This window comes from Salmo salar, chromosome ssa01 (genome assembly GCF_905237065.1).
Source record: "Salmo salar chromosome ssa01, Ssal_v3.1, whole genome shotgun sequence".
Lineage (NCBI taxonomy): Eukaryota > Metazoa > Chordata > Actinopteri > Salmoniformes > Salmonidae > Salmo > Salmo salar.
Window position 1 is genome coordinate 4,868,909 of NC_059442.1, and position 72,089 is coordinate 4,940,997.

At 42.0% G+C, this 72,089-nt stretch overlaps 3 protein-coding genes and 2 long non-coding RNA genes across 10 annotated transcripts in view; all 5 read right to left on the reverse strand.

The window, feature by feature from the left end:
• Positions 1-2,673: 2,673 nt before the first annotated feature.
• Positions 2,674-6,539, reverse strand: LOC106593071 (uncharacterized). Of its 3 annotated transcripts, none has more exons than XR_006761963.1 (2): positions 5,248-6,539; positions 2,674-5,123 (listed from the first exon to the last, which is right to left on the reverse strand). It is a non-coding gene; the product is annotated as an uncharacterized lncRNA (long non-coding RNA). The 3 variants fall into 3 exon arrangements; XR_006761955.1 differs by having other exon boundaries at positions 5,186-6,539; XR_006761949.1 differs by having other exon boundaries at positions 2,674-5,154; positions 5,186-6,539.
• A 556-nt stretch (positions 6,540-7,095) lies between these two features.
• LOC106592535 (uncharacterized) lies at positions 7,096-12,296 on the reverse strand. Its single transcript, XR_006761978.1, has 3 exons — positions 11,911-12,296; positions 8,944-9,011; positions 7,096-8,823 (listed from the first exon to the last, which is right to left on the reverse strand). It is a non-coding gene; the product is annotated as an uncharacterized lncRNA (long non-coding RNA).
• Positions 12,297-14,044: 1,748 nt separating this feature from the next.
• Positions 14,045-33,447, reverse strand: LOC106599806 (calcineurin B homologous protein 1). Of its 2 annotated transcripts, XM_014191201.2 has the most exons (7): positions 32,935-33,419; positions 31,508-31,580; positions 25,087-25,167; positions 22,845-22,972; positions 21,542-21,603; positions 20,028-20,150; positions 14,045-16,981 (listed from the first exon to the last, which is right to left on the reverse strand). In XM_014191201.2, exons 1-7 carry the CDS (start codon positions 32,999-33,001, stop codon positions 16,928-16,930), a joined length of 588 nt encoding a protein of 195 aa, XP_014046676.2. In that variant the 5' UTR covers positions 33,002-33,419; the 3' UTR covers positions 14,045-16,927. The 2 variants fall into 2 exon arrangements, with proteins under 2 accessions (XP_014046676.2, XP_045563534.1); XM_045707578.1 differs by lacking the exons at positions 14,045-16,981; positions 20,028-20,150 and adding an exon at positions 20,413-20,523 and having other exon boundaries at positions 32,935-33,447.
• Positions 33,448-36,854: 3,407 nt separating this feature from the next.
• On the reverse strand, positions 36,855-58,710 carry LOC106589466 (legumain). Its single transcript, XM_045694297.1, has 14 exons — positions 58,595-58,710; positions 52,661-52,829; positions 50,929-51,026; positions 48,858-48,873; positions 47,173-47,255; positions 46,743-46,818; positions 46,154-46,216; positions 44,409-44,475; positions 42,369-42,487; positions 42,164-42,247; positions 39,658-39,837; positions 39,208-39,378; positions 38,232-38,299; positions 36,855-37,949 (listed from the first exon to the last, which is right to left on the reverse strand). Exons 2-14 carry the CDS (start codon positions 52,799-52,801, stop codon positions 37,895-37,897), a joined length of 1,221 nt encoding a protein of 406 aa, XP_045550253.1. The 5' UTR covers positions 52,802-52,829; positions 58,595-58,710; the 3' UTR covers positions 36,855-37,894.
• A 5,446-nt stretch (positions 58,711-64,156) lies between these two features.
• Positions 64,157-72,089, reverse strand: part of pcnx1 (pecanex 1) — a 175,164-nt gene continuing 167,231 nt past the window's right edge. For 2 of the 3 annotated variants that reach the window (XM_045707656.1, XM_045707701.1), the window contains 4 exons: positions 71,775-72,007; positions 69,307-69,725; positions 68,695-68,835; positions 64,157-67,685 (listed from right to left, as the gene is read on the reverse strand). In XM_045707656.1, the coding sequence (XP_045563612.1) occupies positions 67,545-67,685; positions 68,695-68,835; positions 69,307-69,725; positions 71,775-72,007 (934 nt within the window). In that variant the 3' untranslated portion in view covers positions 64,157-67,544. The remainder of the gene's footprint in view (positions 67,686-68,694; positions 68,836-69,306; positions 69,726-71,774; positions 72,008-72,089) is intronic. The other variant, XM_045707680.1, reaches the window with a different exon arrangement.

A 72,089-nucleotide genomic window follows, 5' to 3' on the forward strand; every position in this document is an offset into this window, starting at 1 on the left:
TCACTACCGCTACCACCCCTCCTCTCAACCACCCCTCCACCACCACATAGTCCTGTTCAATACCTCTGCCTAGCATCCTGTAAGGAAGTCCTTGCTTTATGAAGGTGGCACATCAACCCCCCCCCTCCATCTCTGTCCCTACGAACCACTTCATATCCCTGTATGATAAACTCCACAGTCGGTTTGAGACATGTGTTTCCTTCACACAAATCACACCAGGTGCCTTAGCTGGTATATCTACAATGAACTGCTTGAACTGCTGCCCATTAGCCAACAGGCTTCGAGCATTCCATTGTAGTACTACCACCATAAGAGTGTCTGCTAAATTACGTAAATGTAAAAGAACTAAGATCCTGTAATACAGGACTTGTCTCTGACCTCTTTAGTGCCGACACTCACAGGCACTCCTGTTATCACCCCTTCAATCCACTGTTTCCCTGCTTCAGCAGTCCAGCTGCTCCACACCACCCCTTTAATCCACTGGTTCCCATCTTCATCAGTCCAGCTAATCTACACCACTCCTGTTATCACCCCTTTAATACACTGCTTCCCATCTTCATCAGTCCAGCTAATCTACACCACTCCTGTTATCACCCCTTTAATCCACTGCTTCCCATCTTCATCAGTCCAGCTAATCTACACCACTCCTGTTATCACCCCTTTTAATTTAATCCACTAATTATTTTCTAATATCAGTCACTAATAGTCACTCAATTAGCCCATGTCAGGTAACATGTTTTAGATCGGTAATTTAGTCTAACGGCCAGATATCTAAACTTGTAGTAATCAAGGTCGAATTAGATCTGAGGGCCCGATTGATTTTGTTAGTAAATCTCACTCAGATATCATATTAAAAACTGCAAGCATTTCTCTCTACTATATGGATTTTTTTGTAGAATTGCACAAAATGACCCCCCCCCCCCCAAAAAAAATGCTTGAAATTAGTTATAAAATTGCTAAATCTTCTCACTGCCCTATGGCAAAATGTGTACAATTGCCAGTGGTGTAAAGTATTTAAGTAAAGTAAAAATACTTTAAAGTACTATTTAAGTCGTTTTTGTGGTATCTGTATTTTACTGCTTTTACTTTTACTTTACTACATTCCTAATGACAAAAATGTACTTTTTACTCCGTACATTTTCCCTCATACCTAAAAGAACTCGTTACATTTTCAATGCTTAGCAGGACAGAAAAATGGTCCAATTCACACACTTATCGAGAGAACATCCCTGGTCGTCCCTACTGCCTCTGATCTGGAGGACTCACTAAACAGGGAACATCCCTGGTCATCCCCTCACTTCGTTTGTAAATGATGTTTGGGTGTTGGAGTTTCCCCCTGGCTATTGGATAAATAAAAATAAATACAAATTGTAACGTCTGGTTGGTTTAATATAAGTACTTTTGAATGATTTAAAACCAAATACTTTTAGACTTTTACTCAAGTCGTTTTTTACTGAGTGACTTTCCCTTTTACTTTAGTCATTTTCTATTAAAGGTATCATTACTTTTACTCAAGTATGACTATTGAGTAATTTTTCCACCACTGAGAATTAAATGAAATTAACTTTAAAACACAAAAATATATATCTTGTGTAGGGGGGGTCCATCATGAGTTCAGATTGTTTTTGTGGCTCCCAACCCCATCAGTTGCCCATATTTCTTCCTGATGTCGTAGCGCCCACTAGTGTCTACCCAGGCTACACTAATGTTAGTCTACCTACATGTGCCAAAAAAAAGTCCAGACTGTTGGCCGAGGTATACAGTGAAATTATTCAAACACCTGGACTTTTTCCACATTTTGTTACGCTACAGCCTTATTCTAAAATGGATACAAAAATAATATCTCAATCTACACACAATGCGCCATAATGACAAACCGAAAACAGATTTTTAGACATGTTTGCAAATGTATATATATAAAAAAAAAAACATAAATACCTTATTTACTTAAGTATTCAGACCCTTTGCTATGAGGCTCTAAATTGAGCTCAGGTGCATCCTGTTTCCATTGATCATCCTTGAGATGTTTCTACAACTTGGAGTCCACCTGTGGTAAATTCAATTGATTGGACATGATTTGGAAAAGCACAGCTGTCTATATAATATATGGTCCCACCAAGAAATTTCCTTGAGATTACTTAATAAGTAGCTACCTCATATTCTGCTGGTTAATATGGAACTATACTTCATCAATGTTAACTACTTATGTGAAGCTGGATGACTGAGACATGACTTGCTGTGTTTTTATATTCTTCTGTTCAGGTATTAAAACTGTTTTGTAAACCACTAAACGGGTCTCAATTGGATGAGCATGTTGCATCTAAAGTGTTGTTTGGGGAAACCCTGCTATCCTTGAGAGGCGCTAGACATCACCTTGGAAACCCTGCTATCCTTGAGAGGCGCATTATCTTAATGTGATGAAGAGTTCAGACCTTTTATCTTAACGTGATGAAGAGTTCAGACCTTTTATCTTAACGTGATGAAGAGTTCAGACCTTTTATCTTAACGTGATGAAGAGTTCAGACCTTTCAGCTTAATGTGATGAAGAGTTCAGACCTTTTTATCTTAACGTGATGAAGAGTTCAGATCTAGGTAGGGAATTGGAACTCAGGAATGAGTAGTAGATATGGAAGAAGATGTGAAGTTGTAATGCCACACAAACCAGTCCAGTCATTCGTGCTATTGGCACCATGCTGCTTTTTATTGCTACATTTCTGATGCAGATTTCTTCAGTTAATCCACAACCGAGACGGGAGATTCCGTCGCTCCAGCATGCCCCAGGGGCTTCTCGCTGGAGTGCATAGTCACACCACAACGCACAGTCATCTCATTCTGTTGCTTACTAGTAATACTTGGATCAACAGCCTGAAATCCAGTCTTTTGTGCCATCATTCCGTTCCTTGTCATTGCCAAGGAATGGCAAGTAGAATGATAGCGCAGAACAGCCTGGATTTCAGGCTGTGATCAACATCGTACATCTTTTATGAGAACAAGTGGTTCCAATGTGCTCTGGGTGATGTCAATAACCATCCCTTGTTATTCAAGACCTGTAAACGTATTTTACTAACTTTATATCACAGCGCCACAATATCAGCCTTTCAGTATCATAGATCTATAGATCAACGCAAATGACCAAATTCATTATTGCCCGCAATACAAATCATTGATTACTTTTAGTCATGCATAATATTTTCTCCTTGTATTTAATATAGTTTTAAATGATCAATACATTCTAGATTTACCTATTGCCACATTATGTAGCGTTACAATTTTTTTTTTTTTTAAACACAGTATTCAAGACAGGATGATTGGTAGTGAATTAATTCATACATGTAAAGAAAGTTTTACAGCATTTTAAATTTTTTTTTTTGTTCAGTCGTTTCTCTCTATTACGTTCAATTAATAGGAAGAATGCATAATACATTTACATGCATACATGCATACATAGTTCGATTGATATGGACAACGATGCAACATTTTAACAGAATGTAAACCGTGAAAAGAGGCATCAACACAGGCCTCCTAAAATCAGTAGTTCTTAGTTCTTACAGTGATACTGTACGAGTCCGAGGCCACTTCCAAAATGGCACCCTATTCCCCTAGATAGTGCACTACTTTTTTTTACCAGAGCCCTATGGGCCCCGGGTCAAAAAAGTAGCGCACTAGTACCATAGGGAACGTAGCTTGAATATTGAATTTCCCCAGAAGACCGTTTTGCCAATTCAAAATGTATTTCTGTTTCAACATGTGATACTTCACACACTGTTGGGTGGTTCTTACTAGGAACATAGTGCATTCTAAACCACAGTACACACCATAGTCTTCCCTCTAAACAAAAAAAACGCTAATTATATAGCTACTAATATGCTAAAAACATTCCTTTAAAAACACAATAGATCAAATAAACTGAAAATCGTGCAGAATTGTTTATTTCTTCTAAAATGTCTAATCAGATGCATATTATGCCTTGCTTTTTACTAAATGTATTATAGATCATTATTTTATTGATCAATTACAAAGGCTGTTTCTGACAGGAAGCCCAACTCGAATACGTTGTCCAATTGTTGGCAAAAGAGCCGATCTGATTGGTCAAAAGACCAATTAGTGGAAAAAGATCAGAATTGGGCTGCCTGTGTAAACACAGCCTAACACACTGATTCTAAAAGGTGTTAATTCCATACAGTTTAGATAGTAATAGATTAACTGTATATCTGTGGTGAAATTCACTCTGAATAGATTTAACAATTGAATCAAATCTCCTAAACATGTTCTGTTTTTAGGAAAACAATGTTTCCTTATTTGTTTACCTTTATTTAAACTAGGCAAGTTAGTTAAGAAAAAAACTCTTATTTTACAATGACGGCCTAGGTTAACAGTGGGTTAACTGCCTTGTTCAGGGGCAGAACGACAGATTTTGTGTACTTTGTCAGCTCGGGGAACTTGCAACCTTTCGGTTACTTGTCCAACACTCTAACCACTAGGCTACGCTGCCGCCCCCTATTCAAAAAACAGCAACCGTTCATGCATTGTTAGTTATAATATTGGCACCACAGTCCCTCTAAATAAGCTAATGCATATGAAGACAATATACAATATTTCTTAATGGAAGACGTTGGTAATTTTGTTGTTTTCAAACAACTTGTCACTTGTTCATACAATATTACATATTCATATCCACATCATGACAGGTAATAAGATACCATATTGCACATATCCCGGAAGGATTGAAGGTGGTGGACCACAAATGATGCAAAAATAAATATTTGTAAAAAAAAAAAGGGCCCTTAATGAAATAGAAAATTTTGCCTAGGACACAACACATAAACCTACCTAACTCTATGGGTACAACACATAAACCTACCTAACTCTATGGGTACAACACATAAACCTACCTAACTCTATGGTCCTGGGACACAACACATAAACCTACCTAACTCTATGGGTACAACACATAAACCTACCTAACTCTATGGGTACAACACATAAACCTACCTAACTCTATGGGTACAACACATAAACCTACCTAACTCTATGGGTACAACACATAAACCTACCTAACTCTATGGGTACAACACATAAACCTACCTAACTCTATGGTCCTGGGACACAACACATAAACCTACCTAACTCTATGGGTACAACACATAAACCTACCTAACTCTATGGGTACAACACATAAATCTACCTAACTCTATGGGTACAACACATAAACCTACCTAACTCTATGGGTACAACACATAAACCTACCTAACTCTATGGGTACAACACATAAACCTACCTAACTCTATGGGTACAACACATAAATCTACCTAACTCTATGGGTACAACACATAAACCTACCTAACTCTATGGGTACAACACATAAACCTACCCTACGGGCCTGTTTCCCAGATACAGATTAAGCCTAATTCTGGACAATTTAAATTATTTAAATTGGCAAGTCAGTTAAGAACAAATTCTTATTTACAATGACGGCCTACCGGAGAACTGCCTTGTTCAGGGGGCAGAACGACATATTTTTACCTTGTCAGCTCGGGGATTCAATCCAGCAACCTTTCGGTTACTAGTCCAACGCAATAACCACTAGACAACCTGCCGCTAAAAAGCTTTTTCAATGGAACTTCTCCTCGACAGGAGTGTGTGTCTGGGAATCCGTTCCTATAACTAGGACTGTTATACTGGGAATCCGTTCCTATAACTAAAATAACAATCTGGGACTCTGTGCCATTCATACAAACTCTGATAAGGTTATCGAATGAATCAATATGGTGTAAGAATGAATCAATATGGTGTAAGAATGAATCAATATGGTGTAAGAATGAATCAATCAATATGGTGTAAGAATGAATCAATCAATATGGTGTAAGAATGAATGAATCAATATGGTGTAAGAATGAATGAAACAATATGGTGTAAGAATGAATGAATCAATATGGTGTAAGAATGAATCAATATGGTGTAAGAATGAATGAATCAATATGGTGTAAGAATGAATTGCGTCTTTTAACTTTTGGTACAGTACGTTATGTTGGGCTATATGGTCCCTACATCGTCTAAGGGAAACGATGATATTTGCCTCGAACTCTAGGACCTGGGTTAGTGTACTGTTGAATATCATAGAGAAAAGCACCAACTGTCCTGGTGCAAAACACGGCAATGAGGTAGAGCAATAATAACATCTTTCCACCACAGATCATAAGGGGGGCTACTAAACTAATCTCACAGAGCCAGACGAGAGGCTCAGAATCTGGTATGATAAAGTACAGGGTTGCCCAACCCTCTTTCAGTCCAACCCTCTACTGTCCTGTAGGTTTTGCTCAACAAGACCTTAACTAACTGAATCAGATATGCTAAATTAGGGTTGGAATGAAAACCTACAGGACAGTAGATCTCCAGGAAGAGGGTTGGACTGTAAACCTACAGGACAGTAGATCTCCAGGACAGTAGATCTCCAGGAAGAGGGTTGGACTGTAAACCTACAGGACAGTAGATCTCCAGGAATAGGGTTGGACTGTAAACCTACAGGACAGTAGATCTCCAGGAAGAGGGTTGGACTGTAAACCTACAGGACAGTATATCTCCAGGAATAGGGTTGGACTGTAAACCTACAGGACAGTAGATCTCCAGGAAGAGGATTGGACTGTAAACCTACAGGACAGTAGATCTCCAGGAAGAGGATTGGACTGTAAACCTACAGGACAGTAGATCTCCAGGACAGTAGATCTCCAGGAAGAGGGCTGGACTGTAAACCTACAGGACAGTAGATCTCCAGGAAGAGGGTTGGACTGTAAACCTACAGGACAGTAGATCTCCAGGAAGAGGGTTGGACTGTAAACCTACAGGACAGTAGATCTCCAGGAAGAGGGTTGGACTGTAAACCTACAGGACAGTATATCTCCAGGAATAGGGTTGGACTGTAAACCTACAGGACAGTAGATCTCCAGGAAGAGGATTGGACTGTAAACCTACAGGACAGTAGATCTCCAGGAAGAGGATTGGACTGTAAACCTACAGGACAGTAGATCTCCAGGACAGTAGATCTCCAGGAAGAGGGCTGGACTGTAAACCTACAGGACAGTAGATCTCCAGGAAGAGGGTTGGACTGTAAACCTACAGGACAGTAGATCTCCAGGAAGAGGGTTGGACTGTAAACCTACAGGACAGTAGATCTCCAGGAAGAGGGTTGGACTGTAAACCTACAGGACAGTAGATCTCCAGGAAGAGGATTGGACTGTAAACCTACAGGACAGTAGATCTCCAGGAAGAGGGTTGGGCAGCACTGATATAGTAGAACAAACCTACTCTGTAGTAGTAAAGTCTGGTATAATATAGCAGAACAAACCTACTCTGTAGTAGTTAAGTCTGGTATAATATAGTAGAACAAACCTACTCTGTAGTAGTAAAGTCTGGTATAATATAACAGAACAAACCTACTCTGTAGTAGTAAAGTCTGGTATAATATAGCAGAACAAACCTACTCTGTAGTAGTAAAGTCTGGTATAATATAGCAGAACAAACCTACTCTGTAGTAGTTAAGTCTGGTATAATATAGTAGAACAAACCTACTCTGTAGTAGTAAAGTCTGGTATAATATAACAGAACAAACCTACTCTGTAGTAGTTAAGTCTGGTATAATATAGCAGAACAAACCTACTCTGTAGTAGTAAAGTCTGGTATAATATAGCAGAACAAACCTACTCTGTAGTAGTAAAGTCTGGTATAATATAACAGAACAAACCTACTCTGTAGTAGTAAAGTCTGGTATAATATAGCAGAACAAACCTACTCTGTAGTAGTTAAGTCTGGTATAATATAGCAGAACAAACCTACTCTGTAGTAGTAAAGTCTGGTATAATATAGCAGAACAAACCTACTCTGTAGTAGTAAAGTCTGGTATAATATAGCAGAACAAACCTACTCTGTAGTAGTAAAGTCTGGTATAATATAGCAGAACAAACCTACTCTGTAGTAGTAAAGTCTGGTATAATATAGCAGAACAAACCTACTCTGTAGTAGTAAAGTCTGGTATAATATAGCAGAACAAACCTACTCTGTAGTAGTAAAGTCTGGTATAATATAGCAGAACAAACCTACTCTGTAGTAGTAAAGTCTGGTATAATATAGCAGAACAAACCTACTCTGTAGTAGTAAAGTCTGGCATGCGACATTAGGGGGCTACGAGATCGTTGATACAGTTTGCAGCATCTACTATGTTTTACTCCCATTGTTCAAGGTTGGGAATTGAGGCTTTCAGAACAACAACAAACCACTGTCCGCAGTACATCTGAAACTAGACCTACATTTTGTTCATTATAATGGTAAATTACTTGGTTCAGACAAAAGGGTTGTATTGGATTACTAAGGCAGTAGAACAGAGATCATCCATTTCAGGAGGAAAAACCTACCGAGATTTCTGTGAATACCCTTAAATGCAAATGGGGCCCATTCTGGGGATGATTCCACCAACTAGCCGACATATGTTCTGTTCGATCCCTAGTTATGAAAATAATAGGACAAGACTTGACAAATATCATCATCGTTGTCTACAAGCAGTGGTGGAGACAGATAGATGAGGATAGATGAGGATAGAGGAGAGAGAGAGTAGTTGCCAGTCTCTCCTGTATCCCCACACATCCCTGGAGCAGGTCCACTGTCTGTTCTCTGCCGAAATATTGGTAGAGGTTGAGCTCTTGATCCATCTCTGGTCTCAACAGCTGGGCGTGACAATTGGGAGATGTTAACCCCAAATCTGTATGTGTCTCACGTGAAGAACTGTGGTCTGGACATTTTCCCCACGAAGTCTGGCACTCGTTCACTTCGCATCTGTTTAGGGATTTAAGTCACAAATTAGAAAATAGTTAGTATTCTGACAAAGTATGTGGCTAGTAGCTAGCAGCTGGTAGCTAGCTACATATCATTATGATATGGCTGAGAAGGACTGACCTTTGTCAAATGCTGGACAGGTTGTTGCACTGTCAGAGATGATCTTGTCTAGAAGCTGGAGAGGCAGCCTGTGGATGGACGGACATACATACCCCATTCAAAATATACCTAGGACATTTATTTATTAGCTCCTTTGCACCCCATTATTTCTATTTCTACTTTGCACTTTCTTCTACTGCAAATCTACCATTCCAGTGTTTTACTTGCTATATTGTATTTACTTTGCCACCATGGCCTTTTTTTTGCCTTTACCTCCCTTATCTCACCTCATTTGCTCACATTGTATATAGACATTTTTTTCTACTGTTTTATTGACTGTATGTTTGTTTTATTCCATGTGTAACTCTGTGTTGTTGTATGTGTCACACTGCTTTGCTTTATCTTGGCTAGATCGCAATTGTAAATGAGAACTTGTTCTGAACTTGACTACCTGGTTAAATAAAGGTGAAATAAATAAAATAAATAAATACAAATATATAAATATAGCTAAGGAAATAGCTAGCTATTTTTAAATTGCACAAACGACCTTCCACAAATGTGATCCAAATGAGCTATTATGGCAAACAACCCATGGCATGCACATTATAGAGGAATACAAAGGCAACCAATAATTCGTGCTACATATGTTTAGTTTTAGCTAGCTAGCTATTGTGGCTACCCCATTCATAGGCGCTAACCGCTTGCTTTAGCACGCTAACCGCTTGCTTTAGCACGCTAACCGCTTGCTTTAGCACGCTAACCCCGCTTGCTTTAGCACGCTAACCGCTTTAGCACAATAGTATTTTTCTGGCCAGGGGGAGTTTTGTTAACATGCCCGATGCTCATTTTGGAACTTTAAAACGCGTCGCTTGTGGAAACATAAGGAACGTATATTTTATATAATCGAGAAATGATATACAGTACCAATCAAAAGTTTGGACACACCTACTCATTCAAAGGTTTTTCGTTCATTTTTTACTATTTTCTACATTGTAGAATACTAGTGAAGACGTGTTATTTCATCATTTTGACTTATGGAATCATGTAGTAACCAAAAAGTGTTAAACAAATCAAAAATATATTTTAAATTCTTTAAAGTACATTTTGGCTGCTTTTCCTTCTCTCTGCGGTCCAACTCATCCCAAACCATCTCAATTGGGTTGAGGTCGGTGATTGTGGAGGCCAGGTCATCAGATGCAGCACTCCATCACTCTCCTTCTCGGTCAAATAGCTCTTACACAGCCTGGAGGTGTGTTGGGTCATTGTCCTGTTGAAAAACAAATGATAGTCCCACTAAGCACAAACCAGATGGGATGGCGTATCACTGCAGAATGCTGTGGTAGCCATGCTGATTAAATGATTGAATTCTAAGTAAATCACTGACAGTACCAGCATAGCACCCCCACACCTCCTTGGTTATGGCAGCCCCCCGACCTCTCTGATTCAGAGAGACAAAGAAGACACATTTCAGTTGAAGGCATTCAGTTGTACAACTGACTAGGTCTCCCCCCCTTTCCTCCATACTTCACGGTGGGAACCACACATGCGGAGTTCATCCGTTCACCTACTCTGAGTCTCACAAAGACACGGCGGTTGGAACCCAAAATCTCAAATTTGGACTCATCAGTCCAAAGGACAGATTTCCACCGGTCTAATGTCCATTGCTCATGTTTCTTGGCCCAATCAAGTCTCTTCTTCTAATTGGTGTCCTTTAGTAGTGGTTTCTTTGCAGTAATTCGACCATGAAGACCTGATTCACACAGTCTCCTCTGAACAGTTGATGTTGAGATGTGTCTGTTACTTGAACTCTGTGAAGCATTTATTTGGGCTGCAATCTGAGGTGCAGTAAAATCTAATGAATGTATCCTCTGCAGCAGAGGTAACTCTGGGTCTTCCTTTCCTGTGGCGGTCCTCATGAGAAACAGTTTCATCATAGAGCTTGATGGTTTTTGCAACTGCACATGAAGAAACTTTAAAAGTTCTTGAAATTTCCGGATTGACTGACCTTCATGTCTTAAAGTAATGATGGACTGTCATTTCTCTTTGCTTATTTGAGCTGTTCTTGCCATAATACAGATTTGGTATTTTACCAAATATGTCTATCTTCTGTACACCACCCCTACCTTGTTACAACACAACTAACGCATTAAGGAAAGAAATTCCACAAATTAACTTTTAACAAGGCACACCTGTTAATTAAAATGCATTCCAGGTAACTACCTCATGAATCTGGTTGAGAGAATGCCAAGCGTGTGCAACGCTGTCATCAAGGCAAAGGGTGGCTACTTTGAAGAATCTCAAATATATTTCGATTTTATTTTAATACTTTTTTGGTTATTACATGATTCCATATGTGTTATTTCACAGTTTTGATGTATTCACTAGTATCTACATTTTTTAAAAGTCTAATAAATCAATTGAATACACACCATCACAATAAATGTTTTACTTATTTTAGGCAGGTCTAAAGAAACATTATGATATGAAGGAAATGTGTGTTTCAGAAGAACAGAATGAGTTGGCCTACTGTACATTATCTGGCTATGCACCATGCCATAGTCTGTTGGCTTGTTCATTTAGCAGACAAGAAGAAGAATTAGCTGAATTAGCATTCAGGAGCAGTGGCAGTTCTAGACTATTTCAACTGGGGGGGAGGGGCCAAGCTGGGGCCAGTTGTACTGTTAGAGGGGCCAGTTACATTAGACGTTATTGTTGTCATATCGTTTTCTTCACTGCATTAGCAGGCAAAATACCATGTTCATAATCATTAATGTTCCGCGTTGCCACTGTCTAATAACAAAGAAGATAACACATTTTTGCTATGTAAAAATTATTTCATACTCCACATTGGGGGGGGGCACAAGGGGTCCCAAAATTGTTGTCACAGGGGCACTGCCCCCCCGTTCAGGAGCGAGTGAGCATATGAAGCAGGTCTTATACATTAGATTTAAGAGTTATTTGGCAACTTTAGCTGTGAATGATACAAACCTTAACATTTTTAAGCCATTCTAATGCAGGAACCAGTGGGATGATCGGAAAGGGGGGGCTTATGATGCTGATGGTCTGTTTACGTTTCTACCGTTGTGACTAGATGGAGTCGGTCTACAGCTCAGTAGCAGCCGCGTCAGTGGCATTGTCGCTAAACCTGAACCCTTTTCTTAACCTCATTAATCTCATTCTCCAAGCCACTACGTTAATTCACCTAACCTGTTAAACGAATTATCCTAACCTGCTTTATTAAAAACCAACCATCTGCCCTGACACACCACACGGACGCACACATGCACTAACACCCCACATTGAGGGCCTCGATCATATTACCCAGCAAAAAACTGGTCATCGAACAACCCTTACGTTTTAATACTATTTTAATCATTAAGGTACTCACTGAAACTCTTCAAAGACTCCAACATCATCAGTAAATGCATATTGTCTCTAGGAGAACCAGTTCTACGCCATGTTTTGCCCCCCAGCCGTCTGACTGCCCTTTACGGAGATTGCGCTGTTGAACTGACCGCCCCTCAATTTTCCTCCCATTAAAAATACTGTAATTATGTTTTTTATTTTCTTATTAAAACGCCTGAAACTAGATCGCCAACATACTGGTGTTGAGGAGTAAAAAAAAAATCTGTAAGGGGAGGTTTTCTTTTTTGCACTGTTAAACCAATCCAATGGAGTAGTTAATATGGAGTCCTTGTTATCACAGAGTTTAAAAAGCCAGAGGTGCAACATTGCGGTACTTCCGGGAACGCTTGCTAAACAGACCAGGCCCGGGGTTTAAATAAGAAGTCAATTTAGAGAAGTGAACAATTCTTCCTTCGACAACTAAAGGCACACAACCTACATCCGAGCCAATGTCTTACGTAGTTGAACGTGTTATTACTCCCAACCTCGTGAAAGTAAAAAAAAAAAAAAACACACGTTTTCATTTTCGTCACAAAAATAACAATTTTATACAAGAGTGCATTTTGAGTTGACGTCCTGCACATGCGCAGTTCGGTGATATATAGGACACTTAGACCAAATGACTCATAAGCTTTTTTATTTCGCCAACGTCGCCATGTGTGATCGGATAAACAGCTTTAGCCCATCTTCATACCAAAGATGTGTATAACTAACCTAAGAGACCACAGCCTGTTCACTTCCAAATATGAACAAATGTCATAGAGGGGCAGAACAATTTATTATGTATTTATTTATTTTATTTATCTTGCTCCTTTGCATCCCAGTATCTCTACTTACACATTCATCTTCTGCACATTCTACCATTCCAGTGTTTAATTGCTATATTGTAATTACTTCGCCACTATGGACTATTTATTGCCTTTACCCTCCCTTATCCTACCTTATTTGCTCACTTTGTATATAGACTTTTTCTACTGTATTATTGACTGTATGTTTGTTTATTCCATGTGTAACTCTATGTTGTTGTATGTGTCACACTGCTTTGCTTTATCTTGGCCAGGTCGCAGTTGTAAATGAGAACTTGTTCTCAACTAGCCTACCTGGTTAAATAAAGGTGAAATAAATAAATAAATAAAAAAACAAGCAAGGTGGGCAGAGCCAAGCAACAGCTAGTGAGATCCTATTGGCGCGTTGTTGCATTTATTTGCATATTTCCGTTAGGGAAGGCCTACTATGTGAAGTGCGCCTGTGACGTAACTAAATTTGGACTTCTAAACGACGCAATTTTTTTGGAGGGGAAACTTTGGCAAAAGGGTAAAGTCTCTCTCCATCTTCTCCCACTGCTGCTCACTGGGCTTCCTATCACCACCATATTTGGTAGTGAGTGGAAACGCCAACCAGATGCTATATTACATCCAGCGAAAGGTTCATTTGAGGCTTTTATTTTATTCTGAACTTTTTATTTTATTTAACTAGGCAAGTCAGTTAAGAACATATTTTTTATTTACTATGACGGACCTACCCCCGGGCCAAACAACGGACAAACGCTGGGTTAGTTGCGCGCCGCGCTATGGGACTCCCAATCACGGCCGGTTGTGATACAGCCTGGAATCGAACCAGGGTGTCTGTAGTGACGCCTCAAGCACTGAGACCCCTGCGCCACTCAGGAGTCCATTGCTAAGCTTAGTACAAGGATAAAATATGATATTAGGCCAAATGAAACAAACATAACATTTCATTTTGAGCAAGCATGGTACTTATGTTTCATTTCAATCAAATCAATAAAACCATTTTTACAATTTTGTCCTAACATTTCACAAGATAAAATATATATATTTATAGTACATTTGACTGATGATCACATTTTTGATTAATAAAACTAAAACGGATGAAAAATAAAATATCTACTTCCAGCATCAAGGAGCAGCTGGTGAACCTATAACATTATAATTTAAAAAGACAGACCCACAAACACAGAGCTTAATGTACTCTAATATATTAACATTTTACTGGTTGAAATACATAAGCATACAACAGAAAAAAAAATCTAATGCTCCCCCCCCCCAATACCTCTCCATCAGAAGTACCTGGAACTAACCTGATGATAATCAAAACAATTAAAAACATTGTACAGTGTATATGTTATTAATTCAAGGCTACAATATATCTAGGTTGATTCACAATGACTCTTAATCTTCTATTGATCATGGACAGACCGGTGTGTGTGTGTGTAAATATACTGGTCCTGAGCCTCTGCACCATACAGTCATGAGACCAGAGAGGGTCAGGGCTATGTCTGATACAGTCCAAAATGAAGATCGTTCCAAATGGCACCGTATTCCCAGGATTAGAGGGATATGAGACCCATAGGGCTCTGGTCTAAAGTTGTACACTATATATAGAGAATAGGGTGCTATTTGGGAAATGACCAGGTCACTGGCAGTAGTTAGGTAGGTTCACCCGTAAGACAAATAAAAACTTGATCATTTGGTTCCCATTTGACCCGTATGATATTGACAGATGGGAGCCAAAAACATGATGAACCGAAAATAATAATAAAAAATAAAATAATAATAAATTGAGTCTGTGTATATTAATAGTGAGAGACGCCAAGCTCCAATTGCCAGAGGCAGTTCAGGGTACTGTCCCAAATGGCACCCTATTCCCTACATAGCGCACTCCTGTCAACCAGAGCCCTATTCCCTACATAGTGCACTCCTGTCGACCAGAGCCCTATTCCCTACATAGCGCACTCCTGTCGACCAGAGCCCTATTCCCTACATAGTGCACTCCTGTCGACCAGAGCCCTATTCCCTACATAGTGCACTCCTGTCGACCAGAGCCCTATGGGAATCCTATAGCCCCCAGTCAAAATGAATTCTCCATATAAGGAATAGAGTGCCATTTAGGAAGTAGCCTTGTTTTAGAAAAACAAGTCGTAGCTCAGTGAAGAAGAAGGGACATCGATTCTTGTTAGCGTTAACAACGCCATGCACGTCACTGGAGTGAAATGTCATATATCTGTGTATTCATACTGACAAAGAAAACAGCAACATGTTTCCTCATCATGGAATTGATAAGTTTGCTTAAATAAAAGAGGCAGAATTTCAATTCTGCCCTGGCTAACAATACATCACAATAACAAAGACATACTTTACCATTACATGGAACGACATCTAACAAACAGGTTTAGGTTTAAAAGTCTAGGTTTAAAAAAGGTGGTATAACTCAGAGCCTTGCTAATAAACACAAGTCTATTTTCAACATTGAATGGTCTAAACCATTGAGACCAAACCAAACGTCTGAGAGAAGCCGTAGAGGTGACAACAACATAAAACAACCCAAGGCACGCAAGTATTCCCTTTAGTTTACAGAGCGGTGCAAGGCAGAACAGACAAGAGACTAAATAATACAAACTATAACCTTATCTAACAAATCCTTGGTCAGAGAAAGAGCATAGTACTGTACGGAGGAGGAGGGGGTCAGAGAGAGGGGTCAGAGAGAGAGAGAGAGAGAGAGAGAGAGAGAGAGAGAGAGAGAGAGAGAGGGTCAGAGAGAGAGGGAGGGGTCAGAGATATAGCATAGTACTGTATGGAGGAGGAGGGGGGGTCAGAGAGAGAGGGGTCAGAGATAGTGAGGGGTCAGAGATAGAGGGAGGGGTCAGAGATAGAGGGAGGGGTCAGAGAGAGAGGGAGGGGTCAGAGATATAGCATAGTACTGTATGGAGGAGGAGGGGGGGTCAGAGAGAGAGGGGTCAGAGATAGTGAGGGGTCAGAGATAGTGAGGGGTCAGAGAGAGAGAGAGGGGTCAGAGATATAGCATAGTACTGTATGGTGGAGGAGGGGGGGTCAGAGAGAGAGGGGTCAGAGATATAGCATAGTACTGTATGGTGGAGGAGGGGGGTCAGAGAGAGAGGGGTCAGAGATATAGCATAGTACTGTATGGTGGAGGAGGGGGGGTCAGAGAGAGAGGGGTCAGAGAGAGATATAGCATAGTACTGTATGGAGGAGGAGGGGGGGGTCAGAGATGTAGCATAGAACTGTATGGAGAGGAGGGGGGTCAGAGAGAGAGGGGTCAGAGATAGATATAGCATAGTACTTACTGTATGGTGGAGGAGGGGGGGGTCAGAGATGTAGCATAGTACTGTATGAAGAGGAGGGGTCAGAGATAGAGGGAGGGGTCAGAGTGAGAGGGAGGGGTCAGAGATGTAGCATAGTATTGTATGGAGAGGAGGGGTCAGAGATAGAGGGAGGGGTCAGAGTGAGAGGGAGGGGTCAGAGATGTAGCATAGTACTGTATGAAGAGGAGGGGTCAGAGATAGAGGGAGGGGTCAGAGAGAGAGGGAGGGGTCAGAGATGTAGCATAGTATTGTATGGAGAGGAGGGGTCAGAGATAGAGGGAGGGGTCAGAGTGAGAGGGAGGGGTCAGAGATGTAGCATAGTACTGTATGGTGGAGGAGGAGGTCAGAGATAGAGGGAGGGGTCAGAGAGAGAGGGAGACACAGCTTCGGTCTTGTTCCAGCGGGCATGGTGGTGGTGGTAGTAAAAGGTCCAGCCAATCAGAGAGACAGTCCTGTCAGGAAGTGCAGCCATTCAGTGTCTCAGTGCAGGAAGCGTATGCTCATCTTCTGTTCAACATCTACCTTCTCCAGAACCTGACGAGGCAAAGAACAGCTTCAGTCATTATCCTCAACAACATGCTATTACTTATGGCTCTATATTCTGTCTACTGCTGGCAGCACCGTTTCACCAAGTCAAACTCTGGGTATATGTAAATGTCCTTGGCAAGTAACGGTGGTTCTAATTCTGATTTATTACCATTACATCAGCCGTCAACATTACATTAGCAATCACAATACATAACATACGGCAACATTGCATTACAGTTGACAGTGCATGTCAAAGCAAAAACCAAGCCATGAGGTTTGAAGGAATTGTCTGTAGAGGTCTGAGACAGGATTGTGTTGAGGCACAGATCTGGGGAAAGGGTACCAAAACATGTCTGCAGCATTGAAGGTCCCCGAGAACACAGAGGCCTACATCATTCTTAACCTGTTAGGGATAGGGGGCAGTATTTACACGGCCGGATAAAAAACGTACCCGATTTAATCTGGTTATTACTACTGCCCAGAAACTAGAATATGCATATAATTATTGGCTTTGGATAGAAAACACCCTAAAGTTTCTAAAACTGTTTGAATGGTGTCTGTGAGTATAACAGAACTCATATGGCAGGCAAAAACCTGAGAAGATTCTGTACAGGAAGTGCCCTCTCTGACCATTCCTTGAGCTTCTTGACTCTTTTTATTGAAAACATAGGATCTTTGCTGTAACGTGACACTTCCTACGGCTCCCATAGGCTCTCAGAACCCGGGAAAAAGCTGAATGATGTCGAGGCAGCCCCTGGCTGAAAAACATTAGCGCGTTTGGATAGTGGTCGGTCAGAGTACTATGAGACTGAGGCGCGTGCACGAGGTGACCCCATGTTTTTATTTTCTCTCTCTTTGTACTAAAACACAGATTCCCGGTCGGAATATTATCGCTTTTTTACGAGAAAAATTGCATAAAAATTGATTTTAAACAGTGGTTGACATGCTTCGAAGTACGGTAATGGAATATTTAGAATTTTTTTGTCACGAAACGCGTCGTGCGCATCACCCTTCTTTACACTTCGGATAGTGTCTTGAACGCACGAACAAAACAGAGGATATTTGAACATAACTATGGATTATTTTGAACCAAACCAACATTTGTTATTGAAGTAGAAGTCCTGGGAGTGCATTCTGACGAAGAACAGCAAAGGTAATAACATTTTTCTTATAGTAAATCTGACTTTGGTGAGGGCTAAACTTGGTGGGTGTCTAAATAGCTAGCCCTGTGATGCCGGGCTATCTATTTAGAATATTGCAAAATGTGCTTTCACCGAAAAGCTATTTTAAAATCGGACATAGCGAGTGCATAGAGGAGTTCTGTATCTATAATTCTTAAAATAATTGTTATGTTTTTTGTGAACGTTTATCGTGAGTAATTTAGTAAATTTACCGGAAGTTTGCGGGGGGTATGCTAGTTCTGAACGTCACATGCTAATGTAAAAAGCTGTTTTTTGATATAAATATGAACTTGATTGAACAAAACATGCATGTATTGTATAACATAATGTCCTAAGATTGTCATCTGATGAAGATCATCAAAGGTTAGTGCTGCATTTAACTGTGGTTTGGGTTTATGTGACATTATATGCTAGCTTGAAAAATGGGTGTCTGATTATTTCTGGCTGGGTACTCTGCTGACATAATCTAATGTTTTGCTTTCGTTTTAAAGCCTTTTTGAAATCGGACAGTGTGGTTAGATTAACGAGAGTCTTGTCTTTAAAATGGTGTAAAATAGTCATATGTTTGAGAAATTGAAGTAATAGCATTTCTAAGGTATTTGAATAACGCGCCACGGGATTCCACTGGCTGTTACGTAGGTGGGACAAAATCGTCCCACTGGCCCTAGAGAAGTTAAATGGAAGTTTTGAACCACCAAGACTCTTCCTAGAGCTGGCCGCCTGGCCAAAAACCCGATGGTCACTCTGACAGAGCTCCAGAGTTCCTCTGTGGAGATGGGAGAACCTTCCAGAAGGACATCCATCTCTGCAGCACTCCACCAATCAGGCCTTTTTGGTAAATTGGCCAGACGTGCCTTTTACTGAGAAGTTGCTTCCATGACAGCCCGCTTAGAGTTTGTCAAAAGGCACCTAAAGAACTCTCAGACCATGAGAAACAAGATTCTCTGGTCTGATGAAACCAAGATTGAACTCTTTGGCCTGAATGCCAAGCGTCACGTCTGGAGGAAACCTGTCACCATCCCTACGGTGAAGCATGGTGGTGGCAGCATCATACTGTGGGGATGTTTTTCAGCAGCAGGGAGTGGGAGACTAGTCAGGATCGAGGGGAAGATGAACAGAGCAAAGTACAGAGAGCTCTTTGATGAAAACCTGCTCCAGAGCACTCAGGACCTCAGACTGGGGTGAAGGTTAATCTTCCAACAGGACAACAACCCAAAGAACACAGCCAAGACGTAGTAGTGGCTTCAGGACAAGTCTCTGAATGTCCTTGAGTGGCCCAGCCAGAGCCCTGAATTGAACATCTCTGGAGAGACCTGAAAATAACTGTGCAGCGACACTCCCCATCCAACCTGACAGAGCTTAAGAGGATCTGCAGAGAAGAATGGGAGAAACTCCCCAAATACAGGTGTGCCAAGCTTGTAGCATCATTCCCAAGAAGGCTCGAGGCTGTAAACGCTGCCAAAGGTGCTTCAACAAAGTACTGAGTAAAGGGTCTGAATACTTATGTAAATGTCATATTTACGCCCCCCCCCAACAAAAACTTGTTTTTGCTTTGTAATTATGGGGTATTGTGATGTCATTATGGGGTATTGTGATGTCATTATGGGGTATTGTGATGTCATTATGGGGTATTGTGTGTAGATTGATGAGGGGAAAAAACAATGTAATACATTTTAGAATAAGGCTGTAATGTAACAAAATGTGGAAAAAGTCAAGGGTACTGAATACACTAACTGAACAAATATGAACTGACTTGGCTAACACACTTCTACAAAGTCAGTACTGTAGAACTGACAACAGAATGTATATTCTAGGTTAGTATTAGGTAATGCCCCCCAGGCCCAAACATAAATATGTTGTAATTTTACAACCTTGATGAACTCATTGAAGGAAATGGAGTTGTCTCCGTTCTGGTCGGCCTCCTGGATGGTCCTATCAGCGATGCTGCCCAGCTGCTCGTCAGAGATGTTCACACCAACCATCATCCTGAGAACCTGGAATAAAATCACATTCACACCAACCATCATCCTGAGAACCTGGAATAAAATCACATTCACACCAACCGTCATCCAGAGAACCTGGAATAAATCACATTCACACCAACCATCATCCTGAGAACCTGGAATAAAATCACATTCACACCAACCATCATCCAGAGAACCTGGAATAAATCACATTCACACCAACCGTCATCCAGAGAACCTGGAATAAATCACATTCACACCAACCGTCATCCAGAGAACCTGGAATAAATCACGTTCACACCAACCATCATCCAGAGAACCTGGAATAAATCACATTCACACCAACCATCATCCAGAGAACCTGGAATAAAATCACATTCACACCAACCATCATCCTGAGAACCTGGAATAAAATCATGTTCACACCAACGTTCCCTAGGGTCTAAAGTTAACAGTTTTCTCCAAGTCTTAACAGCAGAGTTGTAAAGTACAAGAGGACATCCTAAATGTACTATACATAAAATGACAAATAATGAGTATAAAGTGAGAGAAGAAGAAAGAAAAAAAATATACTTCAATGTGCTGGTAACATGAAGGATGCAAAAAATGATTCAGGCTTGAAGTTCCTGTGTTAATAAGCTCGAAATGGCACAGTCACGAAGAACGTTTGGCAGCAATGTCGTTTGCAAAACAAGAGATGAGTTTCCACTGAGTCACTGAACCCTGCGATTACAGTGATTGTAGGTCACGTCCCAGACCAGTCACACAGAGAAGAACAACAGGGGTGGATTTATTTATTTCAAAAGTTTATTGGACAAATTCAGGTAGGTCCCTCCTCGTTTTCTTCTGTTTGGTTCCTAGTAATAAAAAATAAAAAAAATAAACACCCCAGGGGTCATAGGGCACTGCATAGCCAATGACATGGGTTAAACAGGAACTAGGATGGGGACAATGTAGTATGACAAAAACAACATTTAGTTGGGGTTGGAAATTTACACAATTGTTTACTGTCCAGGATAAATTCCCTCTCCTTCTCAATGCCAAAAACACTTTGAAATTCCCATAATAAATTATATCCTGAGAAGCAGGGCTCCTGACAAAAATTTTCCTCCTTGTCCGTCTGTGCATTAACTTTAATAGGCTCAAATTACACCATGACATGAGGAACAAACCTAAGGACAATTCTCTTTCTGCCTAAGATCTTATTATTCAGCTCTAGGGTCATTTCCTTCACCAGGGGGACAGATACCTCATTCATGTGTTCCACAACACAACAACATTCAAGCTCCGATTGTTGAATGAGAAAATGGTGTTGAGGTCTGGTATCAAGAGATTAAGTTCCCCCCCCCTCACAAAAAAACAAAGATTTCTAGTGGGGGAACCACGAGATGGTGTAATTTTAACCCTGACTCTATTCTCACCTGTAGCAGCTCATCCCGGGAGATCTTATCATCTCTGTCCAGGTCATACAGCTGGAAAGCAACTGGAAGGGAGAGAACGAGAGACAGGAGAAAGGGGTTTGAGGTCAAATAGTCGTTTTCAAAATACATTTATATCAATCAGATAGGGAAAGAAGAAGAGTCAGTTGGTATATAGTATTCTTACACCAGGAACGCACAATCCCTCCATCAGTGCTCAGACTGTCCGCAATAGGCTGAGAGAGGCTGGACTGAGGGCTTGTAGGCCTGTTGTAAGGCAGGTCCTCACCAGACATCACAGGCAACAATGTTGCCTATGGGCACAAACCCACCGTCGCTGGACCAGACAGGACTGGCAAAAAAGTGTTTTTCACTGACGAGTCGCGGTTTTGTCTCAACAGGGGTGATGGTCGGATTCGCGTTTATCGTCGAAGGAATGAGCGTTACACCGAGGCCTGTACTCTGGAGCAGGATCGATTTGGAGGTGGAGGGTCCGTCATGGTCTGGGGCAGTGTGTCACAGCATCATCGGACTGAGCTTGTTGTCATTGCAGGCAATCTCAACGCTGTGCGTTACAGGGAAGACATCCTCCTCCCTCATGTGGTACCCTTCCTGCAGGCTCACCCTGACATGACCCTCCAGCATGACAATGCCACCAGCCATACTGCTCGTTCTGTGCGTGATTTCCTGCAAGCCAGGAATGTCAGTGTTCTGCCATGGCCAGAGAAGAGATGGGATCTCAATCCCATTGAGCACGTCTGGGACCTGTTCGATTGGAGGGTGAGGGCTAGGGCCATTCCCCCCAGAAATGTCCTGTGAACTTGCAGGTGCCTTGGTGGAAGAGTGGGGTAACATCTCACAGCAAGAACTGGCAAATCTGGTGCAGTCCATGAGGAGGAGATGCACTGCAGTACTTAATGCAGCTGGTGGCCACACCAGATACTGACTGTTACTTTTGATTTTGACCCCCACCCCCTTTGTTCAGGGACACATTATTCAATTTCTGTTAGTCACATGTCTGTGGAACTTGTTCAGTTTATGTCTCAGTTGTTGAATCTTGTTATGTTCATACAAATATTGACACATGTTAAGTTTGCTGAAAATAAACGCAGTTGACAGTGAGAGGACGTTTTTTTTTTTTTTTAGCTGAGTTTAGTTCTCTATAGGAAATTGTCAACTGATCTAGCCTGAGTCCCAGATCTGTTTGTGCCGTCTTGACTCCTTGTCACTCATCATTTATTGTCAAGACACAGCACAAACAGATCTGGGACTCAGGCTAGGACCCCCACCCTCTAATTAGACTTACAGAGCAGCTTATTGGTCCTGCTGTTGAGAGGTTCAGAGGCAGTGGGATCTTTGTTCTTCTCGTTGTCTTCTATAGGACGGAAGTGAGCCAGGGTCCTCATGAAACCCCTGAAGTTCACCTGGTCCTCCCTGAGATAAAAAAAAAAAAACACACACACACACACAGGCGGGACAACAACAATTACATCAACCAACCAGAGGAGCCTTCATAGAGACCGAAGATATTTCTATTTTTAGCTGTATAATTTGCTGAATAGACCTACAGCAAAACAGGTCATTCACATGAGTGGTCATGACTTGAGGTCAGAACACCTTAGACCAATGCTACCTTCTAATATCAGGCTATTCATTGTCGCCCACATGACTAGGGCTGTAGCGGTCATGAATTTATTATTTTTTACCCCCTCCCCCCAGCCGGTAACTGTCATGCAAATAACTGCCGGTCTCACGGTAATTGACCGTTAACTAACAAACATTTAGCATCTCCTGGCTTCCACAGACCTTTGGAACATCTTCATTTTTAAAAGTGACAGACAGACAGACAGACAGACAGACAGACAGACAGACAGACAGACAGACAGACAGACAGACAGACAGACAGACAGACAGACAGACAGACAGACAGACAGACAGACAGACAGACAGACAGACAGACAGACAGACAGACAGACAGACAGACAGACAGACAGACAGACAGACAGACAGACAGACAGACAGACAGACAGACAGACAGACAGACAGACAGACAGACAGACAGACAGACAGACAGACTCATTGACTTATTGGGATGTTCTATTTTAGGCAGATCTAAGGAAACATTATGATATGAAGAAAATGTAGTCTATTTCAGAAGAACGGAATAGCATACTCACTCTGAGTTGTCCTTCTGTTAGGTCCTGATCTGGCTATGTCATATGGCTGTGGGGCTACACTAGTTCATTTAGCAGACAAGATTTGCTTGGAATTACGGCCGTGGCATTATTTTATAGTACAATTGAACACGGCTGAATAAAAGTAGATTTCATGGGGAGTGCGGAAATGCATCTATTCTGTGTTGAGCGGTTAAACAAAGTCAGAATTTGGAACGGGTCCTCCTATAGGATTAAATTACAGTTGATTATGCACCACTAGTTATGATAGAAACCTTAGCATATAGACTGACCAGGTGAATCCAGGTGAACGCTATGATCCCTTATTGATGTCACTTGTTAAATCCACTTCAATTCAGTGTAGAATGAAGTGAAGGAGACAGGTTAAATAATATTTTTTTAAGCCTTGAGACATGGATTGTGTATGTGTACCATTCAGAGGTTAAATGGGCAAGAGAAAATATTTAAGCATCTTTGAACAGGCAATAAAGCACTGAGTACCAGGCCAATAGGACCTGATGGAGGGACAATAGAGCACTGAGTACCAGGCCAATAGGACCTGATGGAGGGACAATAGAGCCCTGAGTACCAGGCCAATAGGACCTGATGGAGGGACAATAGAGCCCTGAGTACCAGGCCATTAGGACCTGATGGAGGGACAATAGAGCCCTGAGTACCAGGCCATTAGGACCTGATGGAGGGACAATAGAGCCCTGAGTACCAGGCTAATAGGACCTGATGGAGGGACAATAGACCATTGAGTACCAGGCCAACAGGACCTGATGGAGGGATAATAGAGCCCTGAGTACCAGGCCAATAGGACCTGATGGAGGGACAATAGAGCCGTGAGTACCAGGCCAATAGCGACTGGCCGTTAGCAAGCTTGGTATGCTACTAATGACCATCAGCGGCATCAGAGCGCCGTTTTGGAGAAGCCTAGTTACTGTGACTCAATGGTCACATGGAATTTGACTGCGGTCATGACTGTTATAAGCCACAGCTAAAATGAATTCGTCTACACACTGGTCGTTTTGGGATTGTAATGATATAGGTCTATCCAAGACTGTTCGTTTTGTGGATTGTAATGATATGGGTCTATCATTATGGGTCTATCATTGCATATGGGTCTATCATTGCATGTTGTTGAAAAACATGAAACTTTCATGTGAATTTCAAAGACCAGCACAACCGGTCATACACACTTAAACTTTAAATGCATTACAATATAAATAGATTGTTAATGTAGACTCAAACAAAGGAATGTTTACTGTATGCTTAACGTACATTACTAAATGGTTTGTTCTTGTGGTGAGTGACTCGAGTCAAAGCTATGTGCATCTTTAAAGAAATCAGTGAAGGACAGAGACAACTCACCCCTCAGGAAAGAAGGCATTGATGATTCTGTCTCCCAGAGGATTGATAGCCAACTCTGGGATCCGCTGGAAATCTTCCCGACTTCACAAACAACAGGAGAGGAGAGGAGTTAGAATTTACTCAATGACAACAAAGGGAACTTTGGACTCTTTTCCAAGGCCGCGTTTACACAGGCAGCCCAATTCTGATCTTCCCCCCGCCCAACTAATAGGTCTTTTGACCAATCACATCAGATCTTTTTCAGTGCTGATCGGATTGGTCAAAAGACCAATTAGTGAAACATATATCAGAATTGGGCTGCCTGTTTAAAACGCAGCCTATAAGTTTGACCCCACTTCCAATCACACACACGATGGATCACAGACCAGCAGATGAGTGGACAGATACTGATATCACTCTGGGTAATGTCTTGTTGAAACGATATGACATATCACTCTGGGTAATGTCTTGTTGAAACGATATGACATATCACTCTGGGTAATGTCTTGTTGAAACGATATGACATATCACTCTGGGTAATGTCTTGTTGAAACGATATGACATATCACTCTGGGTAATGTCTTGTTGAAACGATATGACATATCACTCTGGGTAATGTCTTGTTGAAACGATATGACATATCACTCTGGGTAATGTCTTGTTGAAACGATATGACATATCACTCTAGGTAATGTCTTGTTGAAACGATATGACATATCACTCTGGGTAATGTCTTGTTGAAACGATATGACATATCACTCTGGGTAATGTCTTGTTGAAACGATATGACATATCACTCTGGGTAATGTCTTGTTGAAACGATATGACATATCACTCTGGGTAATTTCTTGTTGAAATTATATACAGTATAAGTCGGGAGTTTATATACACTTTGGTTGGAGTCGTTAAAACTCGTTATTCAACCACTCCACAAATTTCTTGTTAACAAACTATAGTTTTGGCAAGTCGGTTTGTGCAGGACACACGTCATTTTTCCAACAATTCTTTACAGACGGATCATTTCACTGTATCACAATTCCAGTGGGTAAGAAGTTTACATACACGAAGTTGACTGTGCCTTTAAACAGCTTGGAAAATTCCAGAAAATTATGTCATGGCTTTGGAAGCTTCTGATAGGCTAATTGACATCATTTGAGCCTATTGGTGGTGTACCTGTGAATGTGTTTCAAGGCCTACCTTCAAACTCAGTGGCTCTTTGCTTGACATCATGGGAAAATCAAAAGAAATCAGCCAAGACCTCAGAAAAGAAATTATAGACCTCCACAAGTCTGGTTCATCCTTGGGAGCAATTTCCAAACGCCTGAAGGTACCACGTTCATCTGTACAAACAATAGTACGCAAGTATAAACACCACAGGACCACGCAGCCGTCATACCGCTCAGGAAGGAGACGCGTTCTGTCTCCTAGAGATGAACATACTTTGGTGCGAAAAGTGCAAATCAAACCCAGACCAGCAGCAAAGGGCCTTGTGCAGATGCTGAAGGAAACAGGTACAAAAGTATCTATATCCACAGTAAAACGAGTCCTATATCAACATAATCTGAAAGGCCGCTCAGCAAGGAAGCTGATCCAAAACCGCCATAAAAAGCCAGACTACGGTTTGCAACTGCTCATGGGGACAAAGATCGTACATTTTGGAGAAATGTCCTCTGGTCTGATGAAACAAAAATAGAACTGTTTGGCCATAATGACCATCGTTATGTTTGGAGGAAAAAGGGGGAGGCTTGCACACCGAAGAACACCATCCCAACCGTGAAGCACGGGGGTGGCAGCATCATGTTGTGGGGGTGCTTTGCTGCAGGAGGGACTGGTGCACTTCACAAAATAGATGGCATCATGAGGAGAAAAATTCTGTGGATATATTGAAGCAACATCTCAAGACATCAGTCAGGACGTTAAATCTTGGTCGCAAATGGGTCTTCGAAATGGACAATGACCCCAAGTATACTTTCAAAGTTGTGGCAAAATGGCTTAAGGACAACAAAGTCAAGGTATTGGAGTGGCCATCATAAAGCCCTGACCTCAATCCCATAGAAAATTTGTGGGCAGAACTGAAAAAGCGTGTGCGAGCATGGAGGCCTACAAACCTGACTCAGTTACACCAGCTCTGTCAGGAGGAATGGGCCAAAATTCACCCAACTTATTGTGGGAAGCTTGTGGAAGGCTACCCGAAACATTTGACCCAAGTTATACAATTTAAAGGCAATGCTACTAAATACTAATTGAGTGCATGTAAACTTCTGACCCATTGGGAATGTGATGAAAGAAATAAAAGCTGAAATAAATAATTTTCTCTACTATTATTCTGACATTTCAAATTCTTAAAATAAAATGGTGATCCTAACTGACCTAACACTGGGAATTTTAACTAGGATTAAATGACAGGAATTGTGAAAAACTGAGTTTAAACGTATTTGGCTAACGTGTATGTAAACTTCCGACTTCAACTGTATGCCACTCTGGGTAATGTCTAGTTAAAATTATATGATATGCCACTGGGTAATGTTTTGTTGAAACGATATCTCCACTGCTAGCCCCACTGTATACCCCAATACCGACTGGATGCTAGCCCCACTGTATACCCCAATACCGACTGGATGCTAGCCCCACTGTACACCCCAATATAGACCATGCTAGCTCCACTGTATACCCCAATATAGACCATGCTAGCTCCACTGTATACCCCAATATAGACCATGCTAGCTCCACTGTATACCCCAATATAGACCATGCTAGCTCCACTGTATACTCCAATATAGACTGCATGCTAGCTCCACTGTATACTCCAATATAGACTGCATGCTAGCTCCACTGTATACCCCAATATAGACTGCATGCTAGCTCCACTGTACACCCCAATATAGACTGCATGCTAGCTCCACTGTACACCCCAATATAGACTGCATGCTAGCTCCACTGTACACCCCAATATAGACCATGCTAGCTCCACTGTATACCCCAATATAGACCATGCTAGCTCCACTGTATACCCCAATATCGACCATGCTAGCTCCACTGTATACCCCAATATCGACCATGCTAGCTCCACTGTATACCCCAATATCGACCATGCTAGCTCCACTGTATACCCCAATATCGACCATGCTAGCTCCACTGTATACCCCAATATCGACCATGCTAGCTCCACTGTATACCCCAATATCGACCATGCTAGCTCCACTGTATACCCCAATATCGACCATGCTCGCTCCACTGTATACCCCAATATCGACCATGCTCGCTCCACTGTATACCCCAATATAGACCATGCTAGCTCCACTGTATACCCCAATATCGACCATGCTCGCTCCACTGTATACCCCAATATAGACCATGCTAGCTCCACTGTATACCCCAATATCGACCATGCTCGCTCCACTGTATACCCCAATATCGACCATGCTCGCTCCACTGTATACCCCAATGTAGACCATGCTCGCTCCACTGTATACCCCAATATAGACTGCATGCTAGCTCCACTGTATACCCCAATATAGACTGCATGCTAGCTCCACTGTATACCCCAATATAGACTGCATGCTAGCTCCACTGTATACCCCAATATAGACCATGCTAGCTCCACTGTATACCCCAATATAGACCATGCTAGCTCCACTGTATACCCCAATATAGACCATGCTAGCTCCACTGTATACCCCAATATAGACAATGCTAGCTCCACTGACGTGTACATGACGTGGCTGTAGTGTTGTGGCAACTGATGAATGATTAAGACAAGTCACCTTGGATTCACCAAACCAGCTTTAAAAATCAGGCCCAGCCCCACTGTATATCCCAATACAGACTGGATGCTTCATTGAGAGGACACAGAAAACCCACACTTGTTTTGTGTAACCAGACAAAGTGGTGCGGTTACATTTCAGTATTATATCTGGTTAAATGACCCCCACCCAGTTTAACTTCTTACGACACCAATCCTGTTAGGTGGCAGTATTTTCACTTTCGGATGAAATACGTGCCCATATTAAACTGCCTCCTACTCAGGCCCAGAAGCTAGGATATGCATATTATTAGTAGATTTGGATAGAAAACACTCGGAAGTTCCTAAAACTGTTTGAATGATGTCTGTGAGTATAACAGAACTCATATGGCAGGCAAAAACCTGAGAACAATCCAACCAGGAAGTGTGGAAATCGTAGTAGTGACATAATTTCATAGACTGGATAAATGGGGTTAATGTGTGGCTTGAATCCAGGAGGTTTCTTTCTGCATAGTGGGTGAAAACTATGGAGCCTAGTCCACTCAGAGAGAGAGAGAGAACAGAGCTGGAGTTGAACTGTAATGGGATTAAAAGTGACTGTTTGTTTTTCCTCTGAAGGTCAGCGAGCAATCGAGAACTCAAGAGGTCAATCACACTGTCTTCCATGTCTGTTTGCAATGTAGTGTTTATTTGCTGTCACTCACACATGCACTAGATGTGGAAATAAAAGGACTACATAGTGATGGTCCGTGACACGCAAGAGCTGCTGTTCATATCGGAAACAGTCTTGTCAGACTCAGGTCAAAACAACCTGGTTCTTCTAGACACAGCTTACCCAATGACTGACACACACACACACACACACACACACACACACACACACACACACACACACACACACACACACACACACACACACACACACACACACACACACACACACACACACACACACACACACACACACACACACACACACACACCCCCCTAGTATGGGTAGTAGGGTACTGCAGGCAACGCCCGAGCCAAGAGTGATGCATCTTGGGAAGCCTCTTGACCAAAGGAGTATTGTGTTCACAGACCAGAGGTCGAGGTGACAACCTTCAAAATCACATCAGCTCAGAACATTCTGTCTTTACATGGTCACATGCCTCTAAAGCGATACTCACTGGCATGGAGGCATACTGTGTTCTTACACACATTGCCAAATTTCCTCTGACGGTCATAGAGAAGTAATGTGGGCACGAAAGGCAATCATGAACACAGCACAAGTAAATGTCTTACAGCTGTCTCACATCCTCAATACTCTCTTCGTTTGTGGTTAGATTCCATAACCAATAGAACAGCAGCTATTGGCATAAATCAACTATTTTCTATTGGACAAAATTAGCTCTCATTTAAATGAACTGTAAATAATTTACAATGCCTACCTAGGGCTGGGAATTCCCAGGAACCTCAACGTAGGATATTATCACCATACGTAGGTGCTGTTACGATATGAATTCTGATTCTATATGAATAGTGATTCTACATGAATAGTGATTCTATATGATTCTATATGATTAATGATTCTACATGAATAGTGATTCTACATGAATAGTGATTCTACATGTATAGTGATTCTACATGAATAGTGATTCTACATGTATAGTGATTCTACATGTATAGTGATTCTACATGATTAGTGATTCTACATGATTAGTGATTCTATATGAATAGTGATTCTACATGTATAGTGATTCTACACGTATAGTGATTCTACATGTATAGTGATTCTACATGTATAGTGATTCTACACGTATAGTGATTCTAAATGTATAGTGATTCTACTTGTATTCTGATTCTATATGAATTGCGATTCGATACTGTGATTTGATGTTCCAAACATATTGCTCGCTATATCTGCTGTAGAGAGACAAGAGAGAGCATAAGAAAAGAAAATAAGGGAAATAAGTGCTGAAAACATGTCTCACTATTTAAAACGATGGAGAACAAGCTATAGGATTAAAAATAGCTGAGTTTTGGCTAACACTACCTACAGTTGCAAACTATATATACACATTTTAAAACAATATTTGGAGTCAAATATCAATTTAATATCATCCAAAAAATAATATTGCAACTATGGATTTTTCCCCTCGCACAGAGAGTCAGAGGACATCACAAATTCCCCTTTTCCACCTTTCAGTGTAGGCCTATTGTGTCGTGGCTATGACTTGAGTGTTTGGCTGTAAGTCTGAGGGTGTGTTTGTAAATTCAATCTGGAATGCAAGAGAGCGTTCAGAAAGCGCTCTGGGCGTTGGTAAATTCAGAGCTTTTCGCTCTCTGAGGCGTTCAGAAAGCACACTGGACACTCTGGCCAAGGATTTGGGTTGATCCAATCGTTCTGACCTCACAACGGCAGTCAAGCACCCAAGCTAACAGGCTAACGTTGGCTAGCTACTTCCAGACACAATACTTCACTCTGACCATTTTACTCCGACGTTTACTGACACCGGCCAAATTCAACGGGTGTTGAGTGTTCGTAAACTCATCGGTTATTCTGCCCTCTGGGGCACTCAGACAAGAGTGCTCTGAAAATCAGAGTAGACAGCCAGAGCGAATTTACGAAAGCACCCTGAGTGTTTCATCAAGCTTGTTGTGTGTGTGTGTGTGTGTGTGTGTCCCAGTGGCATTGCATGATGGGGCTGCTGTCTGTACCTGAGCGTGCCGTTCTCTCCTTTGTCCAAGCTGGTAAAGCGACTGTAGAGCCGGGTGATCTGACTGTGGGAAACTGCAAAGAAACACACCATGTTAGTGACAGGATTGTTGGGATCATGCTTTTAAAAAAGGCCTCAGGTCTCAGTGTACAAACAACATTTGTACACAGGACTACGATAATGTAAAGGAGTAAGAGATTGATAGCATGTCCATACTTTGTCAGTAGTTTGTTTAGTTGTTGTGATCCACTGGATGTAATGACTGAGTAGAGCTTTCTCTGGTTACAATAATGACATGGCTCTGTTCAAGTCACAGATCAGGAAAAACAGCAGAGAAACCCAAAACTCACCGTCACTAGGCATAACATACCACAACACCAATATACAGACACTACATGACCAAAAGTATGTGGACACCTTCTCGTCGAACATCTCATTCTAAAATCATGGGCATTATTATGGAGTTGGTCCCCCCTTTGCTGCTATAACAGCCTCCACTCTTCTGGGAAGGCTTTCCACTACATGTTGGAACATTGCTGTGGGGGACTTGTTTCCATTCAGCCACAAGAGCATTAGTGAGGTCGGGTACTGAAACAGGAAAGGGCCTTCCTCAAACTGTTGCCACAAAGTCATTGTATGCTGTAGCGTTAAAATTTCCCTTCACTGGAACTAAGGGGACTAGCCTGAACCATGAAAAACAGCCCCAGACCATTATTTTCTCATTCACCAAACTTTACAGTTGGCACTACGCATTGGGGCAGGTAGCGTTCTCCAAACCCAGATTCGTCCGTCGGAGTGGCAGATGGTGAAGCGTGATTCATCACTCCAAAGAACCCATTTCCACTGCTCCAAAGTCAAATGGCGGCGAGCTTTACATCACTGCAGCCGACGCTTGGCATTGAGCATGGTGATCTTATGCTCGTGTGCGGCTGTTCGGCCATGGAAACCCATTTCATGAAGCTCCCGATGAACAGTTATTGTGCTGATGTTGCTTCCAGAGGCAGTTTGGAACCCGGTAGTGAGTGTTGCAACCGATCGGTCTTGCTCCTTGACGTTTCCACTTCACAATAACAGCACTTACAGCTGACCGGGGAAGCTCTAGCAGGGAATACATTTGACAAACTGACTTGATGGAAATGTGTAATCCTAGCTCTTCAGTATGGGCCATTCTACTGCCAATGTTTACCTATAAAGATTGTATGGCGGTGTGCTCGATTTAATACACCTGTCAGCAACGGGTGTGGCTGAAATAGGCGAATCCACTCATTTGAAGGGGTGTCCACATACTTTTGTATATATAGTTTAACTAGTTATGTGAAATAGCAACGTGCTTTGATATTACAAGATAGTGAGAGTTTGTCATTAACGACTAGTTGGCCCCACACAAACACAAACACGCTTTGGTAAAAGTGGAAAACTCAAACTCACAGCCTGTCTCCTTTTTGATTTCTTCAATCTCCTCTTCTCTCAGTAATGTCGATGCTCTGGATCCCATTGTAAAGTCCTTCCTTCACAACAAAATATAAAAATGCCTAACGACGCTAACAAGTTTGACGCGGTTTCGAAGAGATTTGTTAGCTAACGTTAGCCGATTCGTGCTAGCTAGCGGAAGAAAACAAACAAAAAAACTGGATACACGAAACAAGCTAGCAATTTCGTAACGTTACGATAGTCAACGTTGAATTCAACTGTCTACCGTTAATCATTTCCTTGTAATCGGTTTTTGTTGTTGTGATTATTCCGAGTTAGCCCTGGGAAACAGCCGATGGGACAGCTGTCAGTTTGCTCTGTTCAACACTATGGAGAGAGAGAACAGGGTCAGTTTGCTCTGTTCAACACTACGGAGAGAGGACAGGGTCAGTTTGTTCTGTTCAACACTACTGTTCAACACTACGGAGAGAGGACAGGGTCAGTTTGTTCTGTTCAACACTACGGAGAGAGGACAGGGTCAGTTTGCTCTGTTCAACACTACGGAGAGAGGACAGGGTCAGTTTGTTCTGTTCAACACTACTGTTCAACACTACGGAGAGAGGACAGGGTCAGTTTGTTCTGTTCAACACTACGGAGAGAGGACAGGGTCAGTTTGCTCTGTTCAACACTACGGAGAGAGGACAGGGTCAGTTTGCTCTGTTCAACACTACGGAGAGAGGACAGGGTCAGTTTGCTCTGTTCAACACTACGGAGAGAGGACAGGGTCAGTTTGCTCTGTTCAACACTACGGAGAGAGGACAGGGTCAGTTTGCTCTGTTCAACACTACGGAGAGAGGACAGGGTCAGTTTGCTCTGTTCAACACTACGGAGAGAGGACAGGGTCAGTTTGCTCTGCTCAACACTACGGAGAGAGGACAGGGTCAGTTTGCTCTGCTCAACACTACGGAGAGAGGACAGGGTCAGTTTGCTCTGCTCAACACTACGGAGAGAGGACAGGGTCAGTTTGCTCTGTTCAACACTACGGAGAGAGGACAGGGTCAGTTTGCTCTGTTCAACACTACGGAGAGAGAACAGGGTCAGTTTGCTCTGTTCAACACTACGGAGAGAGAACAGGGTCAGTTTGCTCTGTTCAACACTACGGAGAGAGAACAGGGTCAGTTTGCTCTGCTCAACACTACGGAGAGAGAACAGGGTCAGTTTGCTCTGTTCAACACTACGGAGAGAGAACAGGGTCAGTTTGCTCTGCTCAACACTACGGAGAGAGAACAGGGTCAGTTTGCTCTGCTCAACACTACGGAGAGAGAACAGGGTCAGTTTGCTCTGTTCAACACTATGGAGAGAGGACAGGGTCACGCCTGATGCCCAGATTCATGACGTGAGTCGAATAGGGACGAAATTATTCATTTTCCTACATAATTATAAATAAGATTTTTTGTCAGAGTGATTACAATTGCACTAGAATTGTTTATTTTTTCAATTATTATTTGTTTAATATTTTTTGTTTGTTCCAGTATTTTCTCATTAATACCTGCGTTCTGTTTTGCTGTAATGTTTTGATGTAAGAATGTAAATTGTTGATCTGTATTTTGAATTAATAATAATAAAAACATTTAAAAAAGAGACCAAATGATTCGGTTCAGTCAGTCGTCCCGATGAGCACTTCAACGCTGCGATTGGGTTGGTCTTCATTTAAGGTTAGAGTTATGCATAAGTTTAGCAGTGTGGTTAAACTCATGATTTAAGGTTCAAATCTGAATTTTAAAAAGATAAATTGTTGGAATAGGCAGAGTTTAGGCAATAATTCAGACTTTGTGGCTGTAGTAACTAGTGAAACCCCGTGATTTTACTACACACTCCAGTACAGTAGGTGGCGGCACCTGTTAGCGGACCGCCATAATATTATAGAAGAAGAGCCTTTCGCTGAGCACCACGACACGGTTGCACTGGTCATTCGCAACGGTTTGCGAATTGGCATGTCACGGTGACCAATATTACAAGGTATTTCTCCCTCGCCCATCTAAATAAACATCACTTTCTTTTACAAATTTTAACTAGCGCTATGCTGCTGTTTTTTTTAACCAAGCAAGTCAGTTAAGAACAAATTCTTATTTACAATGACGGCCTAGTGGGTTAACTGCCTTATTCACATTTCTACCTTGTCAGCTCTGGGATTCAATCTCGCCAACCTTTCGGTTACAAGTCCAAAACTCTAACCATTAGGCTATCTGTTGTTGCCAGCATAAACTAGATTGTTGGGAAGACCTCATCAGGACCACCTCTATGGTATATTGGGGATTATAAACTGGGTGGTTCGAGCCCTGAATGCTGATTGGCTGACAGCTGTGGACAACGCAACACGGAGTTAGTTGCCATATACACCACACCTCCTCTGGCCTTATTGCTTAATTGCACAATTTAACAATTGTACATTCCGCTACCGACTGGGAAGGATCGAAGCAGGATTCCCCCCCAAAAAAACAGAACGAACTACATATATCAATGGAGGCTGCTGAGGGAAGGACAGAACGGCTCATAATAATGGCTGGACTGGAGTGAATAGAATGGTGTCAAACACACCATGAATACTTTCTGAAGACACTGTAGTTATTGTTTTTTATTTATTTATTTATTTCACCTTTATTTAACCAGGTAGGCTAGTTGAGAACAAGTCCTTTATTTAACCAGGTAGGCCAGTTGAGAACAAGTTCTCATTTACAATTGCGACCTGGCCAAGATAAAGCAAAGCAGTTCGACAACATACAACGACACAGAGTTACACATGGAGTAAAAACAAACAAACAGTCAATAATACAGTAGAAAAATAAGTCTATGTACAAAGTGAGCAAATGAGGTGAGATAAGGGAGGTAAAGGCAAAAAAGGCCATGGTGGCAAAGTAAATACAATATAGCTAGTAAAACACTAGAATGCACAGGCTATGCATTGAAAAGTGTGACTTGGGCCAGCAGCAAATTACCCAGCATCCCACTGCTGCCTTGGCTCTGAAGCTAAGCAGGGTTGGTCCAGGGACTGACCCCCTGGATGGGAGATCAGATGCTGCCTGAAGTTGGAATCCAAGTTGAAGAAATCATTTATTTAAAAAAATTTTGCTCCTAACTCAGGATTTGTTTAATCCTCCTGAGTAAAATATGTGTTCCCATTCCTTTAGAATGTAGTTCTCCAGGAGATAATATGTGAATCACTTCAATGCAGATTTTCAATGCCGGAATTCAAAAGAAAATAATCTGGCCAGCTAGACTTTGTTGATGGCGAAATCAACGTGGAAGAATAGACATTTGATTGACATCTGTGCACAATTTCTTATCTGGTTCTTCATTGGAGATTCAAAATGACTGGGATAAAACAAATTGGTAATTTGCTTTATCAGTAACCAGCAGCATACCACTGCTGGCTTGTTTCTAAAGCTAAGCAGGGTTGGTCCCTGGATGGGAGACCAGATGCTGCTGGAAGTGGTGTTGGAGGGCCAATAGGAGGCACTCTTTCCTCTGGTCTAAAAAAAAATATCCCAATTCCCCAGGGCAGTGATTGGGGACATTGCCCTGTGTAGGGTGCAGTCTTTTGGATAGGACGTTAAACAGATGTCCCGACTCTCTGTGGTCACTAAAGATCCCATGGTTCTTATTGTAAGAGTAGGGGTGTTAACTCCGGTGTCCTGGCTAAACTCTGAATCTGTCCCTCATACCATCACGGTCACCTAATAATCCCCAACTTCCAATTGGCTCATTCCTTCCCCCTCCTCTCCCCTGTAACTATTCCCCAGGTCGTTGCTGTAAATGAGGATGTATTCTCAGTCAACATACCTGGTAGAATAATGGTTAAATTAAATACATTTACAAAAAAACAACATGTGTAATAGGTTGTACAGCCTGTAAATTGAAGTCAATCTAAAAGTCAGCAATAGAAAGACATGTCTGAACAGAGGTTTTATTTATCCATTTCCAAGAGTGAACATTTTATACAAAATTGTCCTCGTTTGCAATTGCTGCAGTCCGCTCCTCAAACTCAAGTCCTACAATGCATTCCACCGGCTCCTTCCAAACTAAAACGGGTCTATTTGGTATCCTAGATACCCATTCAGAAACGTCACCTTTAAAAAGAGCATCAGCTCTTTACTGTATCTGATGATATAGACGTCTGTTGTATCTTTCCTCAGCAAAACCAGGTACAGCAGCTGTATCATTTAACTCAAACAATCCTAATATGATTTTTTTTTAAATGACTCACGACAGAAGACAAACAATTATTTGACTCTGACAACCTTGACTATATATAGACGGTACCGACGACGAGAGCAATGAATAATAGTCCACAGAAATCATTTTCTAGCTGTTTTATAACCGTCCAGGTTATATTTCAAAATCCGTGTGACAACGTCAACATAACCCAATCTCCTGTTTTTTAAAGGATCAGGGTATCTTGCAGATCGTATGTGATGCTGTAGGATTCAACCTCCAGGTCAGTCTCGCGCAGGGGTGAAGTTCCTCCTAGGTACAGATCTAGGATCTGCTTCCCCTTCTACAAATCATAAACTTAACCATTAGTGGGGGAAAAAAGCAGAACTGATATAAGATCAGCAACTAGGTAGACTTCACCCTACTCCAGCAGAGCTGACAACCAAGTGGGTGAACTGGCTCCTGTCATTGGTGTTCATAGAAATCAGAACAGTAAAAAAAAAAAAAAACATTCTCATTATTTTTTAATCATTTTTTTTTAAACGCTCACAGGGATATAGTGAAATTCATCATAAAAACACATCTTTAACATGTCTCATTAAAACCGGGGGGGAAAAAAAACAAGTTTTAAACCAAAGCTATTAGAAGAAGAGAGTAGTGATAAAAAAAAAAATGTAAAAAAGAGATTCAAACTTGATTCCTTGTCAGTGAAAAGACAAGACTGGTCTTCTCAGACCCTCCTATCTGGGGGCGTAGAAAGCTGATTTCAGAGGGGTGTTTCGTCTATTTCAGTACACACTTTCTCTATTGTTGCCCAGATACTGAGGAGGGAGACAAAAATAACATGATTAGACCATGGAAGCAGCTCATTGGAAATGAAATAAACTTTTTTTTTTTTTTGTCAAATCGTGCATTAGTGAAACTTGTCTTCAATTGAAAAGCATGAATTGACATGGATAGTGTAAAGCAAGGTTGGGGTCAATTCCAATTATCTTCAATGCGGAAAATGTGGAATTTTCTGAATTGACTGGAATAGAAATTGAATTGACCTGAACCCCGGTGGGAAGGTATAAAAAGAGGGAGGTATGAGATGGATACAGTACCATTCTGGTCGATATATTTTCCCACACAGGTTGAACAACAAATACAGGTCCAGCAGATAATTCTCATACTGCAACACAAGAACATCACAACTTTTATATACTGTACTCTGATCTAACTTAAAATCACAACAATGAAGGTTCTCTAAATCTAGGGCGATTATTGTACACAAATCATACGTTTCCTGTTATACCGTTTTAAAAAGCCATAGTCATGTCTGGGGAGGGCAAACATCCATTTATATAGCCATATAAACCAGGCGTAGTTGACATCATCCATCCAGTGAGCCTGTTCCTATGGGCCCCGTATCTATGGGCCCTGTATCTATGGGCCCCGTATCTATGGGCCCCGGATAAAAGAATAGTGCACTACATAGGGAACTGGGTGCCATTTGGGACCAGAGCGGGGGGCTGGATCAGAGCTGGGGGCTGGATCTGAGCTGGGGGTACCTGGGGGCCGGTCAAAGCTGGGTCGACCTGGGGGCCGGGTCAGAGCTGTGGAGACCTGGGGGCCGGTCAAAGCTGGGTCGACCTGGGGGCCGGGTCAGAGCTGTGGGCTGGGTCAGAGCTCTGGGTCAGAGAATCGACCTGGGGCCGTCAAAGCTGGGTCAGACCTGGGGGCCGGGTCAGAGCTGGGGAGACCTGGGTGCTGGGTCAGAGCTGGGGAGACCTGGGTCAGACCTGGGTCAGACCTGGGGAGAGCTGGGGAGAACTGGGTCAGACCTGGGTCAGACCTGGGTCAGAGCTGGGGCAGACCTGGGTCAGAGCTGGGGCAGACCTGGGTCAGAGCTGGGTCAGAGCTGGGGAGACCTGGGTCAGAGCTGGGGAGACCTGGGTCAGACCTGGGGAGACCTGGGTCAGACCTGGGGAGACCTGGGTCAGAGCTGGGTCAGAGCTGGGGAAGAGCTGGGTCAGAGCTGGGTCAGAGCTGGGGAGACCTGGATCAGACCTGGGGTGCCCTGGGCCGGGCTGTACGTACCACAGTGGTATGCCAGATGGAACAATGTTTCTTGTAAGAAGTGACAGCAGTCTTGTAGCACTGGTGCTGGGTCAGATCCATCTTCTCACTCAGAACCTTCTGATACTCGCTCTCAAAGCCCGTCACCAACGTCACCACCTTGAGCATCTTCTGTTTCAGATGATCACGCACCTAGTGGACGCACAGGACACAGACAATCAGAACAGTTCTCCAAGGTCCCCACTTCTATGAAATAACAGAAGCATCTTATGATAAAGCCTGGGTCATGTTCATTAGGCACGAAACGTAAAACGATCCAAAATAGAGCGAAATGGGGAGATACCATGTGACTTCATTGAGAAACACGTTGGTTTCTGTTACAGTGTGCCCAAATGAACACAACCCAGGTTTGTCAGGAATGAAACACTTAAAAAAAAAAGTTTAAAGCAAATGTCATTTCCTGTCCATTACATTGACGTGTGATCGGAGCAGGCTATTGTCGGTGTTCGATGAATTCCTCTTGAGGATTTCCAGGGGGACGTCAGTGCTGATGGTCAGGCCTGGGTCCGCCACAGGCTTCAGGGTCATGGGGAGGTTAGGCCGGGCGTTGGCATTACCTTGAAAAGCCATTACCTTCATATTGGCCAGAGTCTCGGGAAGGATCACACAAACATATATTATAGTTGGTTCAACACAGAGACACCCAGTCGGTTCAACACCGAGACCAGTGGCTACCAGTCATTCAGGGCCTATTTTGAGCCCCACATTTTTAGCAAAAAAAAAAGGGGGGGGGGCTTGCCTGTTTTGCATGTTATGTTGGCTTTAATACGAGTCACATATCAGTTTGCAAACAATGTAAAAAGATCACTGAGTTAATAAAGCCACTACAAACATGGTCTCTTTTTTCCTTTCTTCAGTAAAGCAGCTCCAAAAATGCAGGTGTTTCAGCCCAGCTCTGTGCTTTCTGTGGTGGTGGGGTAAGTCAGCAGAAAATACGGAGCGCTGCGCCGTGATTGGCTCAGTGTTCTGTCACTCATGGAGACACATCACTGCGGAATCTACGGGGAGAGCTCGAAAATTCAAGCCCCTTGGGTGCTGCCGTAGAGTTACATTAGAAGTGTCCTTCCAAGAAGGCTCAAGGTCATTGGCTATAGATGATTTGACGTCAAATCACGTTATATCTACCGTAGCTTTGATTGGACTGATTATGTCAACATCTTACTTTCAAAATCTTAGCTAGCAGTCATCATCATGAATCAAGTCGACAATCTACTGGCAAATCCTTTTAAACTCTTGTCATATAAAGAGAAATAATAGACAAAACATATCAGTGCTCATCGGCCACTGGACATAAACATTACACAACAAGTTGGAAATGGCAAATTCGACAATGAGTGATTTGGAAGGAATCAGTGGCTAACTGCAAGCATTACAGAGCAATCACTAGCCTGCTATTGAGTTGAGTGGCTGTGTGGTCCCAAATTTGGAATTAATTCGTTTTTCAACCACTCCACAAATTCCTTGTTATTAAACTGTAGATTTGGCAAGTCGGTTAGGACATCTACTTTGTGCATGAGACAGGTAATTTTTCCAACAATTGTTTACTGACAGATTTACATACACTAAGTTGACTGTGCCTTTAAACAGCTTGGAAAATTCCAGAAAATGATGTCATGGCTTTAGAAGCTTCTGACAGGCTAATTGACATCATTTGAGTCAATTGGAGGTGTACCTGTGGATGTATTTCAAGGCCTACCTTCAAACTCAGTGCCTCTTTGCTTGACATCATGGGAAAATCAAAATAAATCAGCCAAGACCTCAGAAAAGAAATTGTAGACCTCCACAAGTCTGGTTCATCCTTGGGAGCAATTTCCAAACGCCTGAAGGTACCACGTTCATCTGTACAAACAATAGTACGCAAGTATAAACACCACAGGACCACGCAGCCGTCATACCGCTCAGGAAGGAGACGCGTTCTGTCTCCTAGAGATGAACGTACTTTGGTGCGAAAAGTGCAAATCAATCCCAGAACAACAGCAAAGGACGTTGTGAAGATGCTGGAGGAAACAGGTACAAAATTATCTATATCCACAGTAAAATGAGTCCTATATCGACAATCTGAGAGGCCGCTCAGAAAAGGAAGAAGCCACTGTTCCAAAACCGCCATAAAAAGCCAGACTACGGTTTGCAACTGCACATGGGGACAAAGATCGTACTTTTTGGAGAAATGTCCTCTGGTCTGATGAAACAAAAATAGAACTGTTTGGCCATAATGACCATCGTTATGTTTAGAGGAAAAAGGGGGAGGCTTGCAAGCCGAAGAACACCATCCCAACCGTGAAGCACGGGGGTGGCAGCATCATGTTGTGGGGGTGCTTTGCTGCAGGAGGGACTGGTGCACTTCACAAAATAGATGGCATCATGAGGCAGGAAAATTATGTTCACACAGTCTCCTCTGAACAGTTGATGTTGAGACGTGTCTGTTACTTGAACTCCGTGAAGCATTTATTTGGGCTGCAATCTGAGGTGCAGTAAACTCTAATGAACGTATCCTCTGCAGCAGAGGTAACTCTGGGTCTTTCTTTCCTGTGGCGGTCCTCATGAGAGCCAGTTTCATCATGATGCTTTTTGCGACTGCACTTGAAGAAACTTTCAAAGTAAAGATGTTCCATATTGACTGACCTCCATGTCTTAAAGTAATGATGGACTGTCGTTTCTCTTTGCTTATTTGAGCTGTTCTTGCCATAATATGGACTTGGTCTTTTACCAAATAGGGCCATCTTCTGTATACCACCCCTATCTTGTCACAACTGATTGTCTCAAAACGCATTAAGAAGGAAAAAATATTATCCTAGTTAACTTTTCTTTTAGATTTAAAGCTAGACAATAGATTTGAAGTTTCCAGAATATATTGTGATTCCTTATCGCTAGCCATTTCAATGGGAATTAGGTACTTTTCCCCCTCTGAATCCCTCACCTCGTTTCCAAATTTCATGACGTGGCTGGTGTTGCTCTGGACGATCTTGAACTGTGTCATTAGGGTCTCCATGCTTATGTCCTCCTGGACAACACAATCAGGGAGAGGAAGAAATGAATCACATCAGAGTCTTCCATCCAGTTAACACTGTACTGGTCTCACCACATCAGAGTCTTCCATCCAGTTAACACTTTACCAGACTTACCACATCAGAGTTTTCCATCCAGTTAACACTGTACCAGTCCCCCAAGAAGGTGTTCCTCTTCTCATCATAGTAGCACGCATTGGACAACTCAGTAGAGTTGGTTGCTGTGGTGGCATACACTGAAGGAGAGACGGACCGATTTATCAAGACGGGTAGAGAGAGACGGACCGATTTATCAAGACACTGGAAGAGGGAGAGTATTTTAAAAAAACAGGCTATATGGCTTCCAGGACACTGGTTATACACTATCACAAAATATGTTACAGGCCGTGGCTGCGAACACAGAGTTCTCCCCCCCGTCCCCCCCGTCCCTCAGGAAACCTCTCTCAAATCTCCATAGTTATTCTGCTGCTTTAGACTGTCTCCTATTGGTGATGATAATCTCCATAGTTATTCTGCTGCTTTAGACTGTCTCCTACTGGTGATGATAATCTCCATAGTTATTCTGCTGCTTTAGACTGTCTCCTATTGGTGATGATAATCTCCATAGTTATTCTGCTTTAGACTGTCTCCTATTGGTGATGATAATCTACATAGTTATTCTGCTTTAGACTGTCTCGTATTGGTGATGATAATCTACATAGTTATTCTGCTTTAGACTGTCTCCTGTTGGTGATGGTAATCTACATAGTTATTCTGCTTTAGACTGTCTCCTATTGGTGATGATAATCTACATAGTTATTCTGCTTTAGACTGTCTCCTATTGGTGATGATAATCTACATAGTTATTCTGCTTTAGACTGTCTCCTATTGGTGATGATAATCTACATAGTTATTCTGCTTTAGACTGTCTCCTATTGGTGATGATAATCTACATAGTTATTCTGCTGCTTTAGACTGTCTCCTATTGATGATGATAATCTACATAGTTATTCTGCTGCTTTAGACTGTCTCCTATTGGTGGTGATAATCTACATAGTTATTCTGCTTTAGACTGTCTCCTATTGGTGGTGATAATCTACATAGTTATTCTGCTTTAGACTGTCTCCTATTGGTGATGGTAATCGCCTCAGAACACACACACACTCATAACTCTTTTCTATGTACACCAAAATGGCGATCTGTTTCTCTGAATTTACCTTGTTGAAAGCCTAACACACTGTAAAATGATATTTTATAATTTAGCTAGTCATGTTGGCAATAGAACAAGCCTGACCCAGATTGCAGTTTATAAAAATTGTCCGTTTTTTTGTTGGAATGCGTAAACCCCAAACGTAACTGTGATGGCGAGGATGGAGGGTTGTAAATTCCAAACAGCTACACATCTGTTTGCTCCTCACAGCTAGGAGAGCTTAAAAATAGCACCTTTATAGCTGAAGACTGTTTGGAGTCATAAAAGTGCATTGAAATGACTTAGAAACTGGGCACACTTTGGAGAGGTGTGTGGCCACTTGGAAACAGCAGTTAGTATTCAGACTCAAACCCTTGTCATTTGTTTTATGCTACACCAACCACAAACTGTTCCGTGACTATTCTAGTCACAGTATTGAATGTATCCAGAGTATTTTCACATTTCATTATTAACAAATGTGATGAAAAGTACAGGAACTGTAAAATGCACATCAAATCAACAGTGTAAATGTTTGGATCCAGTCTTTTATCAGGTGAACTGTTGTGTCCTCAACTTGTCTAATACTTTTCCCATAATCTCCAAACTGTTCCCTTTCAATTTTGACCATGCTTATGCTTTTCATATTTCTTCTGTAAGAAACATTTCAATCCCCGCCCCCCAAAACCATATCGGCCAATCCCCCCCCCCAAAACCATATCGGCCAATCCCCCCCCCCCCCCATCCATATTGGCCAATCCCCCCCATCCATATTGGCCAATCCCCCCCCCATCCATATTGGCCAATCCCCCCCCTTCCATATTGACCAATCCCCGCCCCCCCAAACCATATTGGCCAATCCCCCCCATCCATATTCGTCACGGTCACGAGGAACGGTCAAGCGCATCTTTAAAAATGAAATGGATAGTGTTTTGGGTTTGTTCCTGGAAAGTGATAGAATCACAGGGAGGTTCAAATGCAGCGTCACTCACCACCGATGTCATCAGACAGCTTGGTCATCATTGATCCTGACCCAGAGGCATCAATATAGAACACCGACTGTGTTGGGAAGATTTAAAAAAAACAAGATGCGTCAGTCGATACTATCTTCTCCTGTACTTTCAATGGAAATAACTCTATGACAACGTTCGCCACAATATTTAATCAACTGGAGAACTGGGATTTTTTTTTTTTTAATAAACAAGCTCAGTCATAAACAACTTTGATGCTATCAATCTAGCAGTATCAGATTTAAAAGTAAAAAAAAAAAAAAATCTGGGGAAAAAAAAAGTATGTTTTATAAACAGGTACAAATTACACCTAAACATGCTGACTAGACCGGGTACGTAAGTGCGTATGTTGATTTTGTCTACCCACACCAGACGCCATCAGGACACGCAAGTTGAAATATCAAAACGAACTCTGAAACAACTATATTAATTTGGGGACAGGTCGAAAAGCATGAAACAGTCAAGGCAATTTAGCTAGCTAGCAGTTGCTGGCCGATTTTTCCGGGGATATAAACATTGGGTTGTTATTTTACCTGAAATGCACAAGGTCCTCTACTTGACAATTAATCCCCAGATAAAAGGGTAAACGGAGTTTGTTTCTAGTCATCTCTCCTCCTTCAGGCTTCTTCTTCTTCGTTGGAATTTATATGGAGGTTGGCAACCAACTTTAAGGTGCATTACCACCACCAACTGGTCTGGAGTGTGGACCTCAGTTCATCTTTCAATCACCCACGTGGGTATATGCTCTTAAAAACCAATGAGATTGAAGAGGCGGGACTTGCAGTGCGTCAAGCATCACAAATAGAATCAAGTTCTATATTAGCGCCTGGCTACGCAGACGCTTGTTGACGCGCGCAAGCCGATTGGATGAAATGATTGGATAACATGTATGTGTACGTTTATTTCGCAACGCGAGCACACGTAACGCTTGGTGTGGTCAGCAGGACTGTGGAGACACACACACACACACACACACACACACACACACACCAGCCATAACACACACTCTACACACACACGTACATTGTAATATTGTTGTATGGTGGTATTATACATGTTGTATTGTAGGTATGTAGTGGTGTAATAATGTTATGATGTACTGTTTTATCTTTTGTTTTATATGTAATGTAAGTAGTGTCTTAATGTGTTTGGACCCCAGGAAGTGTAGCTGATGCCTTGACAAGAACTAATGGGGATCCATAATAAACCCCAGGAAGAGTAGCTGATGCCTTAGCAGGAACTAATGGGGATCCATAATAAACCCCAGGAAGTGTAGCTGATGCCTTGGCAGGAACTAATGGGGATCCATTTTAAACCCCAGGAAGAGTAGCTGCTGCCTTGGCAGGAACTAATGGGGATCCATAATAAACCCCAGGAAGAGTAGCTGCTGCCTCGACAGGAACTAATGGGGATCCTTAATAAACCCCAGGAAGAGTAGCTGCTGTCTTGGCAGGAACTAATGGGGATCCATAATAAACCCCAGGAAGAGTAGCTGCTGTCTTGACAGGAACTAATGGGGATCCATAATAAACCCCAGGAAGAGTAGCTGCTGCCTTGACAGGAACTAATGGAGATCCAAAATACAAATACAAATATTCAGGTAATATCAATCAGAATACCTTTTGTCTAAGATCAACAATGAATGTAATTTTAGCATATTGTTCCACAAGATTTCATCAACTGCAGCACGTCTGGGCATGTTTGTTAAACAAGTTTAACTTCCGCACCTTTTTGTATTTCTTCTTGTCATGCATGTAGTTGATAGCAGCCATGAGGTCGGCAGCATAAAGCTGTAGAAAGAATGAAAAACACACCATGCAAGTTTTATTTGTGTTTTTGTTGTTGTTGTCGTCGTTGTCCCCCCCCCCCAGTACAATAACATTTATTTTAGCTTTAAAAAAAATAAAAATAGGCACTAGAAACGCATGAGGTCAAAACAACACAAGTCAGTCACAAGATCCATTATTCAGTCACTCTCTTTCCCACAAAACAAAAAAAAAACTTACTGCTCAGTAAGAGAACATGACTTTCATTCATCCAGTCGTAAATATTAGACCTGTATGATAGACTCAAACTTCTCTGAATGATTGTTAAAAAAAAAATATATATATATATATATATACGTCAACGGTCTATTTCACAGCGCAGAAATAGGTAATTCATCCATACGCAGAGGAAGTAGTGTCCTAAACAGCACCCTATAAAGCACACTACTTTTGGCCAGGGCCCTGTGAATAGGGAGCCATTTGTGACAGACCCGATAGCGTTGAGACAAACATTGTGACAGAGGAGCACAGGAAGTGTTAATGTATTTACCTCATCTTCGGGGAAGGCCAGCAGACCAGGCGCTCCGTGAGCAGTGATGTACACAAACACGTGATCGTTGGGACCGCTGCCAACAGGAAGAGAGAAATAAAGCTTTCTTTGAACAAAATGTGAACTGAAAGACGACAAAAATCACATTTTCTAGAGAACACAAGTAAACTACAGAAACATTCCCTGAAAAAAAAAAACAATCACAAAAAAACCCCCAAAAAAACAATGAAACATTCTGTCCAGAAAATGTATAACAATACATTGTTGTAACAAACGATTTTCATGTCATTTTAGAAGTCTAACTTAAAGTTTTGGAATAACTTCTCCCTTGTGTGGACCTTTCTGTAATATATTCCAACCCGTCCTCCATTCATTCACTCACTCAAATCCTTTTCTCCCTAATTTCTCATCCTCCCTCTCATTTACTTGCCTCTTCAGTACCTTTCCAGTACCCCACTTTGTACTGGCAGAGTCACCCTTCAGCACCGCCAGGAAGTTGTCAGGGGTCACATCCTGCAGGATACAACACATCATTAATAGACAAACACGACACGACATTGTGAACATGACACTATACTGAATGTAAACAGATGATATATATATATATATATATATTATCTGTTCCATTTGTATAAAACCATTGATTGTTGATAGTTATGTAACGATATTATCTCCATAGACACACACACATTTTTTTTTTTTTTTAAATAAATAAAAAATAAAGGCATTTGAAACGTTCCATTTTCCATCCACTCACCTCTCCAGTGTAGACTTTGGTGTCTGATTAGTCAGACAAGTTGCTTCATAGTGTTATGTCTGACTAATCTCTTATCTCTTTCACTCCCCTGCAGGGTTCTGTGTCTATGAATCTCTTTTAGCCTTGAGGCGCTTTCTCACAGACACCCTGTTTTGACTGCAAATAACATGGGTAATTCCAAATGCCACTGATGATTAGGTTATTAAGTGACTGATGTGTGACAGCTTGGAAATATGAATAGTCCCCTTATCAAAAACATACAATATCACTTCCACTGTCCTCAAATAACAGGAATCACACTGTCATTTAATCCAAGACTTGTTCAATGAAACCCACCGATACTGAAAACCAGCTTTAACAGAAGCAGCATTAAAATCATTCAGAGTACCTGACAAAGTTAACCAAAAGGTTGACCGACAGTAAGACTTACCAATGACAGAGATGAACAGCTCCAATAACTGCTTATGACTTACCAATGACGGACGTTGCTACTAAAACTACTAAACAATTAGAGACAGAATGACACAATCATATTTTCCTTAGATCTTCAGCCTCTAACACAGCTCGTGAGTCTCGTGTCTCTCATCTAGGGCCCATAACTCCCAGGCCTGGCAAATCTCGTGTCTCCCATCTAGGGCCCATAACTCCCAGGCCTGGCAAATCTCGTGTCTTCCATCTAGGGCCCATAACTCCCAGGCCTGGCAAATCTCGTGTCTCCCATCTAGGGCCCATAACTCCCAGGCCTGGCAAATCTCGTGTCTCCCATCTAGGGCCCATAACTCCCAGGCCTGGCAAATCTCGTGTCTCCCATCTAGGGCCCATAACTCCCAGGCCTGGCAAATCTCGTGTCTCCCATCTAGGGCCCATAACTCCCAGGCCTGGCAAATCTCGTGTCTCTCATCTAGGGCCCATAACTCCCAGGCCTGGCAAATCTCGTGTCTCCCATCTAGGGCCCATAACTCCCAGGCCTGGCAAATCTCGTGTCTCCCATCTAGGGCCCATAACTCCCAGGCCTGGCAAATCTCGTGTCTCCCATCTAGGGCCCATAACTCCCAGGCCTGGCAAATCTCGTGTCTCCCATCTAGGGCCCATAACTCCCAGGCCTGGCAAATCTCGTGTCTCCCATCTAGGGCCCATAACTCCCAGGCCTGGCAAATCTCGTGTCTCCCATCTAGGGCCCATAACTCCCAGGCCTGGCAAATCTCGTGTCTCCCATCTAGGGCCCATAACTCCCAGGCCTGGCAAATCTCGTGTCTCCCATCTAGGGCCCATAACTCCCAGGCCTTGCGAGAGGAGAGGAGCTAAATGACGTCCTTGTGACTTCCACAGCAGCATCTCGCGAGTTCCAAATGGTTTACCCTTGGGCCTGGCTGTCTGCATACCACAGCACGATGAGGACAGGGTTTAGGCCCATCTGTGCATCCAAAGACAGGATGATGTACATGCTCTGCCTTCATCTCAAGAACGTAACTCTTGCAGAACAAACTCCTACTAACCATCTTGTGCTGGTGACATCAGAGGACTGTATGGCTATGGTGATTATAAACTCAGCAAAAAAAAAAGAAAAACGTCCTCTCAATGTCAACTGCGTTTATTTTCAGCAAACTTAACATGTGTAATTATTTGTATGAACATAACAAGATTCAACAACTGAGACATAAACTGAACAAGTTCCACAGACATGTGACTAACAGAAATTGAATAATGTGTCCCTGAACAAAGGGGGGGGGGTGGTCAAAATCAAAAGTAACAGTCAGTATCTGCTGTGGCCACCAGCTGCATTAAGTACTGCATGGACTGCACCAGATTTGCCAGTTCTTGCTGTGAGATGTTACCCCACTCTTCCACCAAGGCACCTGCAAGTTCCCGGACATTTCTGGGGGGAATGGCCCTAGCCCTCACCTTCCGATCCAACAGGTCCCAGACGTGCTCAATGGGATTGAGATCCCATCTCTTCACTGGCCATGGCAGAACACTGACATTCCTGTCTTGCAGGAAATCATGCACAGAACGAGCAGTATGGCTGGTGGCATTGTCATGCTGGAGGGTCATGTCAGGATGAGCCTGCAGGAAGGGTACCACATGAGGGAGGAGGATGTCTTCCCTGTAACGCACAGCATTGAGATTGCCTGCAATGACAACAAGCTCAGTCCGATGATGCTGTGACACACCGCCCCAGACCATGACCGACCCTCCCTCCAAATCGATCCTGCTCCAGAGTACAGGCCTCGGTGTAATGCTCATTCCTTCGACGATAAACGCGAATCCGACCATCACCCCTGGTGAGACAAAACCGCAACTCGTCAGTGAAGAGCACTTTTTGCCAGTCCTGTCTGGTCCAGCGACGGTGGGTTTGTGCTCATAGCCCGACGTTGTTGCCGGTGATGTCTGTTGAGGACCTGCCTTACAACAGGCCTACAAGCCCTCAGTCCAGCCTCTCTCAGCCTATTACGGACAGTCTGAGCACTGATGGAGGGATTGTGCGTTCCTGGTGTAACTCGGGCAGTTGTTGTTGCCATCCTGTACCTGTCCCGCAGGTGTCAGATGTACCAATCCTGTACAGGTGTTGTTACACGTGGTCTGCCACTGCGAGGACGATCAGCTGTCCGTCCTGTCTCCCTGTAGCACTGTCTTAGGTGTCTCACAGTACGGACATTGCAATTTATTGCCCTGACCACATCTGTAGTCATCATGCCTCCTTGCAGCATGCCTAAGGCACGTTCACGCAGATGAGCAGGGACCCTGGGCATCTTTCTTTTGGTGTTTTTCAGAGTCAGTAGAAAGGCCTCTTTAGTGTCCTAAGTTTTCATAACTGTGACCTTAATTGCCAACCGTCTGTAAGCTGTTCATTAATTGTTTATGGTTCATTGAACAAGCATGGGAAACAGTGTTTAAACCCTTTACAATGAAGATCTGTGAAGTTATTTGGATTTTTACCTATTGTCTTTAAAAGACAGAATTTATATGTAGGGCTGGGCGATATGGTAAAGATAACATATCACAATATTTTTCACTTTTGATGGTATTTTATGTTTTCGAATAATCACATTTTTAAATGTGTTTTACGAGTAGTGTGACCCTGGGCTGGCAAAACATACATTACACGTGATTTCAACAGGTCTTTCTCCATTCTGATTGTTTATACTGTTCAATTCAAATTCAACCCAAAAATTATTTCCTGCATTTTCATACATTTCTTCATTTCCTGCACTAGAGAATTTTCCCACTGCCATGTAGGGCTGCACGATATGGGCAAAAACTCTAGGCCACAATACCATATACCGCCTAGCCCTAAATTAATGTCATGACGGTCACCCTTTATATCGTTATATATAGGCTTAGATAGTTGATTACATTACTGTTGATGTCACCCAACCCTAGGACACCGTTCAGATGGAGAACAGAAATGTCAAGGAAGTGAATACTCACTTCTCATTGGCTGCCAGATCATCATACATCATCACAACAATCTGCTCGTCAGGGATGCCATTCCTGTGGACGATCTGGTACGCATGGCAAGCATCAGCCTAGGAAGAAAAATATGGTACTGTAAGTCAACAAATGAACTCCATCACATTCTGATAAATGAAAATCAATAAGTGCATCGAGGACGTCGTCCCCACAGTGACTGTACGTACACACCCCAACCAGAAGCCATGGATTACAGGCAACATTCGCACTGAGCTAAAAGGGTAGAGCTGCCGCTTTCAAGGTGTGGGACTCGGAAGCTTATAAGAAATCCTGCTATGCCCTCCAATGAACCATCAAACAGGCAAAGCGCCAATACAGGACTAAGATTGAGTCGTTCTACACCGGCTCCGACGCTCGTCGGATGTGGCAGGGCTTGCAAACTATTACAGACTACAAAGGGAAGCACAGCCAAGAGCTGCCCAGTGACACGAGCCTACCAGACAAGCTAAATCCCTTCTATGCTCGCACCGAGGCATGCAGGAGAGCATCAGCTGTTCCGGACAACTGTGTGTTAACGCCCTCCGTAGCCGATGTGAGTAAGACCTTTAAACAGGTCAACATTCACAAGGCCGCATATTGTATAACTATCTTCAAAGTAATGACTCAGGACGTCGGATTTGAACTGAAAGTTTCTTCTAGTAATACTACTTGTTCACGTTACATTTAACAACTTTAGATTCTACAAAACAATAAAAGAAAGTTGCTAGTAAAAGTCAGAATAATCACTAATCACTTGTACATAACTGGCGCGTTCTCTCTCTACTTCCTGTCACAAGGCATTCTGGAACTTGCAGTCAAAAGCCTAATCCAATACTAAGCTATACATCAAAAATATGTATGTAGTTCTCTCCATCTCCATCACACGAATTATAATACAATTACATATGTAAATAACTGTAAAGAAAATATCTTTAGATACAGCTCAATGAATTAACTGTAAACATTAACTCTGTAACCCATTAAAGTTACAACACCGCAGGGCCAGACGGATTACCAGGACATGTGCTCCGGGCATGTGCTGACCAACTGGCAGGTGTCTTAACTGACGTTTTCAACATGTCCCTATCTGAGTCTGTAGTACCAACATGTTTCAAGCAGGCCACCATAGTCCCTGTGCCCAAGAACACAAAGACAACCTGCCTAATGACTACCAACCCGTAGCACTCACGTCCGTAGCCGTGAAGTGCTTTGAAAGGCTGGTCATGGCTCACATCAACACCATTATCCCAGAAACCCTAGACCCACTCCAATTTGCATACCGCTCAAACAGATACACAGATGATGCAATCTCTACTGCACTCCACACTGCCTTTTCCCACCTGGCCGGGTGGTGCCAGAATAACAACCTCTCCCTCAGCGTAATCAAGACAAAGGAGATGATTGTGGACTACAGGAAAAGGAGGACCGAGCACGCCCCTATTCTCATCGACTGGGCTGTAGTGGAGCAGGTTGAGAACTTCAAGTTCCTTGGTGTCCACATCAACAACAAACTAGAATGGTCCAAACACACCAAGACAGTCATGAAGAGGGCACGAGTATATTATGTACCTTTTTTCTTCAATCCTGTAGTTACATAATAGAGGTCAATGGCAGGTCCGTATGAATAGTCTCAAATAGTAAATACTCAGTCTACTGATAGTGGAAATGTGTTAACAGATTGTATATTTTCTAACTTAAACTTCACGCTTACCTGGTGTCGGTAGTTGTGCCAGCCATTGGAGCCAGCGACAATCACCACCCAGTTTTTCCCGTTTTCAGGCCGCTGTGTGGGGAAAGCATTAGCCACCAGTCCTAAACTGAGGCCCAGAAGGGCTAGAGTCAACGTAAACATGATCCTCTCTCAGTGTCCGTCTATTGTCCTGGAAAAGGATACAAAAAAAAAAGCTATTATTACTACTATTATTACTACTATTACTACATTATTATGATCACTGCATATGGAAAGGACTTCACGTTGCTTAGCCAGTTCCACGTCCCCCTGATTTCGGGCACATACACACTGCTCAATCTCCTCACCTCTGTTTCACAAACACTTTAGTGTCTTTTTACCGGTCGTAGCCACTCAAATCGACCAGCGCAAAAACGTGGACGCAAGGCTGAGGAGGTACGTTTCACATCTCCATGTGTTACACAGGTTACTAACTCGATGTTTAGGTTTTAATCTCCACTGTCTTACACAGTCAACGATGATACTCACACACATTCTTTTGGAAAATACTAGTTAGCTACAGCGCAGTGGTGTCAAGTACTTAAGGTAAAAAAATACTTTAAAGTAGTACTTAAGGTAAAAAATACTTTAAAGTAGTACTTAAGTCATTTTTGGGTTTCTCTGTACTTTACTATTTATATTTCTGACAACTTTGACTTTCTCCACCACATGCCTAAAGAAAATAATGCACTTTTTACTCCATACATTTCCCCCTGACACGTAAAAGTACTCTTTACATTTTGAATGCTTAGCAGGACAGGAAAATTGTCTAATTTACACACTTAATGAGAAAATCCCTGGTCATCCCTACTGCATCTGATTTAGCAGACTAAACACAAATGCATTGTTTGTAAATTATGTCTGAGTGTTGGAGTGGCTATCCTTAAATAAAAAAAATGGTGCTGTCTGGTTTGTTTATTATAAGGAATTTGAAATAATTTATACTTGTACTACTTAAGTATATTTTAGCAATTCCATTTACTTTTGAAAGTAAAGTATATTTAAAACCAAATACTTTTACTCAAGTAGGATTTTACTGGGTGACTATTGTTGGGTCTTTACTATTGTAAAGTGGTTGTTCCACTGGATATTATAGGTGAATGCACCAATTTGTAAGTCGCTCTGGATAAGAGCGTCTGCTAAATGACTAAAATGTAAATCTAAATGACTCATTTTCTATTAAACAGGGTATCTTTACTTTTACTCAAAACATGCCACCAGGGGTCTTTTCATAGTCCCCAAATCCAGAACAAATTCAAGAAAACGTACAGTATTATATAGAGCCCTTATTGCATGGAACTGCCTAGTTAAATAAAGGTTAAATAAAATAAAAAAGCAAGCCAGGAAGCGTTGTTGTGGTGATTTCGGTAAACAAACAAACAACGCAAATCAACATCCGGTATAAAATAACGTTATTAAGTTGCTATATTGAAACTGTCGCGGTAAGTCCCGTCTACCGGCATTTACCGTTGTGCTGTCATTGAAAAACACTGACATAAGCTATTTTCACTTTGAGTTGACTTAAAGGTGCAGATCTCGGTTCCTTATCGCTTACGTCGCACTGCTCCTACGTTTGACTCATCCTACGGTTTAAGCTTTTATATAAATCTTTGTTGTTTTGTCTTTGTCTGTAGTTTCTCTTAATGCCAGGGGGTTACGAAACAATGTGAAGCGCAAGGCCTTATTTGTTTTATTTGCTAAACAATTTCGAACAGATTTTAGCATTTTTCCCCCCCCCAAGAGTCTCACTCAATTTCGGCTGATGTCAACTTCTGGAGGTCGCAGTGGGGCAACGATATTAGCCTTTCTCATGGATCTGAACGCTCCTCTGAACGCTCCGAGACAACGACAAATACCGTTGGTGGTAATATTCAACACTCAGGAATCTGACCCCCTTTGGTAATTTTGTCTTGTGATCAGTCACAATGACATTACACTCATTACTGTAAACTTCTACGGGTACAACACCAAACATGAGAATGATGAGTTGCTTGAATCTATAGAGAAACATATGCTTAATTGGTTATCTAAATGTACCAATTCGTTATTATTGATAGGAGGGGACTTTAACATGACTATAGATAATTCAACTGATTGGTTTGCCTACCTGGGGGACCATCTAATCAGAATTTTGGTTTAATATTTTTTTATGGAAAAGTTTGATCGTTACTGATATATGGAGAGAGAAGTTTCCTGCCGGCAGATCATTATCTTGGAGTAACAAAACAGGTTCCAGACAGTCTGGCTGACGACTTTTATCTGATAGACGATAACCAAATTCCCAAATCGATCAATGTGATACAATCCTTTCCCAAAGCGTCTGATCTACATCTTAACATTAATAAATGTGATCTCATGGCTGTCATATTATGGTATTCCAGTAAAAGAAGAACTTACATATTTAGGTACTTATCCATTACAAAGGATCAGACGTCTAGATGCTTACTGCATTTTAACCCTCATATTAAAAAAACTCCAGAAGAAGCTAAATCAATGGTTTCAGAGGGACTTGTCTTTAAAAGGAAGAGTCCTAATAACCAAGGCTGAGAGCATCTCTAGACTAACATACGGCCCCTCTATCTGTATATCTTGACGGTAAAATAAGCAAGGAGATAGACCAGATGCTTTTCATCTTTCTTTGGAGGAACCGGGACCCATTACATTAGGAAAACTGTTGTAATGAACACTTATGAGTATGGTGGCCTGAATTCTCTGGACTTTACTACCTTAAATAATACTTTTAATATCAATTGGATGAAACGATTCCAAAGAAGACCCACTTCTATGTGGAATTGTATTCCTCATCATGTCTTCTCTACTTTTGGTGGCCTTAGCTTCATGTTGGTTTGCGATTTATAATATTGACAAAATTCCAGTGAAACGTTCTGCTTTTCATTGGCAGGTTTTCTTGTCATGGTCCTTAACTTATAAGCATACATTTTCTCCACACAGATATTATATATGAAATAATGGGGATATATTGAATAAAAATACTTCTTTGTTTTTAGAATATTGGTTCCCAAAATAATATCCTATTGGTGAGCCGACTGGTAAATAATATCCTATTGGTGAGCCAACTGGTAAATAATATCCTATTGGTGAGCCGACTGGTAAATAATATCCTATTGGTGAGACAACTGGTAAATAATATCCTATTGGTGAGACAACTGGTAAATAATATCCTATTGGTGAGCCAACTGGTAAATAATATCCTATTGGTGAGCCAACTGGTAAATAATATCCTATTGGTGAGCCGACTGGTAAATAATATCCTATTGGTGAGCCAACTGGTAAATAATATCCTATTGGTGAGCCGACTGGTAAATAATATCCTATTGGTGAGCCAACTGGTAAATAATATCCTATTGGTGAGCCGACTGGTAAATAATATCCTATTGGTGAGCCGACTGGTAAATAATATCCTATTGGTGAGCCGACTGGTAAATAATATCCTATTGGTGAGCCGACTGGTAAATAATATCCTATTGGTGAGCCGACGTAAATAATATCCTATTGGTGAGCCAACTGGTAAATAATATCCTATTGGTGAGCCTACTGGTAAATAATATCCTATTGGTGAGCCGACTGGTAAATAATATCCTATTGGTGAGCCAACTGGTAAATAATATCCTATTGGTGAGCCAACTGGTAAATAATATCCTATTGGTGAGCCAACTGGTAAATAATATCCTATTGGTGAGCCAACTGGTAAATAATATCCTATTGGTGAGCCGACTGGTAAATAATATCCTATTGGTGAGCCAACTGGTAAATAATATCCTATTGGTGAGCCTACTGGTAAATAATATCCTATTGGTGAGCCGACTGGTAAATAATATCCTATTGGTGAGCCTACTGGTAAATAATATCCTATTGGTGAGCCTACTGGTAAATAATATCCTATTGGTGAGCCGACTGGTAAATAATATCCTATTGGTGAGCCGACTGGTAAATAATATCCTATTGGTGAGCCGACTGGTAAATAATATCCTATTGGTGAGCCTACTGGTAAATAATATCCTATTGGTGAGCCTACTGGTAAATAATATCCTATTGGTGAGCCGACTGGTAAATAATATCCTATTGGTGAGCCGACTGGTAAATAATATCCTATTGGTGAGCCGACTGGTAAATAATATCCTATTGGTGAGCCAACTGGTAAATAATATCCTATTGGTGAGCCGACTGGTAAATAATATCCTATTGGTGAGCCAACTGGTAAATAATATCCTATTGGTGAGCCGACTGGTAAATAATATCCTATTGGTGAGCCGACTGGTAAATAATATCCTATTGGTGAGCCGACTGGTAAATAATATCCTATTGGTGAGCCGACTGGTAAATAATATCCTATTGGTGAGCCGACTGGTAAATAATATCCTATTGGTGAGCCGACTGGTAAATAATATCCTATTGGTGAGACAACTGGTAAATGCAGAGGGTCTTTTACTCCGTTATAAGGAATCCTTAACACCTAAAGATGTTGCAATTGTTTATAGATGCCATTCCCTCAGGTGTTGCTTCATTGTTCCAGAACGTGTCAAGACCCTCAGAGTCCACTTTCTGTTGACCCTGTTGATTCATCAGTAGGGAAGATCTGTTTCTCTTTTGGTCCATTCAACAACACAGCGATACGAACCTTGTTTCAGCAGGATGTTGTCATGCCTTATTGGAATGGATTTATTGATAATATCTATTGGGGAAAAAGTTTTGGATGTTGACACACACATACCTACTTGTTAACAGAAATTAAAGGAAGTTTCCTTTAAAATGATTCATAAATATTATCCTGCCAACCACTATATGAAGACGTTTAAGGAAAACATAAACTCAAGTTGTACCTTTTGTAATGACCACCCAGAAACAGTGTTGCATGTTTTGGGCCGTTGTATTCATGTAAGAAAACTGTGGTGAGACATCAGTAGATTTATAATTAAACACATTTATGAAGATTTTACACTATTGTGGAGAGATGTACTGCTTGGATTCTTTACCTACGATAGAAATAAGTTGAAACAATTTTATGTAATTAATTTCATTATTCTTTTGGCCAAATTTCATATTCACAAATGTAAATTTACAAACAAAACACCATATTTTCTTACCTTACAAAAATTAATTGAACTGTATTTTAAGACAATTAAATACTGTTAGAATGATAAGTGTCTGTATGCCCCTTAAAGTCTGTGTGTAATGTGATAATTTACACCCCAATTGTCCTTTGTATATTATTTATAAATACTTGTGTTCCCACATGTACTTCCTGTATTGATTTGATGTTAATAATTTTTTTTAATAAAACACTGACATCCGGTTTGCCGTCTACCTAGTACCATCTAAAAGCATCATAAGTGCTGTTTATATAGTGAAGTGTTCTGGACTGATGTAAAACTATATCTTGGCCTCAAATTGCATACAACCATTGAAATTTCTAAGTTTGACATATTTTTTTTACTACACTGATTCCACAATTGAACGTGAGTATGTCATAAATCTCTTTATTTTATTAGGAAAATGTTTCAAACACAAATCAAAATTTATCAAGAAAAAGCCCCTTTTCTTAATTTTTTTAATCTGATTAGGAAAACTATTTAGAGTCTTTAAAACGTATACAAAACAAAATGTAAAAAAAATAAAAATGTATTCGCTATATGTCTGTATTTGATTTGATATAATGTGGAATAGTTTTATTTTATTTTTCCTCATTTCTTTGGAATCCCTCTGGCTGTTATGTTTATGTTTTGCCTGTTACTGTTGATCCTTTGGCTGCCAACCAACATTGCTAGCTAAGTTAGCTGTTACCTACTTCATTTTCAAAGCACAGGTCTAGCTACAGTAGTACATTATATCACTGTAAATTCTCTAAAGTTAGCTATATTTAGAGGTGCCATAGAAAATAAAAAATAGTTTGATTACCTTTTTGTTGTTGTTGTTGACCTCTGTGTTGCTATCAGGAAGACTCCCAAAACGTGTGTAGCTGGGGTATACTGCGAGACAGGATTTTTATACACATGTTGGTGATGGGGGAAAACATTCGGGTTTTGCTGGACAGCCAATCCGATTGCGCCAAGGGCGGGGGAAGGTGTGATGATGACCGTAGACACATGACTCAAAGTAATGTGCTTTCTGTGATAAAAACAGTGTCTATGATAATACTGTCTTTACAGTTTAAACAAACAATAGGACATTTTGTGTTAAATCTAGCTTTTCTATATTAGGTTATACTATAGTAACAATGTGGACAAAGGTTGATTTTGATTTTATGAGGAAGACACTTATTATGCAATGTGTTATATGTATGCATAAAGAAAACAGTAATGTTAACATGTATGTTTGAATAACTGCAAAGGAGTGTTTATTTTAGTCACTGATGTGTTATACTGTAAAAAGTCAACCAAATAACACTGATGTGCACAATATATACAAATATGATGCACTTTGCTTGTCTCTCAATAAACTCCCATAATGGCATCGTGTTTGGGGGGGGGGAGAGATTGGCAGAGTCCGGGTGGAGACCTGAGCCAACTTCGCGTGCTTACCGTGAAGAGCCGATTTTTCCAACAATTGTTTACTGACAGTTCATTTCACTTTTGATTCACTGTATCCCAATTCCAGTGGGTCAGAAGTTTACATACACTAAGTTGACTGTGCCTTTAAACAGCTTGGAAAATTCCAGAAAATTATGTCATGGCTTTAGAAGCTTCTGATAGGCTAATTGGCATCATTCTAGTCAAGTGGAGGTGTACCTGTGGATGTATTTCAAGGCCTACCTTCAAACCCAGTGCCTCTTTGCTTGACATCATGGGAAAATCAAAAGAAATCAGCCAAGACCTCAGAAAATAAATTATAGACCTCCACAAGTCTGGTTCATCCTTGGGAGCAATTTCCAAACGCCTGAAGGTACCACGTTCTGTCTCCTACAGATGAACGTACTTTGGTGCGAAAAGTGCAAATCAATCCCAGAACAACAGCAAAGGACCTTGTGAATATGCTGGAGGAAACAGGTACAACAGTATCTATATCCACAGTAAAACAAGTCCTATATCGACAAAACCTGAAAGGCCGCTCAGCAAGGAAGAAGCCACTGCTCCAAAACCAGCATAAAAAAGCCAGACTACGGTTTGCAACTGCACATAGGGGACAAATATCGTACTTTTTGGAGAAATGTCCTCTGGTCTGATGAAACAAAATTAGATCTGTTTGGCCATAATGACCATTGTTATGTTTGGAGGAAAAAGGGGGAGGCTTGGAAGCCAAAGAACACCATCCATTTACATTTTAGCAGACGCTCTTATCCAGAGCAACTTACAGTAGTGAATGCATACATTTCATCATTTTTTTCTCCGTACTGGTCCCTCGCGGGAATCGAACCCACAACCCTGGCGTTGCAAACACCATGCTCTACCAACTGAGCCACACGGGACCACCAACCGTGAAGCACGGGGGTGGCAGCATCATGTTGTGGGGGTGCTTTGCTGCAGGAGGATCTTCTGCACTTCACAAAATAGATGGCATCATGAGGAGAAATATTCTGTAGATATATTGAAGCAACATCTCAAGACATCAGTAAGGAAGTTAAATCTTGGTCGCAAATGGGTCTTCCAAATGGACAATGACCCCAAGCATACTTGGAAAGTTCTGGCAAAATGGTTTAAGGACAACAAAGTTAAGGTATTGTAGTGGCCATCACAAAGCCCTGACCTCATCCTATAGAAAATGTGTGGGCAGAACTGAAAAAAATGTGTGTGAGCAAGGAGGCCTACAAACCTAACTCTGTCAGGAGGAATGGGCCAAAATTCACCCAACTTATTGTGGGAAGCTTGTGGAAGGCTACCCGAAACGTTTGACCCAAGTTAAACAATTTAAAGGCAATGCTACCAAATACTAATTGAGTGTATGTAAACTTCTGACCCACTGGGAATGTGATGAAAGAAATAAAAGCTGAAATAAATCATTCTCTACTATTTTTCTGACATTTCACCTTCGTAAAATAAAGTGGTGATCCTAACTGACCTAAGACTATATATCAATGATGTTGCTCTTGCTGCGGGTGATTCTTTGATCCACCTCTACGCAGACGACACCAGTCTGTATACATCTGTCCCTTCTTTGGACACTGTGTTAACAACCCTCCAAATGAGCTTCAATGCCATACAACTCTCCTTCCGTGGCCTACAACTGCTCTTAAATGCAAATAAAACTAAATGCTCTTCAACCGATCGCTGCCCGCACCCGCCCGCCCGACTAGCATCACTACTCTGGACGGTTCTGACTTAGAATATGTGGACAACTACAAATACCTAGATGTCTGGTTAGACTGTAAACTCTCCTTCCAGACTCATATCAAGCATCTCCAATCCAAAATTAAATCTAGAATCGGCTTCCTATTTCGCAACAAGGCCTCCTTCACTCATGCTACCAAACATACCCTTGTAAAACGGACTATTCTGCCGATCCTTGACTTCGGCGATGTCATTTACAAAATAGCCTCCAGCACTCAGCAAATTGGATGCAGTCTATCACAGCGCCATCCGTTTGTCACCAAGCCCCATATACTACCCACCACTGCGACCTGTACGCTCTCATTGGCTGGCCCTCGCTTCATACTCGTTGCCAAACCCACTGGCTCCAGGTCATCTATAAGTCTTTGCTAGGTAAAGCCCCGCCTTATCTCAGCTCACTGGTCACCATAGCAACACCCACCCGTAGCACGCGCTCCAGCAGGTATATCTCACTGGTCATCCCCAAAGCCAACTCCTGCTTTGGCCGCCTGTCCTTCAAGTTCTCTGCTGCCAATGACGAACTAATTGCAAAAATCACTTAAGTTGGAGACTTATATCTCCCTCTCTAACTTTAAGCACCAGCTGTCAGAGCAGCTTACCGATCGCTGCAGCTGTACATAGCCCATCTGTAAGTAGCCCGTCCAACCAACTACCTCATCCCCATATTTGTTTTTGTTTTTCTGCTCTTTTGCATATCAGTATTTCTACCTGCACATCCTCATCTGCACATATATCACTCCAGTGTCAATTGCTAAATTGTAATTACTTCGCCACTATTGGCCTATTTATTGCCTTACCTCCTTACTTCATTTGTACACACTGTATACAGATTTTCTCTATTGTGTTACTGACTGTACGTTTGTTTATTCCATGTGTAACTTTGTGCTGTTGCTTTTGTCGCACTGCTTTGCTTTATCTTGGCCAGGTCGCAGTTGTAAATGAGAACTTGTTCTCAAGTGGCCTACCTGGTTAAATAAAGGTGAAATAAATACATTTAATTTTTTTTTTTTTAAACAGGGAATTTTTACTTGGATTAAATGTCAGTAATTGTGAAAAACTGAGTTTAAATGTATTTGGCTAAGGTGTATGTAAAATTTCCGACTTCAACTGTAAGTACATACATATTTTATATTTTACATTTGACTTTAAATAAAACAGAGCCATAGATTAAAAAAAAATAATTAAAAAACGATTTAAAAATGTTTTTTTTTTTTTTAAATGGACAAGTGGTCTTAAACTGAACTACCAGATGGGATGAAACCCGGTGCCCTGAATGGCCGGGTGCGAATTTCATCTCTCCGACCATGGAGGGTTCTAGAAAGAACATCTCCCTAGCTTGTGGCCTCCGTATCTGTAAAATGTGTTCAAATATGAACAGACACATTTTGGACACACAACTTTCAGAACCTATGACTTTAAAAAGCTTGTAGGATTTATACTGGAAAAACTAGAGGTAGTGATTAATGAAACATAGCTAAGACACATTGTAAATCTAGTAAAGAATAAGATCGGTAATGAGCAACTTCGTTTTACAGTAAACAAACAATAACAAAAAGCAAAACTACATTTAGGGGGTTCGGGTTAAACACTTTTGACTCTGCCCACATTGAGCCCGGCCCCGAACTGCACACTGCAGTCAGGAGCTTCTCCATTAAACAGCATGATCATTACACAGGTGCACCTCGTGCTAGGGAAAATAAAAATGCTAAATGTGCAGTTTTGTCACACAACACAATGCCACAGATGTCTCAAGTTTAAGGGAGTGTGTAATTGGCATGCTGACTGCAGCAATATCTACCAGACCTGTTGCCAGAGAATTGAATGTTAATTTCTCTACCATAAGCCATTTTATGTCCAACTGGCCTCGTAACTGTAGATCACGTGTAACCACGGCAACCCAGGACCTCCACATCCGGCTTCTTCAAGTGCGGGATCGCTTGAGACCAGCCACTCGGACAGCTGATTGAACTATGGGTTTGCATAAACAAAGCATTTCTGCACAAACCTTCTCAGGGAAGCTGGTCTGTGTGCTCTTTGTCCTCACCAGGGTCTAGACCTGGCTGCAGTTTTGTGTTGTAACCGAATTCAGTGGACAAATGCTCACCTTCAATGACCACTCTCACGCTGGAGAAGTGTCCTCTTCACGGATAAATCCCGGTTTCAACTGTACCTGGCAGATGGCAGACAGCGTGTATGGTATCTTGTGGGCGAGCGGTTTGCTGATGTCAACGTTGTGAACAGAGTACCCCATGGTGGAGGTGGGGTTATGGTTTGGGCAGGCATAAGCTACAGACAACGAACACAATTGCATTTTATTGATGGTAATTTTAATGCAGAGAGATACCGTGACGAGATCCTGAGGCCCATTATCGTGCCATTCATCCTCCACCATCACCTCATGTTTCAGCATGATAATGCACAGCCCCCATGTCAACAAGGATCTGCACACAATTCCTGGAAGCTGAACATGTCCAAGTTCTTCCCACGGCCTGCATACTCACCAGACACGTCACCCGTTGAGCATGTTTGGGATGCTCTGGATCGATGTCACCCAACTTCGCACAGCCATTGAAGAGGAGTTGGATAACAGGGCACAATCAACAGCCTGATCAACTCTATGTGAAGGAGATGTGACCGTGCTGCATGAGGCAGATGGAGGTCACAGCAGATACTGACTGGTTTTCTGACTAACAGATGCATATCTGTATTCCCAGTCATATGAAATCCATAGATTAGGACCTAATTTATTTATTTCTATTGACTTATTTCCTTATATGAACTGTAACTCGGTAAAATCTATTAAATTGTTGCGTTTATATTGTTGTTCAGTTTAGATCAGTATTTGCTCATGTAGGATTTTCCACCGACATTTCTTGCATAATTAATTTTACCAACACAAAAAGATCGGACCATGTCAAACGAACTAATTATCTGTCGGCATTTATAAAAATGCTACCTGAACTTCCTGTTTCCATCACAGCTGTCGTGATTTTAATGTGATTTTAATGTGATTTTAACGTGATTTTAATGTGATTTTAACGTGATTTTAATGTGATTTTAACGTGATTTTAATGTGATTTTAACGTGATTTTAATGTGATTTTAATGTGATTTTAATGACTCTCATTCAACCTGTGTGGAAACGTGGTGTGTGGCTGTATTTTTAGAACTCTTTGCATATAAAAAGATATACCAGCTGTAAATCAAACGCTTTTTATTTCTCCATATAGAAAAAGAATTAAAGTTAAATAGGGAAACAGTCCAGAAATTCACCATCTTGTTTTTTCCAACCGATGGTCCGTGATACATTTATATAACATTTGTCCCATAAATGAAGAAAAAAAAAAATTATATGTAAGAAAATGTAAATACTATGTTCACAGTAATAAATATTAAAAACAAAAATATTTTGTACATTGATATATATATATATATTGATATATATATATATATATATTGATCTATATATAGATACATATTTATATATATATATATATATATATATATATATATATAGAAACAAAATGGCTGAACAATAAACAATGATGGATCCATTATTTTAATTCCCAAGGCATCGGTAACCATGGCCACTAAGATTCTGTAATAAATTCAATAAGGTGATATCTCAAACTGTAGTGCGTCACTGTAAATTAAAAAAATATATATATAAGAAAATCATAGTGCAAGTTATTTCCTGCAACTTCCAAAACAAAAAGCAATAACAAAATGACAAGAAGGACAAAGTAAATAATGTGTAGTACAGCACCTGCATGTCTTTCCTCCTGGGCTACTACTCATTTCTGCAGCTCTGTAGTCTTGGCAACGACACGTCCTGCCACGGGTGAAACCATGGCCACTTTCTGGACCAGGCTCTTTTGGAAAATTATTTTGAAACCAACAAGAAAAATAAAACATAGCAATTTCTTTTTAAATGTTTTTTTTTAGTTTTTTTTTTAAACTTCCTCACACTCAATTCTGTCATAATCATAAATCAAACCGTCATCATTAATTTGTGCACATATGTGTGTGTATATCACGTGTGTGTGTGTGTGTTTGTGCACAGTCTGTGTACACAAGTCAGTCAAAGTAATATAAAGAAATGCATAGAAAAGAAGAATTACCACTGGTAGCCACTTAATAGGGTTACTGTCATGTAACATGTTGTGACACAGAGCAAGGCAGAAACAGTGCCTTGCAAAACTATTCATTTCATTGTTTCACAAAGTGGAATTCAAATGGATTTAAATTGTACTTTTCTGTCAACAATGTACTCTAATGTCAAAGTGGAAGAAAAAATGTTAACATTTAAGACTGCATAAGTATTCAGCTCCCTGAGTCAATACATGTTATAAACCCCGTTGGCAGCAGTTACAGCTGTGAGTCTTCTTGGTTAAGTCTCCAAGAGCTTTGATTGTACAATATTTATTATTCTTTTCAACATTCTTCAAGCTCTGTCAAGATGTTGGGGATCATAGCTAGACAGGAATGTTCAAGTCTTGCCATAGATTTTCAAGCAGATTTAAATCAAAACTGTAACTAGACCACTCAGGAACATTCACTGTCTTCTTGGTAAGCAACTCCAGTGTATATTTGACCTTGTGTTTTAGGTTATTGTCCTGCCGAAAGGGTGAATTCATCTCCCAGTGACTGGTGGAAAGCAGACTGAAAGCAGGTTGTTTTCATCTAGGATTTTGACCGTGCTTTGCTCCACCTACTTTCTTTTTATCCTGAAAACCTCCTCAGTATTTGCCGATGTCAAGCATACCCATAACATGATGCAGCCACCAGCATGCTTGAATATAAGGAGGCAGTTAGATACTTTGTGTTGTATTTTCCCCAAACAGAAGGCTTTGCATTTTGGCCAAAAAAGTGTATTTCTGTGCAGTGTTTTCTTCTTCTCACTTCTCACTTTTTATTCTGTTTATTTGCATTCTTGTCACTGTTATTTAAGTCATTATTGTGGAGTCACTACAATGTTGATCCAACCTCTGTTTTCGATCCCATCACAGCCATTTGAACTTGGTGATTTTTTAAAAACGGTCAATGGCCTCATGGTTTCATCCCTGTCCTGGAGGTCAGTTCAGAAGGACGACTGTATCTTTGATGTGTCTGGGTGGTTTTAATACATCACCCACAGCATAATTATTAACGTGACCGTGCTTAAAGAGATATTCAAATTCAACGTTTGATTTGATATTGTTACCCATCCACCAATCACTGCCATTTAAAAAAAAAAAATTTTTAAACGAGGATTTTGAAAAGCTCCCTGGTCTTTGTAGTTGAATCTGTGAAGAGGGACATTACAAATATTGTATGGGGGAGAGAGAGGAAGGGTTAGTCATTCATAAATAATGTCAACCCCTATTTGTCCATGTCACTTATTATTAATGACGTGATTTATTAAGTCACATTTTACTCCTGAACTAATTTAAACCTAAACAAAAAGGGGCTGAATACTTAACATTATTTTAGTTATGAAATTTGTTTTTAAAATCTTTAAAAATGTTTGAATTCCACTTTGACAGACTACATGGTTGACTATTAAAATACATTTTAATCCCATTTTTTTTTTTTGCAACAATAAAAATGGGAAGAAATCCAAAGGGGGTATGAATACTTTTGCAAGTCACTGTAGATGTGTGTGTTCATGTGTTGACAGCCATCTGCCTCCTCCGCCGCCACGCTTCCCTGGATTCCTTTTCCCCTCAAACATATAGAGTTCGTCCTAAACAGCACCCTATACTGCAAAAAGTAGTGCCCTATATATATATATATATATAGGGAAATACGGTGCCATTTTGAATGCAGATATGGGCATTTTCTCCATTCGATTTGCTCCAACTTCCTGCGGCCTCTCTCTTTCTGAAAAAAGGTCAAAGGTAAATCGAGGAGGCGAGGAGAGGGGAAAGTGGACGAAAATTGCGCTTGTATGAAATGAAACCGTCCCTTTTTTCCCTCCCACTCCTGTTCCATCATGGCAGATGACGTTTACAGGGGTGGATTCCAAAAGAAATGAGTTACGTGATAAATACTAATGAAGTTAGTTGCGCGATACATTTTCTAGATAAAGGATAAATAGCATATCGTTTTTAATTTTTACATTTTTTTTTTTTTTTTGAAACGTGTCCATGCTTTTCTCCTCTGACAATACAACACGCTGATTCAAAAGGGGACGATATCCAAACCCTTCCGTTGTAGGACACACTGGTGCTTCCTCGCCGAAAGGAGGGGAAGGACCTTCTTCCATTCGCCTACTAACACACTCATCGGTTTTCCAGGTTCACGGAGGAGAGAGGACAGAGGAGAGACGACAGAGAGGAGAGTGGACGGAAGAGAGAGGACAGAGGAGAGGACAGAGAGGAAGAGGAGGGGGGGGAATCCCTTCCTGTCCTCACCGTCAGCAGGGTGGTCTGCTCTTCGGCCTGCAGTAAGGTGAACCCTGACCTCTAACTCGCGCCTGGGTTACTCCCAGGAGGACTAGGGTGTAATCATTAGGGCAGATCGTATACACCCCAGGTTTCAAAACAGAAAACAAGCATTTCTCATTTAACCACAGTTTATCATCCACCTGAACCAGTGGCCCAGTCAGACCTCGGCTCCCAGCTCTATGACCCCAGTCTCTACGATGGGAACCAGTTTATCATCCACCTGAACCAGCAGGATGGTCTTGTCTATATGGGAGCGGCTGGTGAGGTCACGGCTACAAGGCACCCACCGGTGAATCACCTGGAGAGAAGAGTTGGTGACAGAGGGGAGAGAGAGGAGAGAGGGAGGGGAGAGAGTAGAGGGAGGGAGAGAGGGAGGGGGGGAGAGAGCGATCGAGCGAGCGAGCGAGGGAGGGAGGGGAGAGAGAGAAGGGTTGGTGACAGAGGGGAGAGAGAGGAGAGAGGGAGGGGAGAGAGAGCGAGGGAGGGAGGGGAGAGAGAGCGAGGGAGGGAGGGGAGAGAGAGGAGAGGGAGGGAAGGGAGAGAGAAGGGTTGGTCCAGAGGGGAGAGAGAGGAGAGGGAGGGAGGGGAGAGAGAGCGAGGGAGGGAGGGAGGGGAGAGAGAGAAGGGTTGGTCCAGAGCGGAGAGAGAGGAGAGGGAGGGAGGGGAGAGAGAGCGAGCGAGGGAGCGAGCGAGGGAGGGGAGGGAGGGAGGGAGGGAGGGAGGGAGGGAGGGGAGAGAGAGAAGGGTTGGTCCAGAGGGGAGAGAGAGAGGAGAGGGAGGGAGGGGAGAGAGAGCGAGGGAGGGAGGGAGGGAGGGAGGGGAGAGAGAGGAGAGGGAGGGGAGAGAGAGAAGGGTTGGTGACGGAGGGGAGAGAGAGGAGAGGGAGGGGAGAGAGAGAAGGGTTGGTCCAGAGGGGAGAGAGGGAGGGGAGAGAGAGCGAGGGAGGGAGGGAGGGGAGAGAGAGAAGGGTTGGTCCAGAGGGGAGAGAGAGGAGAGGGAGGGAAGGGAGAGAGAAGGGTTGGTCCAGAGGGGAGAGAGAGGAGAGGGAGGGAAGGGTTGTGACGAAGACAGCAGAGAGGAGGAAGCATGAAGGAATTGGAGAGAAGAGAGAGAGAGATAAGAGGTAAGAACAGAAAGTAATTGCTTGATATGTATGAATACATTTAATATAATATTGAAAACAACATCAATATATTGCAGTTTTATAAAAATGCTAGAAATGATAAATGTAAACCTGAGATGTGTACTACTCGTAGTAATATGAAGTGATTGTAAACGTGACTGAGCTGAGGCAGTAGAGAACTTACATGTCCCTCCATACCCTCCAGGGGGCTCCAGTCTCTCCAGCAGCTGCGTCCTGCCCTCAACCTCACCGTCTCATCAGGCCACTGCAGCTCCTTCCGCTTAGACAGGTTAATGATGTCCAGCACCTGGTTCACATCCACGATCTGGTGGGAGAAGTATATTAAAATCACATGTAGTCAGATCAGCATTATCAAATAACTTTAAAAAAAATATTAATGTTTTGTTGGGTTATCAAAAGCAGTGTTTCCTCAACTCCAGTCCTCGAGACCCTACCCCCAACAGTACACATTTTTACTGTAGCCCCGGACAACCTCATTCAACTTATCAAGGGCTTGAGGATTAGTTCACTAGTTGAATCTAGTGTGCTTGTCCGGGGCCACAGTAAAGATGTGTACTGTTAGGGGTACTGCAGGAATGGATTTGAGAAACACGATCTAAAGTAAAGTATCCATTTCAAAATGACTTGTGTTTCTTTACCCTGAAAGCAGTCGATGGAAAAAGGAACCGTAACTCATTTTGTAATTTAGGTGAACTGTCCCTTTAATACCTCTGAGAAACAGCTGGTGTTGAATAAAACAGTTCTATCGAAGCGTTACGTTTTTCTCCTGACCGACCTGCACTCTGTAGGAGATGTCGTCTCGTCGTACGGCGGACAGAGCCGGGACGTGGTGATGGTGGTGTTGACCCAACGGGTCCACCATGGCGCTACCCAACCCATCGTTCCCCAGCAGTCCCACTAGGGTGTGTCTCTTACAGGGCGGGATACTGTGGGAGGAGAGGGAGGCAGAGGGGCCAGCGGGGTCCGAGGACGACCCTGAGCCCAGGCGGAGCTGTAGAGAGGTGGGGAGGGTGCGGAGGGACAGTTGGCTGGTGGAGGAGCGCCGGCAGGGCTCCAGGCCGGTGGCTGAGGTACGGAGAGACGAGTGGCGGCTGCTGTTACAGCGGTACGATGAAGACTGGCTGGTTACAGAGGCTCGGGCTGGGGAGTGGTGCACAAGGCCAGACTGGACCGACTGGGAGCTCTGACTGGTCCCTGAATGGACAGGAGAGATACAGGTTAGTTGGTACCTGTGTAGAGAGGACAGGAGAGATACAGGTTAGTTGGTACCTGTGTAGAGAGGACAGGAGAGATACAGGTTAGTTGATACCTGTGTGGAGAGGACAGGAGAGATACAGGTTAGTTGGTACCTGTGTAGAGAGGACAGGAGAGATACAGGTTAGTTGATACCTGTGTAGAGAGGACAGGAGAGATACAGGTTAGTTGATACCTGTGTGGAGAACACAGGAGAGATACAGGTTAGTTGATACCTGTGTAGAGAGGACAGGAGAGATACAGGTTAGTTTATACCTGTGTAGAGAGGACAGGAGAGATACAGGTTAGTTGATACCTGTGTAGAGAGGACAGGAGAGATACAGGTTAGTTGATACCTGTGTAGAGAGGACAGGAGAGATACAGGTTAGTTGATACCTGTGTAGAGAGGACAGGAGAGATACAGGTTAGTTGGTACCTGTGTAGAGAGGACAGGAGAGATACAGGTTAGTTGATACCTGTGTAGAGAGGACAGGAGAGATACAGGTTAGTTGGTGCCTGTGTGGAGAGGACAGGAGAGATACAGGTTAGTTGGTACCTGTGTAGAGAGGACAGGAGAGATACAGGTTAGTTGATACCTGTGTAGAGAGGACAGGAGAGATACAGGTTAGTTGATACCTGTGTAGAGAGGACAGGAGAGAACGTAACCAGGTTAGAGGACAGGAGAGAAGGTAACCAGGTTAGTTGGTACCTGTGTAGAGAGGACAGGAGAGATACAGGTTAGTTGATACCTGTGTAGAGAGGACAGGAGAGATACAGGTTAGTTGATACCTGTGTAGAGAGGACAGGAGAGATACAGGTTAGTTGGTACCTGTGTGGAGAGGACAGGAGAGATACAGGTTAGTTGATACCTGTGTAGAGAGGACAGGAGAGATACAGGTTAGTTGGTACCTGTGTAGAGAGGACAGGAGAGATACAGGTTAGTTGATACCTGTGTAGAGAGGACAGGAGAGATACAGGTTAGTTGGTACCTGTGTAGAGAGGACAGGAGAGATACAGGTTAGTTGATACCTGTGTAGAGAGGACAGGAGAGATACAGGTTAGTTGATACCTGTGTAGAGAGGACAGGAGAGATACAGGTTAGTTGGTACCTGTGTAGAGAGGACAGGAGAGATACAGGTTAGTTGGTACCTGTGTAGAGAGGACAGGAGAGAACGTAACCAGGTTAGAGGACAGGAGAGATACAGGTTAGTTGATACCTGTGTAGAGAGGACAGGAGAGATACAGGTTAGTTGGTACCTGTGTAGAGAGGACAGGAGAGATACAGGTTAGTTGGTACCTGTGTAGAGAGGACAGGAGAGATACAGGTTAGTTGATACCTGTGTAGAGAGGACAGGAGAGAACGTAACCAGGTTAGAGGACAGGAGAGATACAGGTTAGTTGATACCTGTGTAGAGAGGACAGGAGAGATACAGGTTAGTTGGTACCTGTGTAGAGAGGACAGGAGAGATACAGGTTAGTTGGTACCTGTGTAGAGAGGACAGGAGAGATACAGGTTAGTTGATACCTGTGTAGAGAGGACAGGAGAGAACGTAACCAGGTTAGAGGACAGGAGAGAAGAGAAGGTAACCAGGTTAGTTGGTGCCTGTGTAGAGAGGACAGGAGAGATACAGGTTAGTTGATACCTGTGTAGAGAGGACAGGAGAGATACAGGTTAGTTGATACCTGTGTAGAGAGGACAGGAGAGAACGTAACCAGGTTAGAGGACAGGAGAGATACAGGTTAGTTGATACCTGTGTAGAGAGGACAGGAGAGATACAGGTTAGTTGGTACCTGTGTAGAGAGGACAGGAGAGATACAGGTTAGTTGGTACCTGTGTAGAGAGGACAGGAGAGATACAGGTTAGTTGATACCTGTGTAGAGAGGACAGGAGAGAACGTAACCAGGTTAGAGGACAGGAGAGAGTTTTTTGTGAACATTTTAGAGAGTTTGTTTATTTTCAGTCAATTCAGGAAATTGCTTTTAAATTTCCCGATTTGAAAAAGGACTCACCCCAGCCCTGGTGGTGGTGTCCATGGTGATGTATGTGCTGGTCCTCACCCATATTGTGTGGCTGGTAGGCCAGGGGAGCGGCCGGTCTCGACAGCCCCCCCTGGGACACCGAGCTCTGCTGGGAGTCACCGCTCAGCCCTGTCCCGTTACCACTGGTACAGGACAAACCCCCTGCATCAGAATCCTCAATGTTCCCACCACTGTTACAGCCAGCTCCACAGCCCTTACGCAATCTACAGAGAGGAGTGGTGGAAGACAGAAAGGGGTGAGAAAGAGAGAGAGAGAGAGAGGGGAGAGCAAGAAGAGGGGAGAGAG

Bases quoted from the DNA above. Each gene is read 5' to 3' on its own strand.
- LOC106599806 (XM_014191201.2), bottom strand. From the start codon at position 33,001: ATGGGATCCAGAGCATCGACATTACTGAGAGAAGAGGAGATTGAAGAA. The intron at 31,581-32,934 runs GTGAGTTTGAGT...GTTTCTTTGCAG, and splicing joins AATCAAAAAGGAGACAGGCT to TTTCCCACAGTCAGATCACC. The intron at 21,604-22,844 runs GTAAGTCTAATT...TCTCCCTTCCAG, and splicing joins CAGGACCAATAAGCTGCTCT to TTGCTTTCCAGCTGTATGAC.
- LOC106589466 (XM_045694297.1), bottom strand. From the start codon at position 52,801: ATGTTTACGTTGACTCTAGCCCTTCTGGGCCTCAGTTTAGGACTGGTG. The intron at 46,217-46,742 runs GTAAATACATTA...TTCTTTCTACAG, and splicing joins TGGCCTTCCCCGAAGATGAG to CTTTATGCTGCCGACCTCAT. The intron at 37,950-38,231 runs GTACTGTATCCA...CTCCCTCCTCAG, and splicing joins AAAATATATCGACCAGAATG to TATCTGGGCAACAATAGAGA.